Source organism: Hyla sarda, chromosome 1 (assembly GCF_029499605.1).
Source record: "Hyla sarda isolate aHylSar1 chromosome 1, aHylSar1.hap1, whole genome shotgun sequence".
Taxonomy (NCBI): domain Eukaryota; kingdom Metazoa; phylum Chordata; class Amphibia; order Anura; family Hylidae; genus Hyla; species Hyla sarda.
In genome coordinates this window covers 505,603,998-505,676,086 of record NC_079189.1, presented here as the reverse complement: position 1 = coordinate 505,676,086, position 72,089 = coordinate 505,603,998, and positions in this window count along the sequence as shown.

Sequence of the window (72,089 nt, the reverse complement as noted above, 5' to 3'; positions counted from 1 at the left end):
ACAAAATTGAAGTTCTGTGAAACATTTCTCCCTCAGTGAGATTAATTCAGATATAAAATATCATGTTGATCATTTGTCTGGATCTAAACCTTCTGAGTACGTTGCCCTGTGATTTATGACTACATATTGTCCCATTAATTGTAGGCCTGAGATTAGAAAAACCCATTTTACTGATTCCTGTGATAACATCTATGGTCAATATTCTTTTTTTTATGGTAATAATGGCTGTATCTGAATACATTGAACTAAAATGTATTAACTCAAACAATGTCTGTTATATTTTACAATATATATACATATTTTCCTTTTGATTCCTAAGTTAACAAACCCTAAAGAATACATGGGCTTATTAACCTCTGAATGTCATGGTGCCCATAAGGGTGTATGGAGTAGGCTCCTGACTTTAGCTATCATCATACCTGGAGGCCCTCAGTTGATTTCAGTAGCTGACAACTGCCATTAATAGCCAACATGTGATGATCGCTGCAGCCAGCTTTTAACACTTGAAATGCTGCTGTCAAAGTTGACAGCAGCATTAAAATACATGGCAGAGGTATTGTTGACGGTAAAGTAGACCTTCCATGCCATTGACTGTGCTGTAAAAACATTACATTATAATTATATTATCTGGGTCAGCACCAGAACAACAATACCAAATGAATATAGCTTTTTTTTATTCTAGCAGTTTGGAAAAAAAAAAGAATATGTTCCCCACATTCCAAAATTCACAACTTTTTTTAAATTATGAACTTAATTGAGCTGGGTGGAGGCTCGTTTCCTGTCCTGCAGAAAAAAGCATAGGTAAATTGCTTTCTGTCTAAAAATGCTCAACAAAATGCCATACTGGATTTTTTGGGCCAGATGTTAGCTGGGAGTCAACAGGGAAATACAAAAAAGAGCTGCAGGGGCCATATTCAAATTTGCGATATTTTGTGTATATATGGACAAATATTTGTCCTATGCTTGCGAAATTCGCATATTCGCTATGTTCGTTCACTTTTTTCCATGCGAAAATCGTAACAACATTCGTCTAGTGCGCATGCAAGATCATATCTTTCAACTAACACTATACCCAACACTAGAACCTATCTGCTAAACTAACCTACCCAATGATTGTTGTGATGTGTACTGTGAAATATATAGCGCTACATTCTAAATACTCGTGAAATCTCAAAGTACCGATATTCGCGGTAAAAATTAGCATTTTTAATATTTGCACTATTTAAAACATTGTGAAATTTTCCTCTCATAGACCTCCAAAATATATAAAAATATTTACTTGTCCATATATGTGGGCATCTTTTTTTAGTATATTTCTCCCACAATTATTCATTAGACATCTTTAAGCCTCATGATTTAAGAATCACATAAATCACTGTAATGAGAAAAACACAAGGGGAAAACATCACATAAAAATGCACATATTAATATGCACTGGGGAGAATAGTCAAAACTTAATTCCCCTTTCTTTAATGTAAACTGTGTAAGATTGATTATCAAAAGAATCTTGCCTTGTTTGCACCATGTGTGTCGATTTTTTTCAAAAGAGGCTGGGTCTCGGAAATAGGGAAAGGTAGGGCTTAAGTTGTAAAATGATTTAATAATTTACGCCAACCCCCCCTCCCCGGTCCTTTAAGGGGTACTCCGCCTCAAGACATCTTATCCCCCTATCCTTTGGACAAGATGTCTGATTGCAGGGGGTCCTGTGTTTGATCTCTGCACTCTCTGTGGGAGCGTCAGAGATACACTAATGCTGTACTCATGTATATCGGGCATTCCCATACAGCGTGCATGGAGAAGGGGTGCGTCAACCCCACTTTCTGTGAAAAGAGAGTGAGTCAGGCCCCATTCTGGAGATTTTGGAGAGTCCCAGCTTTCAGACCCCACAAGATCAGATAGTTATACCCTATTATGTGGATAAAGGATGTGTTTTAAAATGCTGGAATACCCCTTTATTAAAGCACAGTTTGCTAAAGCCTTATTTAAAAAGAAGAAAAAAAACATTGAGAATAAATAGACTAAATGTATGTAAAGTGAACATCTAATACTCCTTTCTCCGACTTACAACCTCCCTGCATCATATGTTATAAAGTAATGAATAGTGAATATCTTCCAATCATCTGATAACAAGTATGATTCCATTATTCCCTTTTTTGCACTATGCTTCCTGACATGCTTTGTATTTTAAGCATGGATGAAATCTCTTGCGCAACTGACTAGTTGTATCATCTGTTAGAATGTAACCACTGTTTATTTCATCTTTTAAATTGCTAGCACAACTGTGAAAAACTGTTGGGTTGTCAAGAAGAAGATGGATCATGTCTATTATGTGCCAGTTAAGGGAGTGAGCTGCCCCAGCCAAGGTGCGAGCCGTTCCAGCGTTAGGAGCAGTCAGCTTTAACCACAAGGCTATGTTCAGACGGCTGCACTGAATAAAAGCTGCACTGTGATAGGTTGCTATGGGCAACCAAGTTTTTCTTTTAGACTTATTCAAAAAGAACTGCATTCATAAATGCTGACAATGTAGAACAACGAGCCATGTTCTGTGGCCATAGATGTGTATGATAAACCTGAAGTTATAGACACAATGGAGTTTGCTGCACTACAGTGTTTCCTTGTCTCCCATAAACTTCCATGGGAGTTATGAACACGCTTACACATTTTTAGCCTCTCTGGGATCTTACTCATAGCTTAAACTGTGCAAGAAACAAGCCAACATGAGAGCCCTCTTAACCAGATGGAAATACCCCCTTTAACCGCTTAAAGGACATCTGCAGCCTAAATACACTTATCCCCCTATTCTGTGGTTTGATCCTGTGCTTGATCGCGGGGGGTCCCACTGCTGGGAACTCTCACGCCTCCTCCAGGTATCTCTATTAGTATGTTTAAAATTACCCTATTCTGACAACCTATAACTTTCAAATTTTTCCGTATATAGCGCTGTATGAGGGCTCATTTTTTTGTGCCATAATCTGTTATTTTTATCTGTACGACTTTTGCTTTTATTTAATTTTTTTTATTGCTTTTTATAATTTTTTTGTTTAATATAATGTGACAAAAAAGCATACATTTTATACTTTTTATTTTTTATGTTTACACCATTCACCATACGTGATAATTAACATTATATTTTGAACGGACATTTATTCACACGGTGATACCAAATATGTTTATTAATTGTGGTGTCCCGGTACCGTATCCTATCCGGTACCTGCGTGTGTGGGTCCCCTTAGCCAGAGTCCCTACGACGTCGGGGTTCCCATTGTCTAGTTCACCCCTAGTCCCCTCTCATCCAGATAGTTATTGCTCCCATAGCTTACTTAGGAAGCATGTAAATATTATATAAATGCCCTATAAATAGTTAATTACCTGTCTATCACGTAGCAGGACCTGCGGGTCACGTGGTTGGGTGAACTCTATGGTATTTCTGCTTTAGGACCTTTGGAGGTCCTTGTGACGTAGTCAATCCCATCACTGATTGTAACAGTGAATGACGGATGTTCGGACCAATCAGATTAGCCCCGCCCCCTGCCCATATAAGGGAGCGGCGGCCATCTTCTCGAGCTCTTGGGCTCTTGTTCCTGTTCAAGCAAGCAAGAAGCATCTGCGCTGCTGAGATCTGTGAGTCTAGGCCTGAATCTTGCGGCGACGGCCGATAACTTCTAAATTCTGAGTGTATCAATCCCCACGCACTCTGCAAGATCACCGGACCTTATCTATCCCCTAAATCTGGACGGATCTGCAATAACTACCCTAAATTCAGAGACTTTAATTTATTTCAAGGTCCGCAACAATTGTCAGTCATTGAGCTATATAAAGACTGTATTCCTGAGACTGTCATTGTTCATTGGATGTACCGCAAGCACTTAAGTAAAGTTACCCAAGTTCAAGTAGATTGTGGACCTTCAGTCATTTCATTACATTCACCTGTCGTTTTGGGGAAGGGCGGATTACCTCAGCTTACTAGCCCTCAGCCTGGCGTCACGAACTATAGGGTTAACATTAACCACTCATCTACCGAAACAATACCCCCACTACCAACACCCCCCAAGGCATACCACAAAGCCTTTTTGGCGTTGCACGAACAGGATATGGGTGTGCGCCTAATACAGTCGCCATTAGTGAAAGTGTACTCACCCCCAGAAAACAAACTTTATTTATGTACTGTGACTTATACTCCGGAGTAAGGGGTTGCGCACACAGTGCTGTGTGTAGGAAGTGCGCATGTAAAGTAAGGGGGGAGGCGAACAGTACAGCGGAGCTACAAGTTATCGCGGGACATCCCGTCGCACGTGATCCAGAGACCCCGCCCACCGAAGCTCTCGGTGCCGTGACGGCCATTTTGTTGGAGTCTAGTACCAGAAATCAACAAAGAGAGACAGTTCAGCACGGGAAAAGGCGCAGAGTGCGACAACGGGCTGGAAGCTGTGAGGAACCGGAACACTACAAGACTCTGAGACATCAGATTGCCGAATTGAAGTCCCGCATAGAGTCGCTTCAGCTGCCGATCAACGCACTCAAATTTCAATTAAAGGCTGTTGAGTTTCAGGTCACCGCTCTCAAATTTGAAACGCTCTCAAGTTCCAGATTAGAGAACAACTGCGCATTTCTCTGGGATCTAGGAATTCAAGACCTGTTTAAAGGGCCAGCATACCAAATACAGAGATGTCAGAACCTGCAGCCCCACAGTCCCCACCTGAACAGCAAGAGGGCGATGCTCCAGTGGCCCCGCCAATGGGGTCTCCACCCCAAGCCAGAAGAGTGTTGCAGCCTTCACCAACACTTTCGACCTCACAAGGACGTGCTCTGCCCGTGATTCCAGCAAGACCTCCAGCACAGGCGGAACAGGACCCAACAAGTCCACCTTCAGTCTCTCCCTATGTGTTGGGAGCCCCAGTTGCTGCACCTGTCTTCTTGGGGAATCCTGTGCTTCCCACCTACAATGACGACCCTTTTACATTAAGAGACTTTAAAGAAAAATTCTACAGCCTCTTTGGATTGTATGCACTTCCCCCTCATCAACAGGTACAGCTGCTTCTGGGACAACTCCAGGGACCTGCCTTGGAAGAACTTCGCACCTGGCCAGCGGCTGATAAAGCTACAGTGGGACAGATTTTCGAAGGACTTTCTCAAGTATTTGAATCTTATTCTCCCTCGGAGGTACGCCTCCGACTCAATGAACGGCGCCAGAAGCCAGGTGAGAACCTCCGAGCATATGCAGTGGCTTTGCAGAGCGCATTAGAGGTGGTACAGAAGTTGGACGGCATCACGCCCGATGCCCGCCCGCCCAAATCCTTCTAGGTCTGCAACACCACCACCTAAGAAGGCTGACCCTCACCCTGTTGCTCTATCTGGTATCCCTCCTGTGAGACCACCTGGAAGTCAGAGACCCGTCTGTAGCTATTGTAACCAAGAATGGACACTGGAAGAGCCAATGTTGGGCTTTAAACGGGCGTCCCCTGGGGTCAAGGACCACACCCCAGGAGTAGAGGTTGAAGGTCCGGAATCAACCAGCGACAAGAAGGGACTGTCTATGTAAGTAGCTTCTTGTCCTTATGTACAGGTGATGGTTGAAGGTATCCGGTTACAAGCTCTGATAGATACGGGGTCTCAGGTATCCACTATTCCGCAGGGGGTTTTCTATAAGTACTGGGGTCCAGAAAGGTTGTGTGACCCTCAGGAAGCGGAGTTCAGAGTAATTGCAGGGAACGGGAAACCAGTACCCAGGCATGGTTACTGGGAGCCCACGGTGCAGGTGGGAAAACTTGTGTTAGGAAGACAGGGTGTGATTGTCACAAATGTTAGGAATGAGGGAGCAGCTGATTTCATTTTAGGCATGAATATTATGAGGCACTGTTTTGATGATATTGTCTGTGCACTGCATGCATCTCTCCCTCACCTGTCACCCCCAGGCCTGCGAGGGGCCCAACATCACCTCAAAATCCTCCAAGCAGAACAGAAGTTCGTGAATCATCAAGGAGAAATTTGTCGAGTAAGGATTCAAGATATGCGAGCCGTTATTCTACAGCCACAGACGGAGACAGTTATTTGGTGCCGTGCCCAACTCGGGGTGAAAAATCAAGATTACCAAGCGCTCTTGGAACATCTTCTACTGGAAGATCATCCCTTGGTGCGAGCTGCTAGAAGCCTGGTAACCGTACGTAATGGGAAGGTTCCAGTGAGACTTATTAATCTCTCTCAAGTTGCGGTTCAACTACCCAAGTATACCCCAGTGGCTACTCTACACCATCTAGACATCCGAGATGTAGTCTCGAAGTCAAAGGTGGTCCAACGAGGACCTGACCAGAATCCTGTGAAACCTTGGTGGAGCCAACTACAGATAGGAGGCGAAGATACCCCTAAGGAACAGGTGGAAGGAGTCATCCAAGAAACATCAAGAAGCTTTCAGCAAGTTCCCCACAGACTTTGGCAGGACCACCATGATCAAACATAGGATTCTCACCGGAGACAATCCACCCATTAAAGAGAGACATCGCCCTGTGGCTCCTGGGATGTATCAGACCATAAAGAAAATGCTCGTGGAGATGAAAGAGGCCGATGTCATCCAGGAAAGCCAGAGTCCATGGGCTGCACCTTTGGTCCTGGTGAAGAAAAAAGATGGAACTATCCGCTTTTGCGTGGATTACAGGAAATTGAACAACATAACTCATAAGGATGCCTATCCTCTCCCACGCATTGAAGAATCTTTGACTGCGTTGGGGTCTGCCGCCTACTTTCCACACTGGATCTGACAAGCGGCTACTGGCAGGTGCCAATGACAGAAGAGGATAGAGAGAAGACAGCATTTGTAACCCCTATGGGTCTCTTCGAGTTCAAAAGTATGCCCTTTGGACTGTGCAATGCACCAGCTACTTTCCAACACCTAATGGAGCGATGCTTAGGGCATCTTAAATTCCAGAGTGTTCTGCTGTATTTAGATGACGTCATTGTCTATTCTCGAACATATCAGGAACACCTGGATCACCTGAAAGAAGTTTTCCAAGTCCTTATCCGACATGGACTCAAGGTTAAACCTTCCAAATGTCACTTGCTAAAGCCACAGGTGCACTACCTAGGACATGTTGTCAGTGCTCAAGGAGTCCAGCCTGATCCAGACAAAGTGAGTGCTGTGTAAGAATGGCCCACACCCAGGACGGTGCGAGACGTCCGAAGTTTCCTGGGGTTTGCTGGATATTACCGGCGCTTCATCCCCCATTTTACTCAAATTGCTGGACCCTTGACCGAGTTACTGAGAGGGACTGCCCGGGATAATTATAATGGGAGGCTTCCTATACAGTGGGCCGAAGAACAAGATGATGCCTTTCGAGCCCTGAAGTACCTCCTCACGGAACCCCCCGTATTGGCGTATTCTGACTACAGCCTGCCGTTCCGTTTATACACAGAGGCTAGCTTTGAAGGTCTGGGGGCGATCTTATCTCAAGTGCAAGATGGCAAGGAGAGGGTGATTGCCTATGCCAGCCGGCATCTTCGAGGTGCTGAGAAGAATGATGCTAACTATAGTTCATTCAAGCTGGAGCTCCTGGCCCTGGTTTGGGCTATTACTGAGAAGTTTAAGGACTATCTGGCTCCTACTCCCTTCACAGTCTACACTGATAACAACCCCTTGGCCCATTTGAACACTGCTAAGTTGGGAGCTCTAGAACAGCGTTGGGCCTCTCGGCTGGCCAACTATGATTTCAACATTAACCCCTTAAGGACACATGACGTTCTCATACGTCTCCATTTCCGAGTCCTTAAGGACACATGACGTATGAGAACGTCATGTGTTTTACCGGCCCCCCGCAACCATCTGGAGCGGAGCCGGTCCCCGATGCCTGCTGAAATCGTTCAGCAGGCATCGGGGCATATCGCCCAGGGGGGTCATTATGACCCCCCATGTCGGCGATGGCCGCAGATCGCTGGACAATTCAGTCCAGCGATCTGCGGCGGATTCCGGGTCAATCGGGTCTCCGGTGACCCGGAATTACAGGCTGTTCGGGGCCGTCTCCGACGGCCCCGAACAGCCAGAGCCAGCAGGGGTGAGGTGGCACTGGTGCCACCTCACGATCGCCCTGATTTGTCGGCCGGATTACCGGCCGACCAATCAGGGCGCCTGCTGCGGGTGTCACTCCCGCAACCCGCTCCGCCCCTCTTCCGGAGGACGTGAGCGGGTGCGGGACGTGCACCCCGGGTGCTGGGGACCCCGATCCCCGGCGCCCCTGTTGGGATCGGGGCCCCAGGAGCAGCGGCGGAGACGACGAGGGACTGACCTGTGCGGCGAGGATCGTTGGAGGTGAGTGACAGCCTCCTGCTGTTGCTTAGCAACAGCTCCCAGCATGCAAAAAGGGCATGCTGGGAGCTGTAGTTATGCAACAGCAGGAGGCAGACCACCACAACTCCCAGCATGCCCTTATGGGCATGCTGGGACTTGTAGTTTTGCAACAGCTGGAGGCACATTCTTTCTATGGAAAAGTGTACCTTCAGCTGTTGTGTAACTACAACTCCCAGCTTGCACAATCAGCTAAAGTGCATGCTGGGAGTTGTAGTGGTGCATCTGGTGGTTGCATAACTACAACTCCCAGCATGCCCGTTGGCTGTCGGTGACTGCTGAGAGTTGTAGTTTTGCAACAGCTGAAGGCACACTGAGTTAAGTAGCAAACCAGTGTGTCTCCAGCTGTTGCATAACTACAATCCCCAGCATCCCCAGCCAAAGTAGTATGCCTCCAGCTGTTGCATAACTACAACACCCAGCATGCCCTTCCGCTGTCCGTACATGCTGGGAGTTGTAGCTTTTGCAACAGCTGAAGGCACACTGGTTGCAAAACACTGAGTTTGTTACCAAACTCGGTGTTTCACAACCAGTGTGCCTCCAACTGTTGCAAAACTACAACTCCCAGCATGCAATGATAGACCGTACATGCTGGGAGTTGTAGTTTTGCAACAGCTGGATGTTCCCCCCCCCCCCCCCCCCCCCCCAGTGTGAACGTACAGGGTACACTCACATTGGCGGAGGATTACAGTAAGTATCCGGCTGCAAGTTTGAGGTGCGGCAAAATTGCCAAACTGCCAGCGAGAAACTACTGTGAACCCCCCGCCCGTGTGACTGTACCCTAAAAACACTACACTAACACACAATAAAATAAAAAGTAAAAAACACTACATATACACATACCCCTACACAGCCCCCCTCCCCTCCCCAATAAAAATGAAAAACGTCTGGTACGCCACTGTTTCCAAAACGGAGCCTCCAGCGGTTGCAAAACTACAACTCCCAGCATGCACTGATAGACCGTACATGCTGGGAGTTGTAGTTTTGCACTGATTCCCCCCCCCCCCCCCCCCAATGTGAACGTACAGGGTACACTCACATGGGCGGAGGATTACAGTAAGTATCCGGCTGCAAGTTTGAGCTGCGTCAAATTTTCTGCCGTAGCTCAAACTGCCAGAGAGAAACTACTGTGAACCCCCCGCCCGTGCGACTGTACCCTAAAAACACTACACTACACTAACACAAAATAAAATAAAAAGTAAAAAACACTACATATACACATACCCCTATACAACCCCTCTCCCCAATAAAAATGAAAAACGTCTGGTACGCCACTGTTTCCAAAACGGAGCCTCCAGCTGTTGCAAAACAACTACTCCCAGTATTGCCAGATAGCCGTTGACTGTCCAGGCATGCTGGGAGTTTTACAACAGCTGGAGGCACCCTGTTTGGGAATCACTGGCGTAGAATACCCCTATGTCCACCCCTATGCAAGTCCCTAATTTAGGCCTCAAATGCGCATGGTGCTCTCACTTTGGAGCCCTGTCGTATTTCAAGGCAACAGTTTAGGGCCACATATGGGGTATCGCCGTACTCGGGAGAAATTGGGCTTCAAATTTTGGGGGGTATTTTCTGCTATTACCCTTTTAAAAATGTAAAATTTTTGGGAAAACAAGCATTTTAGGTAAAAAAAATATATATTTTTTTACATATGCAAAAGTCGTGAAACACCTGTAGGGTATTAAGGTTCAAATTACCCCTTGTTACGTTCCCCGAGGGGTCTAGTTTCCAAAATAGTATGCCATGTGTTTTTTTTTTTGCTGTCCTGGCACCATAGGGGCTTCCTAAATGCGGCATGCCCCCAGAGCAAAATTCGCTTTCAAAAAGCCAAATGTGACTCCTTCTCTTCTGAGACCTGTAGTGCGCCAGCAGAGCACTTTTCACACCCATATGGGGTGTTTTCTGAATCGGGAGAAATTGGGCTTCAAATTTTGGGGGGTATTTTCTGCTATTACCCTTTTTAAAATTGTAAAAATTTTGGGAAACCAAGCATTTTAGGTAAAAAAATATATATTTTTTTACATATGCAAAAGTCGTGAAACACCTGTAGGGTATTAAGGTTCACATTACCCCTTGTTACGTTCCCCGAGGGGTCTAGTTTCCAAAATGGTCTGCCATGTGTTTTTTTTTGCTGTTCTGGCACCATAGGGGCTTCCTAAATGCGGCATGCCCCCAGAGCAAAATTTGCTTTCAAAAAGCCAAATGTTACTCCTTCTCTTCTGAGACCTGTAGTGCTCCAGCAGAGCACTTTTCACCCCCATATGGGGTGTTTTCTGAATCGGGAGAAATTGGGCTTCAAATTTTGGGGGGTATTTTCCGCTATTACCCTTTTTAAAAATGTAAACATTTTGGGAAAACAAGCATTTTAGGTAAAAAAAAAAAATTTTTTTTACATATGCAAAAGTCGTGAAACACCTGTAGGGCATTAAGGTTCACGTTACCCCTTGTTACGTTCCCTGAGGGGTCTAGTTTCCAAAATGGTATGCCATGTGTTTTTTTTTTGCTGTTCTGGCACCATAGGGGCTTCCTAAATGCGGCATGCCCCCAGAGCAAAATTTGCTTTCAAAAAGCCAAATGTGACTCCTTCTCTTCTGAGACCTGTAGTGCGCCAGCAGAGCACTTTTCACCCCCATGCGAGGTGTTTTCTGTATCGGGAGAAATTGGGCTTCAAATTTTGGGGGGTATTTTCTGCTATTACCCTTTTTAAAAATGTTAAATTTTTGGGAAACCAAGCATTTTAGGTAAAAAAAATATATATTTTTTTTACATATGCAAAAGTCGTGAATCACCTGTAGGGTATTAAGGTTCACTTTACCCCTTGTTACGTTCCCTGAGGGGTCTAGTTTCCAAAATGGTATGCCATGTGTTTTTTTTTTGCTGTCCTGGCACCATAGGGGCTTCCTAAATGCGGCATGCCCCCCAAAAACCATTTGTCGCTCCTTCCCTTCTGAGCCCTCTACTGCGCCCACCGAACAATTAACATAGACATATGAGGTATGTGCTTACTCGAGAGAAATTGGGTTTCAAATACAAGTAAAAATTTTCTCCTTTTTATCCCTTGCAAAAATTAAAAAATTGGGTCTACAAGAACATGCGAGTGTAAAAAATGAAGATTTTGAATTTTCTCCTTCACTTTGCTGCTATTCCTGTGAAACACCTAAAGGGTTAATACACTTACTGAATGTTTTTTTGAATACTTTAGGGGGTGTACTTTTTATAATGGGGTCTTTTATGGGGTATTTCTAATATGAAGACCCTTCAAATCCACTTCAAAACTGAACTGGTCCCTGAAAAATAGTGAGTTTGAAAATTTTGTGAAAAATTTCAAAATTGCTACTGAACTTTGAAGCCCTATGGTGTCTTCCAAAAGTAAAAACTCATAAATTTTATGATGCAAACATAAAGTAGACATATTGTATATGTGAACCCAAAAAAAATATATTTTGAATATCCATTTTCCTTACAAGCAGAGAGCTTCAAAGTTAGAAAAATGCTAAATTTTAATTTTTTTCATCAAATTTTGGGATTTTTCACCAAGAAAGGATGCAAGTTACCATAAAATTTTACCACTAAGTTAAAGTAGAATATGTCACGAAAAAACAATCTCGGAATCAGAATGATAACTAAAAGCATTCCAGAGTTATTAATGTTTAAAGTGACAGTGGTCAGAATTGCAAAAAACGCTCCGGTCCTTAAGGTATAAAATGGCCTGGTCCTTAAGGGGTTAAGTACCGCAGCGGAAAAACCAATGTTAATGCGGATGTACTTTCTCACATGGCCCCGGGAGAGGCACCTCCTACTGAAGATGTGTGGGAAGATGTAGAAATGCCTCCCTTCTACTGAAGGTTCATGAGCCCGAATGCTCTAACTGCCCAGGCGGATGACGCACCTGAATCTCCCAAAGTCTCTGAAGATCTGTCCACCTGGAAGACACTTCAGGATGAAAGCAGGGTTATAGGGGACCTCCTCGACTATTGCCTCCACAAGAAAGTGCCTACTTGGGTGCGCAAGGCCCACAGAGACTTTGAATTGAAGCGGCTGTGGTGGTAGAGGAATCGCCTATTCCTGCACAAGGGGTTGGTCTACCGAAATTCCCTGGACCCAGTCTCAGGAGACCGCATACACCAGATTGTGGTTCCCAGAAAGGATGCAGCCATGGTTCTGAATGCCTATCATGATCAATCCGGACACTTCGGGGTCCATCAGACAGAGATCCCAGTCAGAAGGAAATTTTACTGGTGTGCCGTGTGCTCCGTGTGCAACGTGTTAAAGAACCCCCGGAGGGACGCAAGAGCCCCTTTGCATCCCATCTGTACGGAAAGGCCGAATCAAATTGTTGCCTTGGACCATGTGAAACTGGCCGCCACTCGATCTGGCTATTGCCATGCTCTAACTATGGTGGATCATTATTCCAAGTGGGTGGTCGTGGTCCCCATCAAGGATCTTACCGCCAAAACTGCTGCTCAAATCTTCTATCGACATTGGATCCAACCCCTGGGGTGTCCCGAATCTGTCCTCACGGATCGAGGAACCTCCTTTGAAGCACAGTTGTTCCAGGAACTTTGCCGGTTGCATGATTGCAAGAAGCTCCGGACAACGGCCTACCATCCCCAAGGGAATGGGTTCTGCGAGAGGATCAATCAAGTGTTCATCCAGATGCTCAGAGCAGCCTCTGTCTCAAAGCACAAAGAGTGGCCTCAGCTGTTGCTTGAACTCCTGGAAATTTACAACAACACTGTTCACTGCTCGACGGGGTATACGCCCTTTTTCCTGATGATGGGCCGACACGGCCAATTGCCAAAGGATCGAACCTTCGGGCTACAGGCACCTTTCAACAATTCTCCTCAGGTTTCCCAAGGTTGGGTGTCAGAGCATCAACGAAGAATTGAGGAAGCCAAGGACATCGTTGAGAAGAAAATGGGTGAAGTTCATGAACGCCAGCAGAAAGATTATAATCGACATGCTTCGGCTCAGCCCTTGCAGCTTGGAGATAAAGTGTGGCTCAGAAAATTTCCTAGAACCCATAAATTGGACTCCCTGTGGGAAACGGAGCCATACACCATTACTGCGGTTCCTTATCCCAAAACGGACATGTACGAGATACAAAAAGACGGGTTCGAGCCACAGGTGGTTCACCGGAATAGGATAAAAGTGTGCCTGAAAGAAGATATGCTTGGTCCATCTCCTCCTACTCCTTCTGATCCTCCTGCTCCACCAAGGCCAATGAGAGAATATGTACTGGGAAAAGGAATTCATCCCACTATGGACGTTCCTTTGTTCCCATCTCAGCAGCCTACCATGTATTGGGGCATACCGTTCCAAGCTCCACCCAGCCAGCCGCCACTGGTTGCACCACCCAGTCAGTTGCCAGTAGCTGTTGCTCCCTGTCAACCACCATTGGTTGCTACACCCAACATCAGTCCTGCTCCAGTGACTGCTCCAGATATTGATGCTATGACTCCACCTGTCTTAAGAGAATCCCTCAGTTCGACCGAAGATGGTGCTTCCGTTTCCAGCCCTCCAGCTGGTCCCTCGGGGACTGAAGTTCTTGAAAAATCCTCAAGTGGAGGAACTCCTGATGACTTGGAGGTTGTGTTGTGGCGGTCTCAAAGGACTACACAGAGCAAACTACCCATCAGGTACCAGGACTCACATTTAGTACCTGCACACATAGTACCTTTGATAACCCACTTCAATGCTCTGCCAATCACTTTTCAGTACCCTAGATTACTAACTTAAATGTACTACCTCAAGTTTCTCAAGTACATACATCAAAACAAATATCTCACTTAAGAAAACACTTAGGAATTGTAGCATATTAATACCCAATTCCTGCCACTGTTAGGTACACTTCTTCTTCTCCTTCACTGCGTGTGCGAGATGCTCTGCCTGGCCAGTAAGTACTCTTGCTAATACAGAATTAAACCTGTAATTCTAAGAATAACGTAGTTAGGTTGTTTTGAAAGAGCTCTAGGGATAAGTAGCGTGTAGCCGATAGACCCTAGCAGCCACCCTTATTGTGACCTAGCTTCCGGCTAGCCAGTATAACCTTATGTGTACTTACAGGTAACTTATTGTTGGCAAAGGAATAAAATGTGTGAGATAATAAAATTGTCTGGTCAGCTTGACGCTAAAGGTGTATAGAGCTGTACTAATGTCTAGATAGTCTCATTTATAAAGAGTTATATTAATGCTCAGTTTAGCCTCCAAGAATGTGTAGAGAGCAAATAAAATGTGTTAGGAGCTAGCAACTATATGTCAGATAGCTGCCTAATTGTCTAGTAAGCTTAGAATGTATAGTAAGCTTAATAAAAATGTCTAAGAAGCTAGAAACTAAAGTATAGATAGCTTCGTTAATGTCTAGATAGCACCAATGTTTAGATAGACTTCTATTGTCTAGTTCAAATACTAGTAAGAGTATCAGAGAATGTAAATTATAGATCATCCTTGTTACGCCGAGCGCTCCGGGTCCCCGTTCCTCCCCGGAGCGCTCGCCTCATCCTCGTTGCTGCAGCGCCCCGGTCAGATCCACTGACCGGGTGCGCTGCGGTCCCGCCTCCAGCCGGGATGCGATTCGCAATGCGGGTGGCGCCCGCTCGCGATGCGCACCCCGGTCCCCGTACCTGACTTGCTCTCCGTCGGTCCTGTCCCGGCGCGCGCGGCCCCGCTCCCTAGGGCGCGCGCGCGCCGGGTCTCTGCGATTTAAAGGGCCAGTGCACCTATGATAGTGCCTGGTCCAATCTTCCAATTAGCTTAATTAGTTTCCACCTGTGCACTTCCCTATATCACCTCACTTCCCCTGCACTCCCTGGCCGGATCTTGTTGCACTTGTGCCTAGTGAAAGCGTTCCCTTGTTTGTTCCTAGCCCGTGTTCCTGACCTCCTGCCGTTGCCCCTGACTACGATCCTTGCCGCCTGCCCCCGACCTTCTGCTACGTCCGACCTTGCTTCTGCCTACTCCCTTGTACCTCGCCTATCTTCAGCAGTCAGAGAGGTGAGCCGTTGCTAGTGGATACGACCTGGTCACTACCGCCGCAGCAAGACCATCCCGCTTTGCGGCGGGCTCTGGTGAAAACCTGTAGTGGCTTAGAACCGGTCCACTAGCGCGGTCCTCGCCATCCCTCTCTGGCACAGAGGATCCACTACCTGCCAGCCGGCATCGTGACAGTAGATCCGGCCATGGATCCCGCTGAAGTTCCTCTGCCAGTTGTCACCGACCTCCCTACACTGGTCGCCCAGCAAGCCCTAAAGATCGCCCAACGAAATCAACAGCTGGCATACTTGACCTCCGTGACACTGCATCTTCAGTCACAGATACAGCAAATTCAGTCACAGCTACAGCTGCAACAACCATCTCCTCCGCCGGCTCCTGCAACTCCTCCGCAGCAACCGGCCACTCCTAACCCCTGCTTGTCCCTGCCGGACAAATTTGATGGGGTCCGCAATGATCCTGCCACAGCCACAGTCCAGTCCTACTTCGCTGAGGTCCGTGGTGTCTTCGAGAAGCCTGCCCGAGCCTCTTCCGCCAAGACTGCCCTGCTGAACCTGGTCCAGGGTGTTTCTTCCGTTGGCGAGTACGCCATTCAGTTCCGTGCTCTTGCTTCCGAGTTGTCCTGGAATAGTGAGATTCTCTGCGCGACCTTTAAAAAAGGCCTATCCAGCAACATTAAAGATGTTCTGGCCGCACGAGAAACTCCTGCTAACCTGCATGAACTCATTCATCTTGCCACTCGCATTGACATGCGTTCTTCCGGATGGCGTCTGGAGCTCCGCCTGGATATGGACTTTGTTCGCACGAGGCGTTTTTTCTCCCCGGCTCCTCTCTCCTCTGGTCCTCTGCAATCCGTTCCTGTGCTTCCCGCCGCGGAGGCTATGCAAGTTGACCGGTCTCGCTTGACACCTCAAGAGAGGACACGACGCCGCATGGAGAATCTTTGCCTGTACTATGCCGGTACCGAACACTTCCTGAAGGATTGTCCTATCCGTCCTCCCCGCCTGGAAAGACGTACGCTGACTCCGCACAAAGGTGACACAGTTCTTGATGTCAACTCTGCTTCTCCACGCCTTACTGTGCCTGTGCGGATATCTGCCTCTACCTTCTCCTTCTCTACTATGGTCTTCTTGGATTCCGGATCTGCAGGAAAATTTTTTTTGGCCTCTCTTATCAACAGGTTCTACGTCCCTGTGACCAGTCTCGCCAGACCCCTCTACATCTATTGTATTAACAATGAAAGATTGGACTGTCTCATGCGTTTCCGCACAGAACCCCTCCTAATGTGCATCGGACCTCATCACGGAAAAATTGACTTTTTTTTCCTCAAGTTCTTTGGCCCCAAGAAGAGGGGGAGACCCAAGGGGGGGGGTACTGTTACGCCGAGCGCTCCGGGTCCCCGTTCCTCCCCGGAGCGCTCGCCTCATCCTCGTTGCTGCAGCGCCCCGGTCAGATCCACTGACCGGGTGCGCTGCGGTCCCGCCTCCAGCCGGGATGCGATTCGCGATGCGGGTGGCGCCCGCTCGCGATGCGCACCCCGGTCCCCGTACCTGACTTGCTCTCCGTCGGTCCTGTCCCGGCGCGCGCGGCCCCGCTCCCTAGGGCGCGCGCGCGCCGGGTCTCTGCGATTTAAAGGGCCAGTGCACCTATGATGGTGCCTGGTCCAATCTTCCAATTAGCTTAATTAGTTTCCACCTGTGCACTTCCCTATATCACCTCACTTCCCCTGCACTCCCTGGCCGGATCTTGTTGCACTTGTGCCTAGTGAAAGCGTTCCCTTGTTTGTTCCTAGCCCGTGTTCCTGACCTCCTGCCGTTGCCCCTGACTACGATCCTTGCCGCCTGCCCCCGACCTTCTGCTACGTCCGACCTTGCTTCTGCCTACTCCCTTGTACCTCGCCTATCTTCAGCAGTCAGAGAGGTGAGCCGTTGCTAGTGGATACGACATGGTCACTACCGCCGCAGCAAGACCATCCCGCTTTGCGGCGGGCTCTGGTGAAAACCTGTAGTGGCTTAGAACCGGTCCACTAGCGCGGTCCTCGCCATCCCTCTCTGGCACAGAGGATCCACTACCTGCCAGCCGGCATCGTGACAATCCTGTTCTAGTCCTTGTCCCTCTGTCTTAGCGGACAGGCGTTGAGGTCGACTTATCTTAAGTAAGGGGGTTTGTGGTGTCCCGTTACCGTATCCTATCCGGTACCTGCGTGTGTGGGTCCCCTTAGCCAGAGTCCCTAGGATGTCGGGGTTCCCATTCTCTAATTCACCCCTAGTCACCTCTCATCCAGATAGTTATTGCTCCGATAGCTTACTTAGGAAGCATGTAAATATTATATAAATGCCCTATAAATAGTTAATTACCTGTCTATGGCGTAGCAGGACCTGCGGGTCACGTGGTTGGGTGAACTCTATGGTATTTCTGCTTTAGGACCTTTGGAGGTCCTTGTGACATAGTCAATCCCATCACTGATTGTAACAGTGAATGACGGATGTTCGGACCAATCAGATTAGCCCTGCCCCCTGCCCATATAAGGGAGCGACGGCCATCTTCTCGAGCTCTTGGGCTCTTGTTCCTCTTCAAGCAAGCAAGAAGCATCTGCGCTGCTGAGATCTGTGAGTCTAGGCCTGAACTTTGTGGTGACGGCCAATAACTTCTAAATTCTGAGTGTATCAATCCCCACGCACTCTGCAAGATCACCGGACCTTATCTATCCCCTAAATTTGGACGGATCTGCAATAACTACCCTAAATTCAGAGACTTTAATTTATTTCAAGGTCCGCAACAATTGTCAGTCATTGAGCTATATAAAGACTGTATTCCTGAGACTGTCATTGTTCATTGGATGTACCACAAGCACTTAAGTAAAGTTACCCAAGTTCAAGTTCAAGTACATTGTGGACCCTCAGTCATTTCATTACATTCACTTGTCGTTTCTGGGAAGGGCGGCGATAGGCCGGAGGATTACCTCAGCATACTAGCCCTCAGCCTGGCGTCACGAACTATAGGGTTAACATTAACCTCTCATCTACCGAAACAATACCCCCACTACCAACACCCCCCAAGGCATACCACATAATTATATTTTTTTACGCTTTTTTGCGATAAAATAGGAAAAAGGAGACATTTACATTTTTATTGGGGGAGGGGCTGTTCCCCCTTTTTTCAAACATTGTTTTACTATTTCTTTCACACTTTTATATTCTTCATAGGGGACTATTTACAGGAATCATTAGATTGCATATACTGCACAGTGCTGTGCACAGGAATAGCACTGATCAGTATTATCGGCGATCTTCTTCTCTTGTCTGCTCGATGTCAGACTACAGCAGAAGACCCCTGAATAATGGCTGGAGCAGGTAAGGGGACCTCCGGCTGGCATGTTGGATGATCAGAACGGCACAGCAGTGCCTTGGGCGATCCGATCATCCATTTAAGCGACCACATTGCTACAGTTGCCGGATTCTGTATTGAGCATGGAATCTGAGAGGTTAATGGTGGACATCAGCGCAATCGCTGTTGTCCGCCATTACTGGCAGGTCCCTGGCTGCTCATAGCAGCTGGGAACTGCCGTGCATGATGCGAGCACTAGCTTGGTTCTCGTGTCATGTACAGGACGTAAATGTACGTCCTGGTGCATTAAGTACCACCTCATCAGGACAGACGTTTACGTCCATTGTCCTTAAGGGGTTAAACGCTACCCAAAAGATCAGTTTACCCTTGTTATTGTTCACTATTGTATTATTCCCCTGTTGTCTGCAAAAAATTAACTGCAAAAAAAAAAATATATAGAAAAACATTGCAGTCCTAGTTTGGGTATCATAGTGACATAGTAACATAGTTCAAAAAGGGCAAATAAAGACCAGAGTCCATCAAGTTCAACCTATAACCCTAATGAGTCCCTACTGAGGTGATATAGATCTAGAATCCATAACCTGTAATGTTATTGTTCTCAAAAATGCATCCAGACCCCTAAATTCTTTTACAGAGTTCACCATGACCACCTCCTCTAGCAGAGAATTTCACAGTCTAGCTGCTCTTACTTTAAAGAACCCCCATCTGTGCTGGTGTAGAAACCTTTCCTTAAGACATAGAGGATGCCCCCTTGTTATAGATACAGTCCTGGGTATAAATAGATCATGGGAGAGATCTCTGTACGGTCCCCTGATACATTTATACACAGTTATTAGGTCGCCCCTAAGCCTTCTTTTTTCTAAACTAAATAACCCCAATTCTGATAATCTTTCTGGGTATTATAGCCCTCCAATTGCCCGTATTACCCTGGTTCCCCGACTTTGAACCCTCTCCAGCTAAACTATATCTTTCTTGTACATTGGTGCACACAGTATTCTATGTGTGGTCTGACCAGTGATTTGTGCAGCGGTAGAATTATTTCCTTGTCGTGGGCATCTATACCCCTATTGATGCACCCCTTGATTTTTTTGCCTTAGCAGCAGCTACCGGACATTGGTCACTACAGCTAAATTTACTGTTAACTAAGACTGCTAAGTCCTTTTCCACGTCAGTCGTCTCAAGTGTGCTCCCATTTAATACATAATCCCAGCCCAGATTTTTCTTCCCCATGTGCATAACCTTACATTTATCAGTGTTGAACCTCATCTGCCACTTCTCAGTCCAAACCTCCAACCTATCCAGATTCATTTGTAACAGTGCACTGTCCTCTAAAGTGTTTACCGCTTTACAGAGTTTAGTATCATTTGCAAAGATTGCTACTTTACTATTCAACCCCTCTACAAGGTCGTTAATGAATATATTATATAGAACACGACCCAAGACTGACCCCGTGTTACTAGTAACTAGTAACAGTCACTAGTAACAGTCACCCAATCAGAATAAGTACCATTAATAACCACCCTCTGTTTCCTATAACTGAGCCAGTTACTTACCCACTTACACACATTTTCCCCCAGTCCAAGCATTCTCATTTTATGCACCAACCTTTTATGGACAAGTCCAGATATACCACATGCAGCGATTGCCCCTGGTCCAGTCTGGAGCTCACCTCCTCATAAAAGCTGATCAGGTTAATTTGACATGACCGATCCCTCATAAAGCCATGCTGATATGGAGTCATACATTTATTTTTAGCAAGATACTCCAAAATAGCATCCCTTAGAAAACACAAACAATTTACATACAACGGAGGTTAAACTAACAGGCCTATAATTCCCAGGGTCACATTTTGCCCCCTTTTATATATTGACACCACATTTGCCGGGAACAGTCCCTGTTACTATAGAGTCCCTGAATATTAAAAATAGGGGTCTGTCTATTACATTACTTAATTCCTTTAGAACACGGGGGTAAATGCCATCTGGACCTTGCAATTTGTCTATTTAGATTTTTTGTTGGTGGCACTGTACTTCTTCCTGGGTTAGACAGGTGACCTGTACTGTGGAGTTTACTTTATCTCACTGTATTTCACCTGGCAAATCAATTTCCCTCGGTGAATACAGTGGAGAAGAATTTGTTTAATATATTTGCTTTTTCCTGATTCCCGTTTATAATTTCTTCCTCATCATTTTATAAAGGGCCAACACTTTCATTTTTAACCTTTTTACTATTTATATAGTTAAAAAAACATTTGGGGGTTAGTTTTACTCTCTTTGGCAATAATTCTTTCTGTTTCTATTTTTGCGGCTTTTATCTGTTTTAATATATATATATATATATATATATATATATATATATATATATATATATATATATATATATATATATATTACATTTTTCTCTATAGCTTTTTAATGCTTCTTCACTGCCATCCTGTTTTAGTAGTTTGAATGCTTTATTTTTGTCATTTATTGCCCCCTTAACATTTTTATTAATCCATATAGGTATTCTTTTATTTCTGACCCTTACAATGAGAATTTAAGATATTTTCAAAAGTCTCCCATTTAGTGTCAATATTCTTGTTTTTGAGGACATTATCCCAATTTATATTATTAAGGGCTTCTCTGGGTTGATCAAACTTTGCCTTCCCATAGTTCAATGTTTCGGTGGCCCCTCGAGAGATTCCCTTATTGAAGAACAAGTTATAATGTATTATAGTATGATCACTATTTCCTAGGTGTCCTTCTACTTGCACATTAGTTACTCTGTCAGGTCTGTTGATTTATATTAAATCTAGTAGGGCGCCCCCTCTGGTCGGGCCCTGCACAATTTGGGACAGATAATTGTCTTTAGCTATAGTCAGAAACCTGTTTCCTTTATGAGATTCACAGAACTCAGTTCCCCAGTTTATATAAGGATAGTTAAAGTCCCTCATTATTATCACATCATTCTTATTTGCTGCCTTGTTTATTTGTCTCAGTAATTGATCTTCTGGCTCTTCCATTATGTTATAGCAAACCCCTATCAGAATTCTTTTTATTTTCATCTCCATATAGTTCTACCCATAATGACTCCTCCTTATCATTTCCCGCCCATATATCCTCCCACAGTGCAGCCTTCAGACTCTATTTCACATAAAGAAAAACCCTCCCCCTTTCCATTTTGTCTGATCCTTCCTGAATAGACTATAACCCTGTATGTTGACCACCCAGTCACAGCTATCGTCCAACCAAGTCTCTGTTATACCCACTATGTCATAATTCTCCTCATACATCAACCACTCCAGTTTCTCTGTTTTATTGGTCAGACTTCTGGCATTAGTCAACATGCAATTTAAAGGTATATGTTTTTTCTTCCTATGAAGCCTATCCCTATTAACTATTCTAACCCCTCCCTCCGCTCTACCCCCAGGTATATTAATAAGTCCCCCATCTCTATATACACTATCTTCCTCCTCTACGTTATAGGTTCCCTCCCCCCCCCAGTCCCTAGTTTAAACACTCCTCCACCCTTCTAGCCATCTTCTCCCCAAGCACAGCTGCACCCTCCCCATTGAGATGCAGCCCGTCCCTACGGTTGAGCTGGTGTCCGACAGCAAAGTCGGCCCAGTTCTCCATGAACCCAAACCCCTCCCTCCTACACCAGCTTCTGAGCCACTTGTTTACCTCCCTAATCTCCCGGCTGCCTCTCTTGTGTGTCTCGTGGTACAGGTAATATTTCAGAAAATATTGCCTTGGAGGTCCTTGCCTTAAGCTTGCGGCCTAAGTCCCTGAAATAATTTTTAAGGACACACCACCTACCTCTAACTTTGTCATTGGTGCCAATATGAACCATGACTGCTTGGTCCTCTCCAGCCCCAACCAGCAACCTATCAACCCGATCCGCGATGTGCCAAACTCTTGCGATCCCGGTCTTTGTGACAGATCGCCCTGTCTGACCCCCTCTACCCGTACCTGTCTGGCCTGCCCTGCACTCCTCCCTCCTTACTGGAGCAGACACCCCCCCCCCCTGGCGGTCAGAGGCAGAGTCCTGCTGCAGTACTGCTTGCTCTTAAATGGCATCCCCCTCGTCTGCCAACCGGGCAAACTTCTTGGGGTGTGCCAGATCAGGACTAGTCTCCCTGACACTTTTCCCTCTACCCCATTTTCTAACTGTAACCCAGCTAGCACACATCTCACACAACAATATACACCCTCAAACTGCTGTTCAAGGATTGCATACATTGTGCAAGATGCACACTGGACTGCCTTTTCCATCATGGAGGCCGTACTAGATTTGGGGATTGCAAAAATTAACAGTAGAAAAACAATCAAATATTTCAATTAAACTCCCTGAATTTAAAGTCCCTTAATTTTAAGTCCCCCTCACTTTTATACTTACACTCACTTGTATACTTCACATTCTTGTATACAGACACACAATTACTAGCTCAAACAACCGCTTAGTATACTTGCTTTTATAGTTACCAGATACCACCTCTCTCTTCCTTTTCCAGGAAGTGAATGCAAAAAGGTGGTAGAGCACATGTTGGTGGAACTTCCAAATCCATTGCAGATCTGAAGTAAAATTGGATTATTTTTATTAAACAACTATGGAATCAGTATTTTGAATATATTCTTAATTTTTGTGTGTGTATATATATATATATATATATATATATATATCTTGTAACAATGCTGGATGTGGATCCTCTGACCTGTGTGGCAGATGACACGGGAGGGGAGTCTAAGGTGCCGCTGGTCTTCACCAGAGCCCACCGCAAGGCAGGATTGGCTTGCTGTGGCAGGCGACACCCAGGTCGCTACCTCCGATATGACTCGACCACACAGTTAGCTGGGCAAGAAGAGGTACAGAAGGATGAGGCAGAGGCGTAGTAGAATTTATTGCTAATCAAAAAATGAATGTCAATTACAACTGGTTTAAAGTAGTGAAAACTAGTTTTACCAAAATGACTCAGTTTAAACTGTTTCCACAGAGGTCAAAGTTCATTTAGCTTACATTTGGTGCTTGAGATTAAAGTTCATCTAGCTCACAAGTGCAAGGTTCATTTAGTTCACACGTGGTGTATAAGAATAATTCTTATTGGTTTTGCGACATCGCCGTGCTCATGGTGGGTTGACCATGCCGCCTCCACATACCCGTGTATCCCTCTGGTAACCACGCTCATGCAGGTTGATTACGCTGCCTTCACTCACGTACCCCCTCCGCTAAGCCCGCTCGTGGGGGCTGACCATATTGCCTTTGCAAACCCATGTAACCCTCTGCTAAGCACCAAAACAAAACTTTTGATATCCTTTACATCTTGGCAAAACAACAGTTTTTCTAATATACGTCTGTAATGGATGTATATACAGTGGTCCCTCAACATACGATGGTAATCGTTCCAAATGGACCATCGTTTGTTGAAACCATCGTATGTTGAGGGATCCGTGCAATGTAAAGTATAGGACAGTGGTCTACAACCTGCAGACCTCCAGATGTTGCCAAACTGCAACACCCAGCATGCCCGGACAGCCAACGGCTGTATATTTATATGTATATACGTGTGTATGTGTATGCATTGTAAAAAGACTATTTGACAAGGCCCATCCCCACGCTACTTTGCTCCTTGCTTCCCCCTCCCACCGTGTAAGAAGATTTCCTGTCCTGACCAATGCTTTAACCCCTTAAGGACATAGGGCGTATCCATACGCCCCCGTTTCCAAGTCCTTAAGGACCGAGGGCGTATGGATACGCCCTGAGCATTTCCGGGCCCCGCCGCTAGCCGGGGCCGGAGCCGGGGCCGGATGCCTGCTGAAATCGTTCAGCGGGCATCACGGCATATCGCCCAGGGGGGTCATTATGTCCCCCCATGTCGGCGATTGCCGCAGATCGCTGGACAATTCAGTCCAGCGATCTGCGGCGGATTCCGGGTCAATCGGGTCTCCAGTGACCCGATGACCCGGAATTACTGGCTGATCGGGGCCGTCAGAGACGGCCCCGAACAGCCAGAGCCAGCAGGGGTGAGGTGGCACTGGTGCCACCTCACGATCGCCCTGATTCGTCGGCCGGATTCCCGGCCGACCAATCAGGGCGCCTGCTGCGGTTGTCACTCCCGCAACCCGCTCCGCCCCTCTTCCGGAGGACGTGAGCGGGTGCGGGAAGACGACCCCCGGTGCTCGGGACCCCGATCCCCGGCGTCCCTGTTGGGATCGGGGCCCCAGGAGCGACGGCGGCGAGGGACTGACCTGTGCGGCGGCATCGTGGAGCAGCAGCAGGAGGTGAGTGACAGCCTCCTGCTGTTGCTTAGCAACAGCTCCCAGCATGCAAAAAGGGCATGCTGGGAGCTGTAGTTATGCAACAGCAGGAGGCAGACCACCACAACTCCCAGCATGCCCTTATGGGCATGCTGGGACTTGTAGTTTTGCAACAGCTGGAGGCACATTCTTTCTATGGAAAAGTGTACCTTCAGCTGTTGTATAACTACAACTCCCAGCTTGCACAATCAGCTAAAGTGCATGCTGGGAGTTGTAGTGGTGCATCTGGTGGTTGCATAACTACAACTCCCAGCATGCCCGTTGGCTGTCGGTGACTGCTGAGAGTTGTAGTTTTGCAACAGCTGAAGGCACACTGAGTTAAGTAGCAAACCAGTGTGTCTCCAGCTGTTGCATAACTACAATCCCCAGCATCCCCAGCCAATGTAGTATGCCTCCGGCTGTTGCATAACTACAAGACCCAGCATGCCCTTCCGCTGTCCGTACATGCTGGGGGTTGTAGCTTTTGCAACAGCTGAAGGCACACTGGTTGCAAAACACTGAGTTTGTTACCAAACTCGGTGTTTCACAACCTGTGTGTCTCCAGCTGTTGCAAAACTACAACTCCCAGCATGCACTGATAGACCGTACATGCTGGGAGTTGTAGTTTTGCAACAGCTGGAGGTATTCCCCCCCCCCCCCATCTGAACGTACAGGGTACACTCACATGGGCGGAGGATTACAGTAAGTATCCGGCTGCAAGTTTGAGCTACGGCAAATTTTCTGCCGCTGCTCAAACTGCCAGCGAGAAACTACTGTGAACCCCCGCCCGTGCGACTGTACCCTAAAAACACTACACTACACTAACAAAATAAAATAAAAAGTAAAAAACACTACATATACACATACCCCTACACAGCCCCCCTCCCCAATAAAAATGAAAAACGTCTGGTACGCCACTGTTTCCAAAACGGAGCCTCCAGCGGTTGCAAAACTACAACTCCCAGCATGCACTGATAGACCGTACATGCTGGGAGTTGTAGTTTTGCAACAGCTGGAGGTATTCCCCCCCATGTGAACGTACAGGGTACACTCACATGGGCGGAGGATTACAGTAAGTATCCGGCGGCAAGTTTGAGCTGCGGCAAATTTTCTGCTGCAGCTCAAGCTGCCAGCGAGAAACTAATGTGAACCCCGTGTGACTGTACCCTAAAAACACTGCACTAACACAATATAAAAAGTAAAAAACACTACATATACACATACCCCTACACAGCCCCCCTCCCCAATAAAAATGAAAAACGTCTGGTACGCCACTGTTTCCAGAACGGAGCCTCCAGCTGTTGCAAAACAACTACTCCCAGTATTGCCAGATAGCCACTGACTGTCTAGGCATGCTGGGAGTTTTACAACAGCTGGAGGCACCCTGTTTGGGAATCACTGGCGTAGAATTCCCCTATGTCCACCCCTATGCAAGTCCCTAATTTAGGCCTCAAATGTGCATGACGCTCTCAATTTGGAGCCCTGTCGTATTTCAAGGCAACAGTTTAGGGTCACATATGGGGTATCGCCATACTCGGGAGAAATTGGGCTTCAAATTTTAGGGGGCATTTTCTGCTATTACCCTTTTGAAAAATGTAAAATTTTGGGAAAACAAGCACTTTAGGTAAAAAAAAAATTTTTTTTTTACATATACAAAAGTCATGAAACACCTGTGGGGTATAAAGGTTCACTTAACCCCTTGTTACGTTCCCCGAGGGGTCTAGTTTCCAAAATGGTATGCCATGTGTTTTTTTTTTTTGCTGTCCTGGCACCATAGGGGCTTCCTAAATGCGGCATGCCCCCAGAACAAAATTTGCTTTCAAAAAGCCAAATGTGACTCCTTCTCTTCTGAGACCTGTAGTGCGCCAGCAGAGCACTTTTCACCCCCATATGGGGTGTTTTCTGAATCGGGAGAAATTGGGCTTCAAATTTTATGGGGTATTTTCTGCTATTACCCTTTTTAAAAATATAAACATTTTGGGAAACCAAGCATATTAGGTATAAAAAAATTTTTTTTTTTACATATGCAAAACTCGTGAAACACCTGTAGGATATTAAGGTTCACATTACCCCTTGTTACGTTCCCCGAGGGGTCTAGTTTCCAAAATGGTATGCCATGTGTTTTTTTTTTGCTGTTCTGGCACCATAGGGGCTTCCTAAATGCGGCATGCCCCCAGAGCAAAATTTGCTTTCAAAAAGCCAAATGTGACTCCTTCTCTTCTGAGACCTGTAGTGCGCCATCAGAACAATTTTCACCCCCATATGGGGTGTTTTCTGAATCGGGAGAAATTGGGTTTCAAATTTTGGGGGGTATTTTCTGCTATTACCCTTTTTAAAAATGTAAATTTTTTGGGAAACCAAGCATTTTAGGTAAAAAAAAATTATTTTTTTTACATATGCAAAAGTCGTGAAACACCTGTAGGGTAATAAGGTTCATTTTACCCCTTGTTACATTCCCTGAGGGGTCTAGTTTCCAAAATGGTATGCCATGTTTTTTTTTTTTTGCTGTCCTGGCACCATAGGGGCTTCCTAAAGGTGACATGCCCCCCAAAAACCATTTGTCGCTCCTTCCCTTCTGAGCCCTCTACTGCGCCCGCTGAACAATTAACATAGACATATGAGGTATGTGCTTACTCGAGAGAAATTGGTTTTCAAATACAAGTAAAAATGTTCTCCTTTTTACCCCTTGCAAAAATTCAAAAATTGGGTCTACAAGAACATGCGAATGTAAAAAATGAAGATTTTGAATTTTCTCCTTCACTTTGCTGCTATTCCTGTGAAACACCTAAAGGGTTAATACACTTACTGAATGTCATTTTGAATACTTTGGGGGTTGTAGTTTTTATAATGGGGTCTTTTATGGGGTATTTCTAATATGAAGACCCTTCAAATCCACTTCAAACCTGAACTGGTCCATGAAAAATAGCGAGTTTGAAAATTTTGTGAAAAATTTCCAAATTGCTGCTGAACTTTGAAGCCCTCTGGTGTCTTCCAAAAGTAAAAACTCATAAATTTTATGATGCAAACATAAAGTAGACATATTGTATATGTGAACCTAAAAAAAAAATTATTTTGAATATCCATTTTCCTTACAAGCAGAGAGCTTCAAAGTTAGAAAAATGCTAAATTTTCATTTTTTTCATCAAATTTGGGGATTTTTCACCAAGAAAGGATGCAAGATACCACAAAATGTTACCACTAAGTTAAAGTAGAATATGTCACGAAAAAACATTCTCGGAATCAGAATGATAACTAAAAGCATTCCAGAGTTATTAATGTTTAAAGTGACAGTGGTCAGAATTGCAAAAAATGCTCTGGTCCTTAAGGTGAAAAAGGGCTCGGTCCTTAAGGAGTTAAAGCCCTCCAGAATTCTAACAGAGAAAGCATACCTTAAATGGTATGCCAAAGCTATATTTACCTCCCTAGTGAGGGTGGAAACTCATGTTAAATTTTCTGGGTCACTGATAAAATCCATATAAGTTTTTGGTGCCCGAACAGGGACTCTGGGTTATGATACCGTGAGGCAGTCGCAACACAAGGCATCACTTTGGACCAAAAGATATGGGATGCAGCCGTGGGTTTGATCATCTCCAAGAGTACGGTAGGACACACTGTCTCCCGCCTTTGGTGCCTTAGTCGACTGTCTCCCGACCCGCAAGGACAGGTAACAATCTTGCCCAGAGTCTGTTAACTGAACCTGTCATAAGTAACTATCTGCTACCCGAGTGGGTATGAAATGTGAGTGAGTGAATAAGCAGGATCCTGGGGGGATATTGTGTCTCTTGGGGGATTGAATTGACTTGGAGTAAACTAATAATCAAGCCTCCAGACTAGAGATGAGCGAACTTTTGAAAAATTTGATTCGGCGGATTCGCCAAATTTTTGGAAAAAATTTCATTCGGTCCGAATTTATTTGTGGCAAATCTATATTAAAACTAAAAAAATCCCAACGGGGGAATGAGGGGTCCTAAGACACAATAACTACAAACCCCAGGGCCGAAGCCCAGGAGTCACTAACTCCCCTCTTGATAAGTCCCCTAAAATATAACTTTTAATAGTGTAATAAAATATTCCCACTCAATTGATAAAAAATAAATGTCAGAGTGTTGCTTGAACAGTGAGAAATAACCAGTGGGGGACCCCCTATCTGATAGTATAACTGTTTTAGCGGCGCTGCAGCCTGCCGCAATGGCAACACTATGACGTGCAACTTAAAATATAAGCACAGCCACCCCCGACATGTTTCGCTGTTGAGACAGCGTTATCAAGAGGTAATGTGGCTATAATGTGACCCAAACATCGGCGGGGCTATTTATAAGCTGGTGTCACTCATCATCATTAGTGGACCGGTCTCCTGATCCAATCAGAAGACCTGTAACGGACCATTAGCGCCCCAGCCAATGCTAGAAGCCGAACCGGAACCCTTCTGGGTCAAGACCCTACCTGCGTACCTATCCTAATACCTGTGTTAATGACGTAAGACCAAGGTGGGAGTCTCTCAACAACCGTCATCACTGCGTGACCGGATCTCGCCTCACGCGAGAGTTCGCCGCGCCTGCGTGGTTAGGAGCGCTGAATACTAGTCCATTGCGCGTGCGCCGAACTCGGCGCCGTACTGCGCATGTTTCCGGACTTAGACTCAGACCACTGGATGACAGCGCCTATGTGTGTATATCAACCGACTCAATATGTGGTCCATTCAACCACTTAGTTACCACTATGGCCATAAATACCATAAATGAACCATGAGAGAAGAAAATGTGGCTAGAGTATATTAATTAAAGAGCAGAGGTATTAAAGATGTATGGTATTAAGTACTGGCTCATACGTGTAGTATAAGTGTATCTATTATGGCAATAATCATCAGAAGATATTACTTGTGAAGATGGTATGTCTATCATGCCGATAATCATCAGGTATAGACTTCTTGTGAAAAAGATAAATTTAACTCAGGTGAGTATAGATACGTAGGATATACTAAGATCATTAAGGTAAGTATAGGTACTAAAGGTTCGTGTTCGTGTTATTCATGTTGACTGGCAATTGTGTCAGTTGTGGTCACATAGTAAATAATAATTAATGGTGGGATGCAAAAAATGTAAAATAATGCAATGATAAAGACAGCAGGCAGCTGAATGTTTGTTATTATCACATGATGATATTTCATAAGAAGGCTGCAAATGAAAATCCTTCATTAAGGCCCAACGGTGCCTTACTTTTTAACAGAAAAATCCATTTTGCTTCTTCGCGGAGGAGGCGAACATCAATGTTGCCCTTGCGGGGGCCTAATTTTAAATGGCACAATCCATAAAAATGAAGGTCCTGTATACGTCCCTGATGTATGTTCTGGACGTGTCTGGCAAGTGGGGTATCGACCATAGTCCGTATGTTACTTAGATGCTGGGACATGCGTCTGCGTAATTCTTGTGTGGTTTTACCCACATATAGCTTCGGACAGCTGCATCTGGCTACATATACCACATTCCGCGTGCCACAGTTTATAAACTGTCGTATATCATACTCTCTCTGATCAACTGGATTTACCAGCTTCTTAGTTCTTGGAATCAGATCACAGAACTTACAATGACCACAAGGATAGGAACCCACTGTCCTATTCTGGAGCCAAGTAGAAGGACCCTCCTCCGTCTGTAGATGACTATGCACTAGCTGATCGCGAAGGCTAGGGCCCCGTCTGTATGTCAGACTTGGTCGCATCCCCACTACCGGGGCTATATCTTGATCCCTGGATAACAAATGCCAATGACGGCGTAAGATGGCCATTACCTGGTTGGTGTACCCGTCATAGGTACCAATGCATCTCACCTTCTTCTGAGTCTCTCCTTGTTTGGATGGGCCCAGAAGGGTATCCCTATCCTGTTCGGCTGCTCTTCTATATGCTCGTTTAAGATGCTTTCGAGGGTAGCCCCGCTGTCGGAACCGCTGATACAAGTTGTTGCTTTCCCTTTGGAAGCTAGCCTCTTCAGAACAATTCCTCCTTGCCCTGAGGTATTGGCCCACGGGAATACTCCTCTTGAGAGGATCCGGGTGCCAGCTATCCCAGTGCAACAGGGAGTTCGTGGAGGTCGGCTTTCTGAATATATCCGTTTGGATACGGTTGTCGCTGTCCACATAGATTGTCAAATCTAGAAAGTTGATGGTACGGCCGCCATATTCGGCAGTGAAGGACATCCCAATCTCATTGGTGTTCAAGGTAGAGACGAAATTATCAAAAAGTGCTCGTGACCCATCCCATAGAATGAGGACGTCATCGATGTAACGTCCCCAAAACAAAATGTGCTGTGTGTAACAACTAAATTCATCAACAAAAACAACTGTGTTCTCCCACCACCCTAAAAAAGATTTGCATAATTTGGTGCACAAGAAGCCCCCATAGCGGTGCCCTGTGTTTGGTGATAGTAGGTGCCATTGAAAAGAAAATAATTGTGGGTGAGAATAAATTCTAAAAGTGACAAAGTAAAAGTATTGTGTTCGTGGAAGGCAGTGCTTTTAGTAGCCAAAAATTGTGAGACTGCCAAGAGACCTAAATTGTGCCGGATGTTGCTATAAAGACTTTCAACATCAAGACTAGTAAGTACAGTAGAATCAGTGACAGTGATTTCTGAAAGTTTAAGTACAGTGTCTTTGGTGTCTTTGAGATAGGAAGGCAGTGAAGTGACAAAAGGTGCCAACACTCTATCCAGATACAAACTACCACCTTGTGTAAGGCAATCATTTCCCGAAACTATCGGCCTCCCACGAATGGGGCTCGTATTTTTATGTGTTTTCGGGAGAGCGTAAAACGTTGCAGTGGTTGGGTGAGCATCGAATATAAACTTAAATTCGTCTTCTGAAAGGAGACCTTTGCTTTTGGCAGACAGAAGCAATTTCCTATAATCTTGTAGGTAAACATTGGTGGGGTCAGCGGCAAGTACTTCATATTTGGTGCGGTCCGACAGCAACGCCATCACCATGTCTACATAATTTTGTTTGTCCATGAGTACCACGTTACCACCCTTGTCACTGGGTTTGATAACCAGTGACGGGTTGGCCCGTAATGCGTTGAGGGCCACCTGTTCATCCCTATCTAGGTTGGAGCCAATAAGGCCTTTCTTGGGTCTAATAGTACCCAATTCCTGGGTCACGATATCAACAAAAATTTCAATGTTAGGAAATTGAGAAAAAAGTGGTGTCATCTTGGATTTGGGTTTAAATTCTGTATAGGGTGCCTCAAATCTCATAGCAGCACCCTTGCCTTCATGCCAGAGTTGTTCCAAGTCTTCTAACACCCTTTCGTCATGTTGCACTTGTGCCCTGTGATAATTTTCTCGTATGGTGTGCCATTTATGTAGCGCAACCTTCCGCGCAAACAAATTGATATCAGTGACCCATGTAAAGAGATTGAACTTCGGAATGGGGGTAAAGGATAAACCTCTTCTCAACAGTGAGGTTTCGGCTGGACTAAGATCATATGAGGACAGGTTAATGACTTGTAGGTCACTTGTCGCTCCATCATGCGGCAAGTCCCTACAGTCATTGTGCCGTATCATGTGGTTGTGGGTGGTGTCCCCGTAGGGAGTCCTAAAAAAGTCGTAGGAGTAGGTATGTTGCTGTTCGGCATTTGGGTACCTAGATTGGATGCTTGTGAGATAGGGAAAAAATTGGTAATAGTAGTTCTCCTCTGTGGCAATGGTGCCTGATGTACCTGAGTAGGTGCGCCAACTACTGGTAATGAGGCAGAGGTAGATGCCGAGCCAGATGCTGGTGGCAAAGTACCAAACATGGCGACCGAACTGCCTATTGGAGGCACATTTGGTGCTGAAAAAGCATTTGAGAAAGGGTTGGAACATGTCACCTGATGTTGAGGGTTACTGCTAAACTGAGCGCTTGGGCGCTGTGTTGGATAGCGTTTAGCTTGTGGTTGTTTCTCCCTATGTGTCTTATTCTTACGTTTAGAATAAGCTTTCTGTGACTGATTACTATCAGAGAGAAAACCTTCCGTGCCAGAAGTCTCCGACTCGGAAAAAACATTCTGCCTGTTGGTATTAGGGCCCGTATAATATCTGCGTTGTGATGGACCCTGGGATTGATTTTGTCCACGATATGAGTAGACTTGATTATTCGCAAAATCAGTGCAGTCCCGGATATATTTTTTGTGTTTCTTGTCTTTAATTTCGTTCTTGTAGATCTCTAAATGTGTCTGTAACTTAGATTCTAAGACACTAAATTCCGCTTGGTTAGCGAAGTTTTGAATTTCCTTCAACTGATTTTCAAGATCCACACTAATTTTAGCAAGATGTTTCCTCTCGTAATCTAATAGATAATTTATCATGCGCAGAGAATTTTCAATCTGTAGTTGTTCCCAACCCTTTTCTGTTAAAAAGTAAGGCACCGTTGGGCCTTAATGAAGGATTTTCATTTGCAGCCTTCTTATGAAATATCATCATGTGATAATAACAAACATTAAGCTGCCTGCTGTCTTTATCATTGCATTATTTTACATTTTTTGCATCCCACCATTAATTATTATTTACTATGTGACCACAACTGACACAATTGCCAGTCAACATGAATAACACGAACACGAACCTTTAGTACCTATACTTACCTTAATGATCTTAGTATATCCTACGTATCTATACTCACCTGAGTTAAATTTATCTTTTTCACAAGAAGTCTATACCTGATGATTATCGGCATGATAGACATACCATCTTCACAAGTAATATCTTCTGATGATTATTGCCATAATAGATACACTTATACTACACGTATGAGCCAGTACTTAATACCATACATCTTTAATACCTCTGCTCTTTAATTAATATACTCTAGCCACATTTTCTTCTCTCATGGTTCATTTATGGTATTTATGGCCGTAGTGGTAACTAAGTGGTTGAATGGACCACATATTGAGTCGGTTGATATACACACATAGGCGCTGTCATCCAGCGGTCTGAGTCTAAGTCCGGAAACATGCGCAGTACGGCGCCGAGTTCGGCGCACGCGCAATGGACTAGTATTCAGCGCTCCTAACCACGCAGGCGCGGCGAACTCTCGCGTGAGGCGAGATCCGGTCACGCAGTGATGACGGTTGTTGAGAGACTCCCACCTTGGTCTTACGTCATTAACACAGGTATTAGGATAGGTACGCAGGTAGGGTCTTGACCCGGAAGGGTTCCGGTTCAGCTTCTAGCATTGGCTGGGGCGCTAATGGTCCGTTACAGGTCTTCTGATTGGATCAGGAGACCGGTCCACTAATGATGATGAGTGACACCAGCTTATAAATAGCCCCGCCGATGTTTGGGTCACATTATAGCCACATTACCTCTTGATAACGCTGTCTCAACAGCGAAACATGTCGGGGGTGGCTGTGCTTATATTTTAAGTTGCACGTCATAGTGTTGCCATTGCGGCAGGCTGCAGCGCCGCTAAAACAGTTATACTATCAGATAGGGGGTCCCCCACTGGTTATTTCTCACTGTTCAAGCAACACTCTGACATTTATTTTTTATCAATTGAGTGGGAATATTTTATTACACTATTAAAAGTTATATTTTAGGGGACTTATCAAGAGGGGAGTTAGTGACTCCTGGGCTTCGGCCCTGGGGTTTGTAGTTATTAAATCTATATTAAAGGGGTATTCCAGGCAAAATCTTTTTTTATATATATCAACTGGCTCCAGAAAGTTAAACAGATTTGTAAATTACTTCTATTAAAAATCTTAATCCTTCCAATAGTTATTAGCTTTTGAAGTTTTCTGTCTAACTGCTCCATTGAGTTATGATTGAGTTATTATCATCCTTGCATGATGGGAGAATATCCCCATAGGAACTGCACAGCTCCCGGGACGTGAGTCATCAGAGAGCAGTTAACAACAACTCAACTTCAGAAGCTGTTAACTATTGGAAGGATTAAGATTTTTTAATATAATTAATTTACAAATCTGTTTAACTTTCTGGAGCCAGTTGATATATATAAAAACGTTTTTTTCCTTGAATACCCCTTTAAGAACTGCTATTTTTGGCCTACAGAGAGCCTTTGCTGTGTTCTAACATGCATAAGGAGTGTGCTGGGGTAGTGAAATAAAACTGTTATTCAGAATAACATGCAGATTACTGGCATCGCTTTTAGAATGACCGCCGCAGAGCAGCGCAATGACAGAGCCTGGAGGTGGCATCAGTATGAGGAGACCATATAGAGGCTGAATGACACAGCGTGGAGGTTTTGGCAACATGAGGAGACCATATAGTGGCTGAATGACAATGCGTGGAGGTTGTAGCAGTATGAGGAGACCATATAGTGGCTGGATGACACCGCTTGGATGAGGCTGAAGCATGAGGAGACAATATAGTGGCTGAATGACACAGTTTGGAGGTGTTGGCAGCATGAGAAGACAATATAGTGTCTGAATGACACAGTGTGGAGGTGTTGGCAGCATGTGGAGACCATATAGTGGCTGAATGACATAGCGGGGAGGTGTTGGCAGCATGAGGAGACCATATAGTTTCTGAATGGCCCAGGAGTTGGCAGCAACATGAGTAGACACTAGGCCTTCACAATCCCTAAGATTACAAGATGAATTCTGAAATTTAAACCAAAGATTTTGGGTAGCTAGTGCTACCATAACAACATTTTTATTTTCAGACCCAGTCCCAGCAACATCAGTAAACCATATATTGCCTGAATGGCACAGCCTGGAGTTGGCTGCAACATGAGGAGACCATATAGTGTCTGAATGGCACAGCCTGGAGTTTGCGGCAGATGAGGAGACAATAGGGCCTCACAATCTCTAATAATAAAAGATGAATTTTGACATTTCAATTGAAGATGTATGGTACCTAGTGTGACCATAAACTTATATAGGTGATGTCCTAGGCTCAGCAGGATCACTAAACCATGTAGTTGCTATATGACAAATACAGGAGCAGTCAGCAGCACGAGTACACAAGAGGGATTCACAACCCCTAACATTAAAAGGTGAATGTTGAAATCTCTATTGAAGATGCATGTTAGCTAGTGCTACCATCCAAAAATGTAAGGCCCAAGCCCAGCAGCATCAGTAAGCCAAGTAGTTCCTTAACCCCTTAAGGACCAAGGACGTACCGGTACGTCCTTGGTCCTGCTCTTCTGATATAACGCGGGGTTACACAGTAACCCCGCGTCATATCATGGCGGGCCCGGCGTCATAGTGAAGCTGGGACCCGCCTCTAATAGCGCGCAGCGCCGATCGCGGCGCCGCGCGCTATTAACCCTTTAGCCGCGCGCTCAGAGCTGAGCCGCGCGGCTAAAAGTGAAAGTTCCCGGCTAGCTCAGTCGGGCTGTTCGGGATAGCCGCGGCTAATCGCGGCATCCCGAACAGCTGACAGGACAGCGGGAGGGCCCCTTCCTGCCTCCTCGCTGTCCGATCGCCGAATGACTGCTCAGTGCCTGAGATCCAGGCATGAGCAGTCATGCGGCAGAATCGTTGATCACTGGTTTCTTATGAGAAACCAGTGATCAACATAGAAGATCAGTGTGTGCAGTGTTATAGGTCCCTATGGGAGCTATAACACTGCAAAAAAAAAGTGAAAAAAAAAGTGAATAAATATCATTTAACTCCTCCCCTATTAAAAGTTTGAATTACCCCCCTTTTCCAATAAAAAAACAAAACAGTGTAAATAAAAATAAAAATAAACATATGTGGTATCACCGCGTGTGGAAATGTCCGAATTATAAAAATATATCATTAATTAAACCGCTAGGTCAATGGCGTGCGCGCAAAAAAATTCCAAAGTCCAAAATAGTGCATTTTTGGTCACTTTTTATATCATTTAAAAATGAATAAAAAGTGATCAATAAGTCCTATCAATGCAAAAATGGTACCGTTAAAAACTTCAGATCACGGCGCAAAAAATGAGCCCTCATACCGCCCCATACACGGAAAAATAAAAAAGTTATAGGGGTCAGAAGATGACAATTTTAAATGTATTAATTTTCCTGCATGTAGTTATGATTTTTTCCAGAAGTCCGACAAAATCAAACCTATATAAGTAGGGTATCATTTTAATCGTATGGACCTACAGAATACATATCAGGTGTCATTTTTACCGAAAAATGTACTACGTAGAAACGGAAGCCCCCAAAATTTACAAAACAGTGTTTTTTTTTCAATTTTGTCGCACAATGATTTTTTTTCCCGCTTCACCATAGATTTTTGGGCAAAATGACTGATGTCATTACAAAGTAGAATTGGTGGCGCAAAAAATAAGCCATCGTATGGATTTTTAGGTGTAAATTTGAAAGAGTTATGATTTTTTAAAGGCAAGGAGCAAAAAACGAAAATGCAAAAACGGAAAAACCTCCGGTCCTTAAGGGGTTAAACACACAGTCAGGAGCAGGCATCAGCAGTACACCAGAGGGTTTCATAACCCCTTACACTGAAAGATGAATGTTGAAATTTCTATTAAGCATGTATTTAGCTAGTGCTAAAAATCCAAAAATGTAAGGCCCAAGTCCAGAAGCATCAAGAAGCCAAGTAGTTCCTGAAACACACAGTCAGGAGCAGGCATCAGCAATACACTGGAGGGTTTCATAACAGCTTACACTGAAAGATCAATGTTGAAATTTCCATAAAGCATGTATTTAGATCGTGCTAAACATCCCAAAAATGTAAGGCCCAAGCCCAGAAGCATCAATAAGCCAAATAGTTCCTGAAACACAGAGTCAGGAGCAGGCATCAGTAGTACACCAGAGGGTTTCATAACCCCTTACATTGAAAGATCAAGCTTTCAATCTCAATTAAGCATTTATGCTAGCTAGTGCTACCAGAACATATTTGGAGTTAATATCCCAGTCCCAGTAGCATCATAAAACAATATATTGGCTGAATGACACAGCCTGGAGGTGGGGAAAGCATAAGGAGCCCATGTAGTGTCTGAATGGCACAGCCTGAAGGTGGCTGAAGCATGAGGAGACCATTGAAATGCAAGAATTTTAAATAGAAATCTAAGATTTTGAAATTAAGGATTTTGAAATTGAACTTTTAACTCCCAAGTTTTAGTGGCCCTGGCCCCGGTGTGTGGGTACAAAGGACCTAATCTAACAAGGAGTATCATATCACATGTCAGCACAGTGACAGAGCCTGGAGGTGGCATCAGTAGGAGGAGACCATATAGTGTCTGAATGGCACAGCCTGGAGTTGACTGAAGCCAGAGGAGACCCAAGGGCTTCACAAAAATTGTCAGAATACCACCTGACATTCAAAATAATAAAATTATAGATACATTCTCTGAAGAAAAGGATCCTTCCTTAGATGACAATATGAGTATTGTGTGTTCCAGTGACATTAGCTCATTGGAGGAACAGGAAAACATGATACAACTTAATTCCGCAACTGAAGAACCACAACAAAGAATGAACGACTTAAAGGAACTTCAAAATAGTAAATCTACCATCTGGGTTAGTCAGTCAATTCCAACAGTCAGTATTCACAGTTCCCTGTTTCTGCTAGTCCTTGGCAATATTCCTTTTATTACTGGTCTGGTATCAACATGGCAATAATGCTGGGAGAGTAACTCAAGGATAGCCACATGTTTCCTACAATACACAGTCAATATATGGAGACCATATAGTGGCTGAATGACACAGCCTGGAGGTCGCTGAAGCATGAGGAGACCATATAGTGTTTGAATGGCACAGCATGGAGTTGGCAGCAGATGAGGAGACAATAGGGCGTCACAATCTCTCAGAATAAAAGATGAATTTTGAAATTCCCATTAAAGATGTATGGTACATAGTGCTTCCATAAACATATATAGGTAATGTCCTGGGCCCCGCAGCATCACTAAACCATGTAGTTGCTGAATGACACAGAAAGGAGCAGTCAGCAGCAGGAGTGCACAAGAGGGTTTCATAACCCCTAAGATTGAAAGATCAATGTTGAAATCTCAATTAAGCATGTATGTAAGCTAGTGCTAACATCCCCAAATTTAAGGCCCAAGCCCAGCAGCATCACTAAGCCAAGTAGCTCCTGAAACACACAGCCTGGAGAAGGCATCAGCATGAGTTTACAAGAGGGCTTCACAACCCCTAACATTATGTTAATGTTGAAATCTGTATAGAAGATGTATGTTAGCTAGTGCTAACATAAAACATTTTTAGGCACAGGCCCAGCAGCATCACTAAACCATATAGTTGCTGAAACATACAGCCTTGATCAGGCAGCAGCAGAAGTACACAAGAGGGCTTAATAACCCCTAACATTAAAAGGGGAATATTGAAATCTGTATAGAACATGTAGTTAACATCGAAAAAACTTAGGCACAGGCCCAGTAGCATCAGTAAGCCAAGTAGTTCCTGAAACACGCAGACTGGATCAGGCAGCAGGATGTGTACATAAGACAGTCCCAGCAGCATCAGAAAACAATATTTTGGCTGAATGTCACAGCCTGGAGATGGGGAGAGCATAAGGAGCCCATATAGTGTCTGAATGGCACAGCCTTGAGGTGGCTGAAGCAGGAGAATACCACATGGTGGCTGAATGGCACAGCCTGGAGGTGGCATCAGGAGTCCTGAAAGTGACCCTAATGCAAGGAATTTCTGAAACTGGGGACCAGCACCTTAATTATGTTTTGCAGTATCCATGGCAGCACAATGAGAGAGCCTGGAGGTGGCAGCATCAGCATGAGGAGACCATGTGGTGGCACAATGACAGTGCCTGGTGGTGGTAGCATCAGCATGAAGAGACCATATGGTGGCACAATGACAGAGCCTGGAGGTGGTAGCATTAGCATGAGGAGACCATAGAGCAGCAGAATGAGGGAGCCTAGAGGTGGCCACATCAGCATGAGGAGACCATATTGCGGCACAATGACAGAGCCTGGAGGTGGTAGCAATAGCATGAGGAGACCATAGAGCAGCACAATGAGAGAGCCTGGAGGTGGCAGAAGCAGCATGAGGGCCATGCCAACTGAACGTTGAGTGTGAGGAACCCACTGACTGTTGACTGGGGGTGCCGGATGTCACTTGAGATGAAGTGGATGACTGAGTGAACCGATCAATCACGGCTGATGGGTTGCTGGTCGTGACACGACTGCTATCTGACACGGGGAGCTCAGACCTCTCACTGCAACTCTGGCTGCCACACACCCCTACTCTGCTGCGACCTCTGCCTGCGCCTGATGAATTTAGGCCTCTGCCACTCCTCTGTCCACGTCCTGGCAATACTCTTCCTGACATACTTATTGCGTATATGAGGGGAGTACAAGATGCTTCACTACACTTCAAACAGTATTTGTCTAGAATAGCTGCAGGTGTGTACTATTGGCTGTCCTTTCACAGTATCTAGGCCCTTGACAGATTAACAAGTACAAAATAGTACACTACTTTGATGTAGGAATGTGGAATGCACTGATTAGGGCAGAAAAATGTGCTACAAAATGCCTAAAAACTCTGTATTTTTTTTTTTTAAAACACCAGCCGGTGAGTACTATTGCTTGGACTTTAACAGTATGTAGGCCCTTGACAGAATAACAGGTACAAAATGGTACACTACTTAGATGTACATATGCGGTATGCACTGATGAGGGCAGAAAAATGTGCTACAATACGCCTAAAAACTCTGTATTTTTGTAAAACACCAGCCGGTGAGTACTATTGCTTAGACTTTCACAGTATGTAGGCCCTTGACAGATTAACAGGTAGAAAATGGTACACTATTTAGATGTATGTATGCGGTATGCACTGATGAGGGCAGAAAAATGCGCTACAATACGCCTAAAAACTCTGTATTTTTTTTAAACACCAGCCGGTGAGTAGTTTTGCTTGGACTTTCACAGTATGTAGGCCCTTGACAGATTAACAGGTACAATGTGGTACACTACTTAGATGTAGGTATGTGGTATGCACATATGACGGCAAAAAAATGCGCTACAGTACACTTGGAAAACGTATTTTCATAATACAACAGCCAGTGATTAGTTTTCCCTGGCCTTTCACTGTATGTAGGCTTGTTAAAGATTAACAGGTACAAAAAAGTACACTACTTAGATGTAGGTATGTGGTTTGCACGTATGAGGGCAAAAAAGTACGCTACAGTACATCTGGAAAACGTATTTTCATGAAACAACAGCCAGTGATTAGTTTTCCTGGCCTTTCATTGTATGTAGGCTTGTTACAGATTAACAGGTACAAAAAAGTGCACTACTTAGATGTAGGTATGCAGTATGCACGTATGAGGGCAAAAAAATGCATTACAGTACACTTGGATACCGTATTTTTGTAAAACACCAGCTGGTGATTACTTTTGCCTTGACTTTCCCCAGTGACTGCTTTGATGTAGGTATGTGGTATGCACGTATGACGGCAAAAAAATTTACTACAGTCCACTGAAAAAACATAACAGCTGGACACAACAGTGCAGCACCACAAAAAAAAATTTGCACTCTTTCACAGAATATTAAGCATGGTGTGAACTGTTGTTTATTATACCGTCTACAGACTAGTATAAGCAGCAGATGATTTCTTGTGGAAATGTTTTTTTGGGGGCATGTCACATTTAGGAAGCCCCTATGAACAGCAAGAAAACCACCACAAGACATACTATTTTGGAAACTACACCCTTTACGGAACATAACAAGGGGTCCAGTGAGCCTTAACACCCCTCAGCTGTTTAATAACTTTTTGTTAAAGTCGGATGTGTAAATTCATTTTTTTAATAGGAAAAAAATGTCCCCCAAAATTTGTAACCCCATCTCTTCTGAGTATGGAAATACCCCATGTGTGGACGTCAAGTGCACTGCAGGCATACTACAATGCTCAGGAGAGAAGGATACACATTTGGCTTTTGGAAAGCAAATCTTGCTGAAATGGTTTTTGGGGACATGTCACATTTAGGAAGCCACTATGGTGCCAGAACAGCAAAAAAAACAAACACATGGCACACTATTTTGGAAACTACACCCCTCAAGGAACGTAACAAGGGGTACAGTGAGCCTTAAGACCCCACAGGTGTTTGATGACTTTTAGTTAAATTTGGATGTGTAAATGAATTTTTTTCCACTAAAATGCTATTTTTCCCCAAATGTTACATTTTTACAAGGGGTAATAGGAGAAAATGACCCCCAAAATTTGTAACCCCATTTCTTCTGAGTATGGAAATACACCATGTGTGGACATCAAGTGTTCTACTGCCGGCATAAATTGCTCAGAAGAGAAGGAGCACCATTGAGCTTTTGGAGAGAGAATTTGGTTGCAATAGACGTCGGGGGCCTTGTGCATTTACAAAGCCCACCGTGGTGCCAGAACAGTTGACCCAACCCACATGTTACCCCATTTTGATAACTACACCCTTACAGAATTTAATAAGGGGTGCAGTGAGCATTTACGCCCCACTGGCGTTTGACAGATCTTTGGAGCAGTGGGCTGTGCAAATGAAAAATTACATTTTTCATTTTCATGGACCACTGTTCCAAAAATCTGTCAAGACATCTGTGGGGCGTAAATGCTCACTGCACCCCTTATTACATTCCGCGAGGTGTGTAGTTTCCAAAATGGGGTCACATGTGGGGGGGGGGGTCCATTGTTCTGGCACTATGGGGGCTTTGTAAACACATGTGGCCTTCAATTCCGGACAAATTTTCTCTTCAAAAGCCCAATGGCGCTCCTTCATTTCTGAGCATTGTAGTTCGCCCGCAGAGCACTTTACATCCACAAATGGGGTATGTTTTTACTCAATTTTTGGGGGGCTTTTTTCTATTTTCCTTTGTGAAAATGAAAAATTTTGGCTAACACCAGCATTTTAGTAAGAATTTTTTTTTTTCATTTTCCCATCCAACTTAACGAAAATTCATCAAACACCTGTGGGGTGTTAAGGCTCACTATACACCTAGTTACAGCCCCTGAGGGGTGTAGTTTCCAAAATAGGGTCACATGTGGGTATTTTCTTCTGTGTTTATGTCAGAACCGCTGTAAAATCAGCCATGCCTGTGCAAATCACCTATTTAGGCCTCAAATGTTTATAGTGCACTCTCACTTCTGAGCCTTGTTGTGTGCCCGCAGAGCAGGGTATTTCCGTACTCAGGAGAAATCGCGTTACAAATTTTGGGGGTCTTTTTTTCCTTTTACCTCTTGTGAAAAAAGTATGGGGCAAATTTATTTTTCTTTTTTTACACTAACAGGCTGATGTAGACCCCAACTTTTCCTTTTCATAACGGGTAAAAGGAGAAAAAGACCCCCAAAATTTGTAACTCAATTTCTCCTGAATATGGAAATACCTCATATATGGCCCTAAACTGTTTCCTTGAAATACGACAGGGCTCCGAAGTGAGAGAGCGCCATACGCATTTGAGGACTAAAATAGGGTTTGCATAGGGGTGGACATAGGGGTATTCTACGCCAGTGATTCCCAAACAGGGTGCCTCCAGCTGTTGCTAAACTCCCAGCATGGCTGGACAGTCAGTGGCTGGTCAGGCATGGAGGTTCCCCAGCTGGAGGCTCCATTTTGGAAACACTGCAGTACGATATGTTTTTTTATTTTTGTTGGGGGGGGGGGACAGTGTAAGGGGTTTATATGTAGTGTTTTACCCTTTATTATGTGTTAGTGTAAGTTAGTGTTTTTAGGGCACCTTCACACAGGCGGTGGTTTGCGGTGAGTTTCCTGCTAGGAGTTAACGCCGCGGCAGCTCAAACTTGAAGCAGGTAACCCACTGTAAACCCGCCCGTGTGAATGTACCCTGTAAATTCACATGGGGGGGGACAAACCTCCAGCTGTTGCAAAACTACACCTCCCAGCATGCACAGACAGACCATGCATACTGGGGGGTTGTACTTTTGCAACAGCTGGAGCCACACTGGTGGGAAAACCTTCAGTTAGGTTCTGTTACCTGACTCATTATGTTCCAACCAGTGTGCCTCCAGCTGTTGCAAAACTACAACTCCGAGCATGTATTGATCGCCCAAGGGCATGCTGGGAGATGTAGTTATGCAAAAGCTAGAGGTACCCAACTACAACTCCCAGCATGCTGAGACAGCTGTTTGTTGTTTGAGCATGCTGGGATTTGCAGTTTTGAAACATCTGGAGGGCCACAGTTTAGAGACCACTGCACAGTGATCTCAAGACTGTGGCCCCCCAGATTTTGCAAAACTACAAATCCCAGCATGCCCAGACAGCAAACTGCTGTCTGGGCATGCTGGGAGTTATAGTTTTGCAAGATCTGGAGGGCCACAGTTTAGAGGCCACTAAATCTTGCAAAACTACAAATCCCAGCATGCCCAAACGGCTGTCTGGGCCTGCTGGGAGTTGTAGTTTTGCATTATCTGGAGGGCTACAGTTTAGAGACCACTGTATAGTGGTTTCCAAACTTTAGCCCACCAGATGTTGCCAGGCAACTACTCACCAGCTTCCGTAGTCTTCACCAGGGAGCCGCTCGAGGGAGCCAAACGTCAACAACGCCTGCCGCCGCTGATCGCAGGTAAGGGACCTCCACCGCTTCCGGTCACGCTACCGAACTTTAACCCCCCCTGACGCCCCCACGGGCGTACCCATACGCCCTACCCAGGGCCATTTTTAGGCTTAGCATGGCCCTAGGCAAAATCAAAAGAGGGGCCCCAAAAGTCGCAATAGAGCACTAACCAGATTTGCAAATTTTTGGCCACATTAAATACCATAAAAAATATCTAAAAAGCTATTGAAAAGTCCCATCAAAACAAAAAAGGTACAGATAAAAACTACAAATCACAGTGCAAAAAATGACCCTCATACATCCCCATATATGTCACGATGCCGGCTGGCAGGTAGTGGATCCTCTGTGCCAGAGAGGGATTGGCGTGGACCGTGCTAGTGGATCGGTTCTAAGTCACTACTGGTTTTCATCAGAGCCCGCCGCAAAGCGGGATGGTCTTGCTGCGGCGGTAGTGACCAGGTCGTATCCACTAGCAACGGCTCAACCTCTCTGGCTGCTGAAGATAGGCGCGGTACAAGGGAGTAGACAGAAGCAAGGTCGGACGTAGCAGAAGGTCGGGGCAGGCAGCAAGGATCGTAGTCAGGGGCAACGGCAGGAGGTCTGGAACACAGGCTAGGAACATACAAGGAAACGCTTTCACTGGCACGATGGCAACAAGATCCGGCAAGGAAGTGCAGGGGAAGTGAGGTGATATAGGGAAGTGCACAGGTGATAACACTAATTGGAACCACTGCGCCAATCAGCGGCGCAGTGGCCCTTTAAATCGCAAAGACCCGGCGCGCGCGCGCCCTAGGGAGCGGGGCCGCGCGCGCCGGGACAGGACTGACGGAGAGCGAGTCAGGTACGGGAGCCGGGGTGCGCATCGCGAGCGGGCGCTACCCGCATCGCGAATCGCATCCCGGCTGGAGGCGGTATCGCAGCGCCCCGGGTCAGTGGATCTGACCGGAGCGCTGCAGTGAGGAGAGTGTAGCGAGCGCTCCGGGGAGGAGCGGGGACCCGGAGCGCTTGGCGTAACAGTACCCCCCCCCTTGGGTCTCCCCCTCTTCTTAGAGCCTGAGAACCTGAGGAGCAGACTTTTGTCTAGGAAGTTGTCCTCAGGTTCCCAGGATCTCTCTTCTGAACCACAACCCTCCCAATCCACTAAAAAAAAGGTTTTCCCTCTGACCTTTTTAGATGCCAGAATCTCTTTGACGGAGAAGATGTCCGAGGAGCCGGAAACAGGAGTGGGAGGAACAGATTTGGGAGAGAAACGGTTAATGATAAGTGGTTTAAGAAGAGAAACGTGAAAGGCATTAGGAATACGAAGAGAAGGAGGAAGAAGAAGTTTGTAAGAGACAGGATTAATCTGGCACAAAATTTTGAAAGGACCAAGATAGCGTGGTCCCAACTTATAGCTAGGGACACGGAAGCGGACATATTTAGCGGAGAGCCATACCTTGTCTCCAGGGGAAAAAATGGGAGGAGCTCTTCTTTTCTTATCCGCGAACTTCTTCATGCGTGATGAAGCCTGTAAGAGAGAATTTTGGGTCTCTCTCCATATGATGGAAAGATCACGAGAAATTTCATCCACAGCGGGCAGACCAGAGGGCAAGGGGGTAGGGAGGGGGGGAAGAGGGTGACGGCCGTACACCACGAAAAATGGGGATTTGGAGAAAGATTCAGAGACTCTGAAGTTATACGAGAATTCGGCCCATGGTAGAAGATCTGCCCAGTCATCCTGGCGGGAGGAAACAAAATGTCGTAAATAATCACCCAAGACCTGGTTAATTCTTTCTACTTGTCCATTGGATTGAGGATGATATGCAGAAGAAAAATTTAATTTAATCTTGAGTTGTTTACAGAGAGCCCTCCAGAATTTAGACACGAATTGGACGCCTCTATCCGAGACGATCTGCGTGGGCAACCCGTGAAGACGAAAAATGTGTACAAAAAATTGTTTAGCCAACTGAGGCGCTGAAGGAAGACCAGGAAGAGGGATGAAATGTGCCATTTTGGAGAATCGATCAACGACCACCCAAATAACAGTGTTGCCATGGGATGGGGGTAAGTCAGTAATAAAATCCATACCAATCAGAGACCAAGGCTGTTCGGGGACAGGCAGAGGATGAAGAAAACCAGCGGGCTTCTGGCGAGGAGTCTTATCCCGGGCACAGATAGTGCAGGCTCGCACAAAGTCCACAACATCCGTCTCCAGAGTCGGCCACCAATAGTAGCGAGAGATGAGTTGCACAGATTTCTTGATGCCCGCATGACCTGCGAGATGGGAAGAGTGGCCCCATTTGAGGATTCCGAGGCGTTGGCGTGGAGAAACAAAGGTCTTTCCTGGAGGAGTTTGCCTGATGGAGGCTGGAGAAGTGGAAATCAGGCAGTCAGGAGGAATGATGTGTTGCGGAGAGAGTTCAACTTCAGAAGCATCCGAGGAACGAGAGAGAGCATCGGCCCTAATGTTCTTATCGGCAGGCCGAAAGTGAATTTCAAAATTAAATCGGGCAAAGAACAGAGACCACCTGGCCTGGCGAGGATTCAGCCGTTGGGCAGACTGGAGGTAGGAGAGGTTCTTGTGATCGGTGTAAATAATAACTGGAAATCTTGATCCCTCCAGCAGATGCCTCCATTCCTCAAGTGCTAATTTAATGGCTAGAAGCTCTCGATCCCCGATGGAGTAGTTCCTCTCCGCCGGAGAGAAGGTCCTAGAAAAAAAACCACAAGTAACAGCATGCCCGGAAGAATTTTTTTGTAGAAGGACAGCTCCAGCTCCCACAGAGGAGGCATCAACCTCCAATAGGAAGGGTTTAGATGGGTCAGGTCTGGAGAGCACGGGAGCCGAAGAAAAGGCAGACTTGAGCCGTTTAAAGGCGTCTTCCGCTTGAGGAGGCCAAGACTTGGGATCGGCATTTTTTTTGGTTAAAGCCACGATAGGAGCCACAACGGTAGAAAAATGTGGAATAAATTGTCTGTAATAATTGGCGAACCCCAAAAAACGTTGGATAGCACGGAGTCCGGAGGGGCGTGGCCAATCTAAGACGGCAGAGAGTTTGTCTGGATCCATTTGTAGTCCCTGGCCAGAGACCAAGTATCCTAGGAAAGGAAGAGATTGGCATTCAAACAGACATTTCTCTATTTTGGCATAGAGTTGATTGTCACGAAGTCTCTGAAGAACCATACGGACATGCTGGCGGTGTTCTTCTAGATTGGCAGAAAAAATCAGGATATCGTCCAGATATACAACAACACAGGAGTATAAAAGATCACGAAAAATTTCATTAACAAAGTCTTGGAAGACGGCAGGGGCGTTGCACAGGCCAAAGGGCATGACCAGATACTCAAAGTGTCCATCTCTGGTGTTAAATGCCGTTTTCCATTCATCCCCCTCTCTGATGCGGATGAGATTATAAGCACCTCTTAAGTCCAGTTTGGTAAAGATGTGGGCACCTTGGAGGCGATCAAAGAGTTCAGAGATGAGAGGTAGGGGGTAGCGGTTCTTAACCGTGATTTTATTAAGACCGCGGTAGTCAATGCAAGGGCGTAGAGAGCCATCTTTTTTGGACACAAAGAAAAATCCGGCTCCGGCAGGAGAGGAGGATTTACGGATAAAGCCCTTTTTTAAATTTTCCTGGACGTATTCAGACATGGCAAGAGTCTCTGGGGCGGACAGAGGATAAATTCTGCCCCGGGGTGGAGTAGTGCCCGGGAGGAGGTCGATAGGACAATCATAAGGCCTGTGAGGAGGTAGAGTCTCAGCTTGTTTTTTGCAAAAAACATCCGCAAAGTCCATATAGGCCTTAGGGAGACCGGTTACGGGAGGAACCACAGAGTCACGGCAAGGGTTACTGGGAACCGGTTTTAGGCAGTCCTTGGAACAAGAGGGCCCCCAACTCTTGATCTCCCCAGTGGACCAATCCAGGGTTGGGGAGTGAAGTTGAAGCCAGGGAAGTCCAAGGAGAATTTCAGAAGTGCAATTGGGAAGGACCAAAAGTTCAATCCTCTCGTGATGAGGTCCGATGTGCATTAGAAGGGGCTCCGTGCGGAAACGTATGGTACAGTCCAATCTTTCATTGTTTACACAATTGATGTAGAGGGGTCTGGCGAGACTGGTCACCGGGATGTTGAACCTGTTGACGAGAGAGGCCAAAATAAAATTTCCTGCAGATCCGGAGTCCAAGAAGGCCACAGCAGAGAAGGAGAAGGCAGATGCAGACATCCGCACAGGCACAGTAAGACGTGGAGAAGCAGAGTAGACATCAAGGACTGTCTCACCTTTGTGCGGAGTCAGCGTACGTCTTTCCAGGCGGGGAGGACGGATAGGACAATCCTTCAGGAAGTGTTCGGTACTAGCACAGTACAGGCAGAGATTCTCCATGCGGCGTCGTGTCCTCTCTTGAGGTGTCAGGCGAGACCGGTCGACCTGCATAGCCTCCACGGCGGGAGGCACAGGAACAGATTGCAGGGGACCAGAGGAGAGAGGAGCCGGGGAGAAGAAACGCCTCGTGCGAACAGAGTCCATATCCTGGCGGAGCTCCTGACGCCTTTCGGAAAAACGCATGTCAATGCGAGTGGCTAGGTGAATGAGTTCATGTAGATTAGCAGGGATTTCTCGTGCGGCCAGAACATCTTTAATGTTGCTGGATAGGCCTTTTTTAAAGGTCGCGCAGAGGGCCTCATTATTCCAGGATAATTCTGAAGCAAGAGTACGGAATTGTACGGCATACTCGCCAACGGAAGAATTACCCTGGACCAGGTTCAACAGGGCAGTCTCAGCAGAAGAGGCTCGGGCAGGTTCCTCAAAGACACTTCGAATTTCCGAGAAGAAGGAGTGTACAGAGGCAGTGACGGGGTCATTGCGGTCCCAGAGCGGTGTGGCCCAAGACAGGGCTTTTCCAGACAGAAGGCTGACTACGAAAGCCACCTTAGACCTTTCAGTGGGAAACTGGTCTGACATCATCTCCAGGTGCAGGGAACATTGGGAAAGAAAGCCACGGCAAAACTTAGAGTCCCCATCAAATTTATCCGGCAAGGATAGTCGTAGACCAGAAGCGGCCACTCGCTGTGGAGGAGATGCAGGAGCTGGCGGAGGAGATGATTGCTGAAGCTGTGGTAGTAACTGCTGAAGCATAACGGTCAGTTGAGACAGCTGTTGGCCTTGTTGCGCTATCTGTTGCGACTGCTGGGCGACCACCGTGGTGAGGTCAGCGACAACTGGCAGAGGAACTTCAGCGGGATCCATGGCCGGATCTACTGTCACGATGCCGGCTGGCAGGTAGTGGATCCTCTGTGCCAGAGAGGGATTGGCGTGGACCGTGCTAGTGGATCGGTTCTAAGTCACTACTGGTTTTCACCAGAGCCCGCCGCAAAGCGGGATGGTCTTGCTGCGGCGGTAGTGACCAGGTCGTATCCACTAGCAACGGCTCAACCTCTCTGGCTGCTGAAGATAGGCGCGGTACAAGGGAGTAGACAGAAGCAAGGTCGGACGTAGCAGAAGGTCGGGGCAGGCAGCAAGGATCGTAGTCAGGGGCAACGGCAGGAGGTCTGGAACACAGGCTAGGAACATACAAGGAAACGCTTTCACTGGCACGATGGCAACAAGATCCGGCAAGGAAGTGCAGGGGAAGTGAGGTGATATAGGGAAGTGCACAGGTGATAACACTAATTGGAACCACTGCGCCAATCAGCGGCGCAGTGGCCCTTTAAATCGCAAAGACCCGGCGCGCGCGCGCCCTAGGGAGCGGGGCCGCGCGCGCCGGGACAGGACTGACGGAGAGCGAGTCAGGTACGGGAGCCGGGGTGCGCATCGCGAGCGGGCGCTACCCGCATCGCGAATCGCATCCCGGCTGGAGGCGGTATCGCAGCGCCCCGGGTCAGTGGATCTGACCGGAGCGCTGCAGTGAGGAGAGTGTAGCGAGCGCTCCGGGGAGGAGCGGGGACCCGGAGCGCTTGGCGTAACAATATACAGAAAAATAAAAGATTAAGGCTGCTTTCACACTGTAAAATACTCCCGTTAATAAACGCCCGTTATAAAATCCCAGGAGATCGGCAGTTAAAAGGCCGTTAGAAAATCCCATTATATTCTATGGGATTTTTCTAATAGCCGTTTTAACCCGTTATCGCCCGTTATTAATAACGGCCGTTATTTTGTGACGGGCGATAGTAACGGGAGAATTAGTGCATGCACTATTTCTCCCGTTCACTCGCCTGTCACAAAATAACGGCCATTTAACTGCCACTCTCCTGGGATTTTATAACGGGTGTTTATTAACGGGAGTATTTTACAGTGTGAAAGCAGCCTTATAGGGATCAGAATAGTCCAATTTTATATTTTTGTATAATTCCCCCACATTAGGTTGGCAGTATAGTTCCCCACATTAAGTTGGCAGTATAGTTCTTCCACATTAGGTAGGCAGTATAGTTCCCCCTACATTAGGTTGGCAGTATTGTTCCCCCCACAATAGGTTGGCAGTATAGTTCCCCCCCCCCACATTAGGTTGTAGCTCCCCCACATTAGATTGGCAGTACAGTTCCTCCACATTAGTTAGGCAGTATAGTTCCCCTCACATTAGGTTGGCAGTATAGTTCCCATACATTAGGTTGGCAGTATAGTTCCCCCCACATTAGGTTGTAGTTCCCCCACATTAGGTTGGCAGTATAGTTCCCCCACATTAGGTCCCCGCTCTACCCCTGCTTTTTCAATTTTTCATATTTCCTTACCTGGCCCCACTTGGCAGGCTCAGGTAATGCGGCGGGTCTTGTGGGCTGTGTGGATAATATGAGTGACGTCTCCTGCAGTTCCTCTGCGTGGCGTCAGGGACGTGACTCATCATTTCCTGCAGCTGCGGCTGGACTGCTAAACTTAAGCAGCTGTGGCTGCAGGAAATCATGAGTGACGTCCTTGATGCCGTGCAGAGGAGCTGCAGGAGATTTCACTCGTCATATTATCCACACAGCCCACAAGAACCGCCGCATTACCTGAGCCTGCCGAGCGCGACCAGGTAAGGAAATATGAAAAAATAGAAAAAGCAGAAGTGTCCGGGACCGCCGCTGGTCACGGTTTTAAAACAGTTGCCCCCCCCCCCTACTGAGCAGCAGGCAGGGGAATGGGGCCCTAGGCAATTGACTGGTTTGCCCCACCCTAACACCGTCCCTGGCCCTACGTCCTTAAGGTCCCAAGATGAAGGGCGTAAGCATACACCCTGCGTCCTGAAGAGGTTAAGAATGTATAAAAGGGGTGTTTTATTGGAGATAAATTGCTAAATGGAGATTTATTGTTCTTTAGTTGTAACAGTAAATGCGTCTGAAATAGTAAACTTTACCAAGTGAAATATGTCAGTCTGACAAAAGGGTGCTTTGAAAATCATTTCACCCGACCACTAGGTTTTCTTACTGCTTGCCATTCAAAATTTATTTTTGGCCGATTATTTGAGAACTACAATATTTATCTACAATAACATACTTTCTTCCTCATTTCTTAAAAAAAATAGAAATCTATAAAATAGTAGTTACAGTTTTGTGTATTGAACAATTTTGTTTCATTCGGCCCTGTGTTTGATGTGAATTTTCACTCTACCTCAGGATTGAAGATTGATTCTATTTCAAATACTGTATATTCTCTTCTAAAGCCAAATTTATGCTTTTAGCAATAGAATCTTAGATCCAAGCTGTGACAAAAAATTGTCATAACGTTTTCTTTGCATAAACCTGCATGGAATAATTTTTTCATTGAACTTCATACGCTGTTTTTTATTATTTATGTAGCAACTTTCTGTGTACATAAAACTGCAATAAAAGTTACAATAATATGACAACAAAAGCAAATATTCTTCTTGTCTACATTACTGTCACAGATAGCTATGGTCCCACAGTCTTTAGTAGAGTTGAGGGAACTTTTTAAAAGTTCGGCTCAGCGGGTACAGCAAACTTTTTGAAAGTCTGTTTCGTGGGGAACAGGTTCTAGGATACAGTAGGCCTAAAAAACATGTATAACACTGCCTTAGAGCCCTGTTTAACACTAATAGGGTCAACTAGGAATGTATGCAAGTAGTTTTAAAGTGGTTTTAAGGCTAGCAAAAGTCAAAGCTATGACAACAGGCGGTAACCTATGTAATTAACAACTTGTTTAAAAGCACACTGCGCTAGTGGATTTTAAGTGCTTTTCAACACTAAAATAAAGGTGCAACACTAAAATAAAGGTGGCAGTGGCCTGCCAGTTTTAAAATGTACACTAAGGTATTGAAAGACACAATGGATTTTTCCTAGTGTTCCTAAAATTCTCCCTTTTTGGGAGTAGCAACAGGTTTTGAGTCTAGCAAGGGAAGGGGCACACACGGCGCTGCATATTCTCCTATGAGCAAACAGACAGGGCTACCCGTAGCAGCCCTGTGTATGCAGTGAGGATTAGAGGCGGCTCAGTGCCCCAACCTGACTGTGGCCCTCCTTCAAACCTCAATGCACACAAACAGCTGCCGCGGGTAGCACTGTGTGTCTGCTCAAAGGAGAATACACAGTATATTTCCCGCTGTCTGGTGGATTTTGTGTAGCATTAAATACGCTGCGTATACACTATGTGTCACCCTACCCTAAGTGTGTATTTCTATTAAACACAGGTAGAAATACTATATGTCAGATTAAACCCCAACTTAGCCTTAATGCCTTTTCCACAATTACTCTCAATGCATCCAATGCATATTAAAAATGCTATATGTTTGAACACAGAAAATGCTTGTTACTTTGGCCTTAAATCCAAATCCCACATCCCACATACTTTTAATGCGTATTGATGTTATAATACAGATCAGCTCACTGCATTGCTCAGCTTGCTTTGTATTGTAATGTGATAGCTTTTATGCGCTCGTTCTGCAGCGACACTGCTGGGATCTGTAGTCCACGAACTGGGCACAGTAATGCAGGTGACACAGAAGGTCACTGATGTCAACCCACTGATTACACTTTTCTCAGCTTGCTTTGTATTGGATTTGTAGGATCAGTAGTTAGGGTGCGTTCACACCTCGCAATTCCCACGGAATTACGAGCGGTGAACTTTTGCATCAGTGTGAATGGGTTTCCGCAAGACCCATTCACTAGTGTTGCTCGCGAATATTCGCAATGCGAATATATATATTTTTTCACAGTACACATCACAGTGATCACCCCTCTCTGCTTCCAGCTTGTGTGGTGTAAAGAAGGCTCTAATACTACTGTGTGAGACTTTGCATATGGTACTTTTCGCATATGCAAATTTTTGCTTATGCTAATTTTTGTATCTGCTAATTTTTGCATACGCGAATTTTCGCATATTCGAAAATATAACGCGAATATTACGACTATGCGAATTTAGCGACTATATGACGAATATTCGTCCATATATTAGCAAAATATCGCAAATTCGAATATGGCCTATGCCGCTCAACACTACCGCTCACCCTGAGCATTTTCAGTGCCGGAAAATTCCGCCGCTGAATTTGTTCCGCACAGAGAATGAACATGTTCTCAGACGGTAGCCCTCCAGATGTTGCTAGGCAACTTACCGACTTCCGTAGGATCCAGGGAGCCGTCCTCTTCTGCCGCATGCCACCCGCGCTGATCTCCATCGCCGCCAGCCGATCACCGAGCAGCCTCCGGAGGGATAAATGGACCTTCAGCGTTTGGTCCCCTTTGTTTCCCCATTCTGCCCCGCCTATTGTGGGTGGGCAGGACGGGGAAAACTAAAGTAAACCCCTCTGCCCCCGATCTGCTATTGGTGGTCGCGTCTAGACCACCAATAGCTGGGATAGGAGGGGTGGCACCCCTGCCACCTCACTCCTATGTCTTCAGGGGGATCGTAGTTGTCTTAGACAACTGCGATCCCCCTTCTATTCCAGGTCACCGGGTCACCATAGACCCGTAATTGGCGCAAATCGCAAGTGTGAATTCACTTGCGATTTGCGCCAATCGCCCACATGGGGGGGGGTCGAATGAACCCCCTGGGCATTTGCACGGGGGGCCTGCTGATAGATATCAGCAGTCACCCCGTTCCGGTGCCCACCATGCGCACGGCGGGGACCGAAATTCCCACGGGCGTATGGATACGCCCTTCGTCCTTAAGTACCAGGACGCAAGGGCGTATCCATACGCCCTTTGTCCCCAACAGGTTAAGATGGCTGCTGTATGTCACATAATGCAAACAATGATTGGATAGCCTACTCTGGTAGATGTAAACAGTGACAGTAACCCTTAAACTGATGTTAAAATTGAGACATTAGCCAGTATATCCTTATATGAAGGACATACCTGATCCCGCACACCAATGCCAAGGTTTCTCAAGTGGCACGGGACCTAACACTAAACCTACCTGTGATGTAGGGGTAATACCAGGTCCAAGTGGGCAATTACAGTAGCAATAGGTTCGACTCACAGCCTGCTCCCAGTTACCTCCAGTGTTGGGGGACACACATACAATGGGAGGAGGGAAGCAGACTATAAGCCCCACCCAAGTTGGCTAATGTGTTGCCGGCCTAACAGGTGAACCTTAATGCTGCCTAGAAAGTGATCAAGGCGCATTATATGTGGAGTTTATACACCTCCAAGTATAAGATTTAAACAACAAGAAGAAAAAACATGGTCTCAAAAAGCAGGAAGTGCTCAAACCCAGATGCAGTTGTGCATTTATACTGGGGAGCAGATCCTGTGCTTGTGGTCTGTTGCTAGAGGCGATCCCCACGATAAAATGCATACAATGGGGGATGCCTGCAGCAGACTACAAGTGCCACAATGGCATCCTACACCAGATGAAATGTTTGGATGTGTAACATATAGAGTAATACATAAATTTAGGTGCACACTCTGGTAGATGTAAACAGTGACATATGGCTAACCCTCAAACCGATGTTAATACCGAGACATTAGCTAGTATATCCTTATATTAAGGACATACCTGAGCCCGCACACCAATGCCAAGGTTTATTAAGTGGCACGGGACCTAACACTAAACCTACCTTTTCCATATGGGCAATACCAGGGGCCAGTGGGCAATTACAGCAGCATTAGGTCCGACTCACAGCCTGCTCCCAGTTACCTCCAGTGTGGCGAAGCACAACTTACAATGGGAGGAGGGAAGCAGGCTATATGCCACACCCAAGTTGGCTAATGTTTTGCTGGCCTCACAAGTGAACCTTAATGCTGCCTAGAAAGGGATCAAGGTGGTGGTCTTGCTGTTAGCGATCAGGTATGCTGGGATACCCTGACATTATCTCAGTGTTTCTAGAACTTCATTCATTCAGGTGCCAAAAATGCCATGTGTTCCTAAAGCTTTCAGTTAGTAATAGAGCTAAGCCTGGCAAAGTAGAGGCTCAATCACACAGTGGAATTTCTGAGTAGAAACCAGCAGAAAAATCCTAACTTGGAATTTCCTGTGAAGCAGACTTCCATTGTTTTCAATGGGATTCTGCTGAGCATGCTGAAAATCAAATTCTGGACTCCACATGTTCATTCTTTCAACGGAATCTGCTCAGACAAGCATTGCCATCAATGAAGATGTTGCAGCTCGTTGCAGCTCTTGCGCTGCCTAATTGAGTCGACCCCTGCTGTGCACGGAATGGCCTGGAACTTTTGCGGGTTGATATTCTGCTGTCTGAATGGGCTTCTACCCCTATGGTAGGGCAAGCCTAAAGGATGTAAACGTAGTCCAAACCTCCATGCGAGCAAAGTTCAGAAAGCTTATATGACTTTATACTATGGGCCTGCCAATAAAATACTGTGACAATTTAATACCTCTATTCTGTGACCAAATAATACTGTCATACTGACTGATAGTGACTGAACAATACCACTGTACAGTTACTAATTAACCTCTTCTATACAATCATAAACATTGCAACCATCAGAATTTTTTGTTTCACTGTACATTTTAGGATACAATAAAAGGCTACAAAGTACAAAAAATAAGTTCTCATATTCCTCTATGAATGGAAAAAGAAATGAGTTATGGCTCTTAGAAGGTGAGGAGGAAAAAACAAAACTTTACAAAACTAAAATTGGCTGTGTCCTCAAGGCCAAAATGTATAGGTTCAAGGAAAAAGAACTCCAAACTTGGCGCTGTTCCAGTGAGGCGAAAAATCCGTACTTTATTCCAGTAAAACCATATTTATTAAACACAAGTTTTACAGGCACATCAAAGGCAAGACGCGTTTCGGGTCTCTACGTACCCTTTATCAATTGCAATTGATAGCAGTGCTGAGTTCAGTCAGCGGGCAGAGCTGCTCGAGGTTGCCAGGGACCCCCCCCCCTCCCTGTGAAGATCGGAGCCCCCTCAGGACCGACGATCCCCCATAGAGCAGGGACAGAAAATCCCCCAGGGAAAGGTAGGAGAAAATAGTGTAAAAAAGTAAAACAAAATGTTCCTCCCCCCGACCCCCTAATAGGTCATCATGGGTCTGCCGGAGATTTTTCAGCTAGGCCCTATTAGGGGTTCAGGGCGCTGCATTTGGCCCCTTACCCATTTTTTTTTGGCCGCAGTTTTTTATTTTTGTTCATACAACGGTGTGTGATTTCTAATCACACACCGTTATATATAGTATACACCAAGCACACACACTACATACATCCCCTCCACCCCCCCACACACGTGTCAGGCAGTACTGGAGCGGGGACGTCCTATACCAGACCCCGCTGTACAGTATGGCCATGGCACGGAAGCGGTTGGAGGCCATTCGGAAATGCCTGCATTATGCAGATAATGAGGCATGTCCACCTCAAAGTGATCCCACCTATGACCGGCTTTACAAAGTGAGGCCGGTCATCGATCACTTTGGGGACAAATTTTTGGAGGCCTATGTACCGCTTAGGGAGCTCTCTGTAGATGAGTCTCTCATCAGTTTTAAGGGGAGACTCATCTTCCGCCAGTATATTCCCTCGAAGCGGGCGCGATATGGCGTGAAGCTTTATAAACTTTGTGAGAGTACCTCCGGGTGCACTTACAAGTTTATGGTTATGAGGGACGAGATTCCTGTATTGAACCCCCAGATTGTTCTCCCAATCTGGGTGTTAGCGGGAAAATTGTTTGGGAACTTATGTACCCATTGCTGGATAAGGGTTACCACGTGTACGTGGACAACTTTTATACCAGCATCCCTCTCTTCACATCCCTTGCTGCCAGATCGACGTCCGCTTGTGGGACTGTGCGGAAGAATCAGAGAGACCTCCCTCTAAATTTTGTTCAGACACCTATGCCCAAGGGTGAGTCCCGTGCCCTTACCCATGAAAACCTGTTGCTGGTCAAATATAAGGATAAGAGGGATGTCCTTATGCTGACCACTATTCATGGTAACTGCAGCTCACCTGTCCCTGTGCGAGGTACCACAACAACGGTCCTCAAGCCCGATTGTATTCTGGACTACAATCAGTATATGGGGGGAGTTAATCTTTCCGATCAAATCCTGAAGCCATATAACGCCATGCGGAAAACACGTGTATGGTACAAGAAAGTTGAGGTCTACTTGGTACAGGTTGTCATGTACAACTCTTTTGTACTGTACCAGAACGTTGGCAACACAGGGACATACCTTCAGTTCCAAGAAGAAGTCCTAAAGGTCCTGATCTTTGCTGATCGGGAGAGAGCAGGCCAGAGTTCAGAAGGAACTGAAGTAATAGGTGCCAGGAGCGTCCCAGGCCAACACTTTCCAGGTGAAGACCCCACACTGGAAAGAAGGGACGATCCCAGAAAAAATGCAGAGGGGGATTCAGAAGGACACAACCTATCAATGTGACACTTGCCCCAATCATCCGGGCCTCTGCATTAAAAACTGCTTCAGGGAGTATCACACTTCCATGCAGTACTAAATTTTCCCTTTTCATTTTAATTTTCCATAATTTGACCCCAATGTACCAAGTCCAGAGTACATTCCAAATTTTAACCCCATAAAACCACTAAATTGCCCAAAAAACTCTCATAAAAAAAACTAAAAACTGATAAGACCTCTGGGGGTATTTTTTTCCTCTGGGTCATGGGTCACTGAGTCACTATCATCGGGGACTTTTTATGTTGCCTCAAATACGTAGCGCTCTCTTTCAACCTGAGCAGGGTGCGCATTTGAGGCAACAGGTTAGGGACGGCCACACACATCACATTCCCAGAATGATGATTCAGAGCATAGGGTTTGAGGTGGGCATATTTTTTTTTATTTTGGCTATGCTCTGGGTCATCATTCTGGGAACATAACCTGTTTTATAATTTTATGTCCCACTGTACCCCTTGTTAGTAATTAGTGTACCCCATGTAATGCCCCTTGAGGGGGGGTCCCACTGTTCTGGCTCCACAGGCAGAAGCTCAAGGCCCCTGACTGCCCTCCTGTTCCTCCGTGACCAGTGTGCCCCCGGAGATCCGTTTTACGCTCAGATATGAGGTATGTCCTTTTTCCAAAGAAATGTATTTGCAAATTTATTTATTTTTGCTTTTCTGGCAGTAAATGCGACATGCCCCCCCACCCCCCCATTTCAGCAAAATTAGCAAATGTGACTCCTTCTTTTCTGAGCATTGTAGTGCGCCTGCAGTGCATTCGACATCCACCCATGGGGTATTTCCATACTCAGAAGAGATGGGGTTACACACTTTGGGAGGCATTTTCTCCTATTACCCCTTGTAAAAATGTAAAATTTGGGGAAAAAACAGCATTTTGGTAAAAAAAAATAAAAAATTTTCACATCCAAAGTCGCCAAACACCTGTGGGATGTTAAGGCTCACTGGACCCTTTGTTACGTTTTTTGAGGGGTGTAGTTTCCAAAATAGTATGCCATGTGGGTTTTCTTTTTGCTGTTCTGGCACCATAGGGGCTTCTTAAATGCGACAAGCCCCCCCCATTTCTGCAAAATTTGCAAATGTGACTCCTCTTCTGAGCATTGTAGTGCGCCAGCAGAGCACTTGACGTCCACACATGGGGTATTTCCATACTCAGAAGAGATGGGGTTACAAATTTTGGGGGGCATTTTCTCCTATTACCCCTTGTATAAAAAGTAAAATTTGGGGGAAAACCTGAATTTTTGTTAAAAAAAATTCATTTACACATCCGACTTTAACAAAAAGTCGTCAAACACCTGTGGGGTGTTAAGGCTCACCTTGAGGGGTGTAGTTTCCAAAATAGTAGGCCATGTGGGTTTTCTTTTGCTGTCCTGGCACCATAGGGGCTTCCTATATGCAACATGCCCCGAAAAACCATTTCAGAAAAATTTGCTTTGCAAAATACAAATGTGACTCCTTCTCTTCTGAGCATTGTAGTTCGCCCACAGAGCACTTGACTTCCACACATGGGGTATTTCCATACTCAGAAGAGATGGGGTTACACATTTTGGGGGGCATGTTCTCCTATTACCCCTTGTAAAAAAATAAAATTTGGGGGGAAACCAGCATTTTAGTAAAAAAAAAAAAATTGTTTACGCATCCAACTTTAACAAAAAGTCGTCAAACACCTGTGGGGTGTTAAGGCTCAATGTACCCCTTGTTATGTTCCTTGAGGGGTGTAGTTTGCAAAATAGTAGGCCACGTGTTTTTTTGTTTTTTTTTGCTGTCCTGGCACCATAGGGGCTTCCTAAATGCAACATGCCCCCGAAAAACCATTTCAGAAAAATTTGCTTTGCAAAATCCAAATGTGACTCTTTCTCTTCTGAGCATTGTAGTACGCCAGCAGAGCACTTGACGTCCACACATGGGGTATTTCCATATTCAGAAGAGATGGGGTTACACATTTTGGGGGGCATTTTCTCCTATTACCCCTAAAAAAAAAGTAACATTTGGGGGAAAACCAGCATTTAAGTAAAAAAAATCATTATCATTTACACATCCAGCTTTAACAAAAAGTCATCAAACACCTGTGGGGTGTTAAGGCTCACTGTACCCCTTGTTACATTCCTTGAGGGGTGTAGTTTCCAAAATAGTATACCATGTGTTTTTTTTTGCTGTCCTGGCACCATAGGGGCTTCCTATATGCAACATGCCCAGAAAAACCATTTCAGAAAAATTTGCTTTGCAAAATCCAAATGTGACTCTTTCTCTTCTGAACATTGTAGTGTGCCAGCAGAGCACTTGACGTCTACACATTTCCATGCTCAGAAGAGATAGGGTTACACATTTTGGGGGGGCATTTTCTCCTATTATTCCTTGTAAAAATTTTAAATTTGGGAGAAAACTAGTGTTTTAGTGAAAAAAATTAAATAAAATTTACACATCCAACTTTAACGTAAAGTCGTCAAACACCTGTGGGGTGTTAAGGCTCACTGGACCCCTTGTTACGTTCCTTGAGGGGTGTAGTTTCCAAAATAGTATGCCATGTGTTTTTTTTTTGCTGTCCTGGCACCATAGGGGCTTCCTAAATGTGACATGCCCCCCCAAAATCATTTCAGAAAAACTAACTCTCCAAAATCCCACTGTCGCTCCTTCCCTTCTGAGCCCTATACTGCGCACACCGAAAACTTTACATACACATATGAGGTATTTCCTTACTCGAGAGAAATTGAGTTACAAAGAAAATTTCTCTCTCTTTACCCCTTATAAAAATGCAAAAACTGGGTTTTCAAGAACATGCCAGTGTAAAAAATGAAGATTTTGAATTTTCTCCTTCAATTTGCTGCTATTCCTGTGAAACACCAAAAGGGTTAACAAACCTTTTGAATGTCATTTTGAATACTTTGAGGGGTGCAGTTTTTATAATAGGGTCATTTATGGGGTATTTCTAATAAGAAGGCCCCTCAAATCCACTTCAAAACCTAACTGGTCCCTGAAAAAATCCGATTTTGAAAATTTTGTGAAAAATTGGAAAATTGCTTCTGAACTTTGAAGCCCTCTGATGTCTTCCAAAAGTAAAAACATGTCAACTTTATGATGCAAACATAAAGTAGACATGTTGTATATGTGAATCAACATATAATTTATTTGGAATATTCATTTTCCTTATAAGCAGAGAGCTTCAAAGTAAAAAAAATGCAAAAAAAAAAAAAATTCATACATTTTTTTATTTTTCACCAAGAAATGATACAAGTATCGACAAAATTTTATCGCTAACATAAAGTAGAATATGTCACAAAAAAACAGTCTCTGAATCAGAATGAAAGGTAAAAGCATCCCAGAGTTATTAATGCTTGAAGTGACAGTGGTCAGATGTTAAAAAAATGGCCGGGTCCTTAACCCCTTAAGGACACATGACGTACTGGAACGTCATGTGTCCACTCCCGATCTATAACGCGGGGCCACGGCGTGGCCCCGCGTCATAGCGGTTCGGGCCCGGCCTCTAACAACGGCCGGGACCCGTGGCTAATAGCGCGCGGCATTGATCGCTGTGCCGCGCGCTATTAACCCTTTAGACGCGGCGTTCAAAGTTGAACGCCGCCTCTAAAGTGAAACCGAAACCATGCCGGCTAGCTCAGTGGGCTGTTCGGGATAGCCGCGGTGAAATCGCGGCATCCCGAACAGCTGACAGGACAGCGGGAGGGCCCCTACCTGCCTCCTCGCTGTCCGATCGCCGAATGACTGCTCAGTGCCTGAGATCGAGGCATGAGCAGTCATGCGGCAGAATCATCGATCACTGGTTTCTTATGAGAAACCAGTGATCAATGATGAAGATCAGTGTGTGCAGTGTTATAGGTCCCTATGGGACCTATAACACTGCAAAAAAAAAGTGCAAAAAAAAAGTGAATAAACATCATTTAACCCCTTCCCTATTAAAAGTTTGAATCACCCCCCTTTTCCCATAAAAGAAAAAACACAGTGTAAATAAAAATAAAAATAAACATAAATGGTATCGCCGCGTGCGGAAATGTCCGAATTATAAAAATATATCATTAATTAAACCGCACGGTCAATGGCGTGCGCGCAAAAAAATTCCAAAGTCCAAAATAGTGCATTTTTGGTCACTTTCTATATCATGAAAAAATGAATAAAAAGCGATCAATAAGTCCTATCAATGCAAAAATGATACCGTTAAAAACTTCAGATCACGGCGCAAAAAATGAGCCCTCATACCGCCCCATACACGGAAAAATAAAAAAGTTATAGGGGTCAGAAGATGACAATTTTAAACGTATAAATTTTTCTGCATGAAGTTATGATTTTTTCCAGAAGTGCGACAAATTCAAACCTGTATAAGTAGGGTATCATTTTAATCATATGGACCTACAGAATAAAGGTAAGGTGTCATTTTTACCGAAAAATGTACTACGTAGAAACGGAAGCCCCCAAAAGTTACAAAATGGCGTTTTTTTTTTCAATTTTGTCTCACAATGATTTTTTTTCCCGTTTCACCGTAGATTTTTGGGCACAATGACTGACGTCATTACAAAGTAGAATTGGTGGTGCAAAAAATAAGCCATCATATGGATTTTTAGGTGCAAAATTGAAAGAGTTATGATTTTTTAAAGGCAAGGAGCAAAAAACGAAAATGCAAAAACGGAAAAACCCCCGGTCCTTAAGGGGTTAAGGGGTTAAACATGATAAAAAAATTTACTTTAGTGCAATGGACTTCACAGTCACAATGGCCTCCACAGTCACCAAAATCTTTGAGATGTGGTGGAACAGGAGATTCCTATCATGGTTGCGCAGCCTACTAATGTAGCTAATACTTGATGCCTTATGTCCATATGGACCAAAATCTCTAAGATAATGTTTCAAGCACCTTATAGGAAGTATGTCACGGAGAAGGAAGGTAGTTTTGGAGCAAAAGGGAGGCAAATCAGGTTCTAACAAAAGTGAACAAGGTGACACAAAGGTAGCAAGTGAATTTATTTTAGTCTACAATAAAAAAATACGGTAACCTTTTTTTTCCGGAGGGTTATTCCAATTTTAATGTGACTTCTGGAGGCTTACAAAAACCCATAAAACAGCATGTCCTATCATGAATCTTAGCTAGATTTTCCTTATTCCCCGGAAAAGTTGAAGTCCTTTGCCACAGCACTGTATCTAAATACACAGGGTAATACAAGGTCAAATGCCTTCCCATTATTCCCTCCTTTATAACCCACCAGGTACACTCCTGCCTCACCCCAGACTTTTAATCAGTAGCTTCTTGAGTATTTGCCAGGATTTCCTGTTCTGGATATTAGATAGTAACATAGTTCATAAGGTTGAAAAAAGACCAGAGTCCATCAAGTGCAACCTATAACCCATATAAGTGCCTACTGTGTTAATCCAGAGGAAGGCAAAAAAAAAAAAAAAAAAAAAACTCATACTAAAGGTAAAAATTCCTTCCCGAATCCAGATATGGCAGTCAGAATAAATCTCTGGATCAACCTTCTGTCCCTATAGATCTAGAATCCAAAGCCTTTAATGCTATTATTCTCCAAAAATACACTCAGACCCCTTTTAAATTATTTTACAGAGTTCACCATGACCACCTCCTCAGGCAGAGAATTCCACAGTCTCACTGCTCTTACAGTAAAGAACCCCTGTCTGTGCTGGTGTAGAAACCTTCTTTCCTCTAAACTTAGAGGATACCCCCTTGTTATAGATACAGTCCTGGGTATAAATAGATCATGGGAGAGATCTCTGTACTGTCCCCTGATATGTTTATACATAGTTATTAGGTCTCCCCTAAGCCATCTTTTTTCTGAACTAAATAACCCTATTTCTGATAATCTTTCTGGGTACTGTAGACTTCCCATTCCCCATATTACTCTGGTTGCCTGTTTTTGGACCCTCTCCAGCTCCACTATATATTTCTTGTACACTGGTGCCCAGTACTATACACAGTATTATATGTGTGGTCTGACTAGTGATTTGTAAAGCAGTAGAATTCTTTTCTTGTCTTGGCCATCTATGCCCCTATTGATGCATCCCATGACTCCCAAGTCATTTTCCCTGTCAGTCGTCCCAAGTGTTCTCCCATTTAATACATAATCCCAGCCCGGAATTTTCCTCCCCATGTGCATTACCTTACATTTATCAGTGTTGAACATCATGTGCCACTTCTCAGCCCAAACCTCCAACCTATCCAGATCCATTTGTAACAGTGCACTGTCCTCTATAGTGTTTACTGCTTTACAGAGTTAGGAATCATCTGCAAAGATTGATAGTTTACTATTCAACCCCTCTACAAGGTCCTGATAATAGATAATAGAAGTATCCCTGCCAGGGAATCCATATGCCCTAATGATGCAGCCTGGGTGGGTGGACCATTTTAAGATCTTCCATTTGTTGTGAGGGTGTGATGATGGCAGATGTTATTACCCTTGGGGCAGATGACATGAACCCCTTGTGTTCGTGAGGCCAGGGTGTGGTTTAACCTCTTCACCACCCAAAGGTATACTGCTGGATCCTGGGCTAGTTACGGGTAAAATAATGACTCCGACGCTAAGTTACAGAACAACGGCAGCTTTACTGAGGTAGACAGGTGTAATAGTCTTGACAGCTCAGTTAGACTTATAGTGGATTTGGGACTTATAGTGGATTTGAACAATTTTCTGCAGGAGGGGTCCCATAGGTCACCCTATAAGTCATGTGATCACCGATACCTTCCTTGATTACAACACATGGCAACAGCATTTAAAGGCATATAACAATATATACACATTACATTAGATAACATAGGCACTTAGTACTATTTATGGAACATAGATGAAAAGGGGGGCCCAGGGGTCACTGAAATAGATTCCCGTCTGATAGGGCAGCAATGGTACAGGGGTGCAACTCCTGTACTGGGCCACCACACATTAATAAGGTCAACTTGATGAACCTAGAGACATAGATAAATACAGTGGTCCGTAACTTACAATGGCCTCAGGTTACAATCATTTCAACATACAATGGTCTTTTTTGGACTATTAAAACCATTCTCAACATGCAATGTTATGGACAGTCCAATCTGTGTAATATTTCAATGGCTGGAAGAACTGACCGGTATTACTGAAATGCATGCACTGACTGGCTGTCTGGTAGCGCCTCCCTATAGTACAGGAAGGTACTACATGTACAATTTTTTTTTACCAGTGCCTGGGTTAGCTGCTCTTTTTGACACCAGGTGAGGGTGGCTCCATTTCACTTTTTTGGGACCCTGTGTGTACTGTACAGGACCCTGAAGAGCTTCCAGCAACTCTTTCTTACTTTGATGGGTAAGGACTTGCTTTATCTGTATTGCTTATCTTCTTATTTTTCTTTAATCTGCACTTTTTCCTATTTTTGGATGACATTTTGGGGGCTTCAGAACCAATTACCAGTTTTTCATAGAGATCTGGTCTCAATGGTTTCAACATACAATGATTGTCCTGGAACAAATTAAACTTGAGAGAGCACTGTACACACAATATTTCCTTCTGTCATGATGATATATCACAAACTTTTATAAAAATTTTCTCAGTTTTCAGCATTTTCCAAAAGTAGCAGACTAGAGAAATTACTGTACTCCACATATTCTTTTATTTATACCTTTTATGTATACATTTTATAGAACATTTTATTCTCATGCAGCCGACAAAACCTTTCTAAAAAAAAAGTTGTCACTATGAATTGAAAGACTATTTCCAACTATATCCTCTGGTAATTTTACAGTACTTTTAGAAAAACCTTGCCCCTTTAGAGGAACTTTTAAAGACCTGAAATTACATGCAATATTTCTGAAAGAACTTTGGCAATTTCAGGGTTAGAATGACATGTTGCTTTTCTACAGCACCCTACAACCTTCCTGCTTGCCCTAAGGCATGTAATGGCAAATAACACTGAAATGATTGACACCCTATTACTTATCATTTTGTAAGTAGGCTTTTTAGAAGCCAAAAATTGGCAACATTAAAGGTCTTAAAAAAGAATTGCTCTTTTCAGTGGTCATTATTTCCTGTGTGCCTGTTTACAAGCGCTTTATTGTAAGCACTAAGAAATTTCTTTGTACAAAAACAGGAAATCGTGGTTGTAACGTGTTTTTTACATTGTTTCACAAAGCCTCCTCTTAAAAAATGTACGCTTAGATAACAATTCTTTATTTTTTTTTAAACATAACTGTCTTAAATTCTTCCCTAAAAAATTTGTTTGTTAAAGATATGAAAAGAATGTTTAAAAAAAACTGCACCAGGAGACTCTGTCTCCTTAAAGGGGTACTCCGGTCCAAAGGATAGGGGATAAGATGCCTGATTGCGGGAGTCCCGCAGCTGGGGACCCCCGGGATCATGCACGCGGCACCCCGTGTTCGCTCTGGGTCTGATTATGGTTGACCGCAGGGCGGGCGGTGTGTGACATCACGCCTTCGCCCCCGTGTGACGTCACGCTCCGCCCCTCAATGCAAGCTATCACGCACCCTCCCGTAGGCCTGCATTGAGGGGCGGAGCGTGACGTCACACGGGGGGCGGAGATGTGACGTCACACGCCGCCAGCCCTGCGGTCGCCGGTAATCAGTCCCTGAGCGAGCACGCTCCGGGCACTGATTACAAACGGGGTGCCGCGTGCATGATCCCGGGGGTCCCCAGCGGCGTTACTCCCGCGATCAGGCATCTTATCCCCTATGCTTTAAGCACCAAAGTGCCCCTTTAATTTTACAAACCAACTCTGGTATCCTAGTCTCTTTGTTCCTAACAACATGAAAATTGGGCCTGTTTGCTGAGAAGAGATATAGTTATCCTTCTGCTCTGCTCCCTCCTGTGCAGTGTATAATCCCACTTTCACCAGTGTGAGCTAAGCCTCTGTAAGATAAAGACAAGATCCAGACAGCTTGCAATCTTTTCAGAGGAGGAGCTTTCCAAGCACACTGACAAGCAATACAAGGTGCTAAATTATTATTTATATACAAAATAATTTCTCTTTGGTCATGTTATGAACTTTTTGTTTGTATTATATAGGTTCCTCATGGCTGCTTTAGGGTTTTATAATGGATGCACTTTGGGTGCAAAGCTTTGCAATTGTAAAAATGTAAAGGCACAAAATGTAAGTTTTTCTTATGTATTTGCACCCAATAGGTTACACATTGCTGCATTCAAGTTATATAGAGAATGCACTTAGGGCAAAAAGCTTTGCAAAAATAAAAATGTTTGTGTAGGCCTCATGACAAGGGAGAGGGATAGAGGGGGAGGGAAGCAAGTTCATCATGCGCCTAAAGAAATTCCCTAGCATTCAAGAAGAGTGCAAAAAGAGTGAGCATATTAAGACATAGATCATAAGGTATTTTACATATAAAAACATGCCTATTATTATGCACACAGTACTAAGGACACATAACTACACTGAATTGAGCATTTTTTTTATCATTGAAAGTAATGCCAGACTGCATAATTTGACTAAAATTGCGTTTTTTTTTAAATAAGGTACGTTTTTTTGTAGAATTCTAGGCTTCTATTTTTTACGCAGAGTTCCTTAACCAGTGCCTTAACCATAAGTGAGAAATTGTGATGTGTTTTGTAGAAAAAAATCTATTGATTCCTCTAATGAGTTTTAAAGCCTTCAATTGCAAAAAGAAATAAATAAATAAAATATTCCATCTAAACTAAATTAGTTTTGGCCTTTAAGATCATACAAATTTTTGATTTGATACCAAATATGTTTGTTTATTTATTTTATTTATTTATTTTGTTTATTTTTTAATTAGAAAAATGGGAAACTGGGGGATTTGAATTTTTATCAGAGGAGTTGCTTTTTTATATTTTTTGAAAACTGCTTGAATAAACTAATCCTGTTGCAGCGGGTTCGATCAGTCACATGAAACCACTGGCAGCTGTCCTTTTAAATGGTGTCATTACTATAGATCATGGCATTTAAACAGTTAAATTAGCAATATCAGCGTGATCACTGATGATAGTTATTAAGGGTTAGTGCTGAAAGAAGCCGGCACCCCCTGTCTATGGTGTTGTCATGACCAACTGTGGGGACACGGAAAGTGAACCCTAAACTGACCCTAAAAACACTCTCCCTGCCTACTTGTCCATCCATCCGAAGTGATGCGCTAAAGTGCAATGGCGTAAAAACACATATAATATACTTAGTTGGTCACAAGCCAGAAACAAAAATGGAAAACTACTAGACAACCAAATAAACCAGACAGGATAGAAATACTAACAGGGCAGAATATAAACAGGCAAACTGATAAGGAACATAGGACACTGTTCACAAACAGATACAAGTACAAAGGACAAAGATCAGAACAACTAAACAGGATATAAATATAGAACACGGTACACACTGAATACAGATAAATAACAAACAAATTAAGTCCAGAACACAAGACTGGGAGTCAGATTCAGCAAAGACTCCAGGAACAAACAGGAATAAAAATCCAATCCCCCAGAAAACCTTCAGAAAACATGGAAATGTCTTGTTACTAGAACTCAATCTCAAGAGTCCACCATGGAGCACAGATATATCTTGTACTAAAACTCAATTCCCAAGAGTCCCAAAAAAGGTCATAGGGATGTCTTGTTACAAAAACTAAGAAAATGGATACAAGAAGACTCAGTGTGAACAGCGACAGAAGAACGGACATACTAATCCTAAAATCGACTAATGTAACAGAGACTAAAATCTACAATAAAAAGACTATTTAACCATGGCTAAAAACTCAGATCATATAACAAGATAAATACAAAGTGCATGCTAATGCAGACTGGGAAGTATATTGTACTAACAACTTCATAGCAGCATGTATGCACAAACAGACATCATAGTAGCAACAGGTCAATCACCAGCTCAGAACCTAGACTAAGCTGGAGATATAATTAATATATACACACAAGCGCTACTATCTGGATAATTAGCAGCTGCCTATAATTACGGGTGGATTTCTACAAACCACCCGGGGTAAATTAGTGAAACTCTAATATAAGAAAACAAGTAAATTGTAACCAGGCGCTTGCTATAATGAGAACCTAACGTGTGAACAAAGAATATAGTGAAATAATAATAATAAATAAAGATGACAATAATGTGCTTACATAAAATAGATTTATTAAAAAATCATATGGTTCAAATAGCAGCAAACTTGATTGGAGTATGGATATAACAGCTTCTGTAAAATGAAATTGTAATAATACTGGTGTCAGATTTTTTGATTGTATCTCTATATGATTATAACATTGCACAATCCTCAATTACTAAGTACCTTAATGAATCGAAGATTCCGGTTTATCAGACTAGCCAATCTGATCATCCGGTATGCTGAAAAAATTATGTTTGAAAAAATGAACTAATGTCCCAATCACCACTTATGCTGTAGCTGGTGAAAGGGTACCTGGTTATATAAGAGCGATGAAGGTGAATGTCCGGACGTTCAAATAGATTTGTATTCGGATCCTGCTGAGTCGATGTTATGCTCGGTAAGAAGTAAGTCTGGAGAGGAAAAAATGGCAGAGCTCCTCATGGGACAAGTATTGTTTGATACACAGTGTGTTATCAAGCAAGTGGTGTGCAGTGGGTGTTAGTGAACCACTCACCTTGCTTAGTTGTGTGTGAAGACACAACTGAAAATGCGCTTGGGTGATCATGCAGGTGGTGCAGCCTCCTGGTCCCGGATCTAGGAGTGCTCCTGGCCGGTAGGTACAGTGGTAAATATGAGAGTAAAAATTTTCCAGGTTTTCGGCGCAATCCACCAAGGATGGGTCAGAGTTTCTTCAACAGAATTTTATTTGCCAAAGAAACAACGTGTTTCAGAGCTTTGGAGCTCCTTCGTCAGGTAAACTGGCAGTATGACAGAACTGAGTGCAGGAGTGCTCTTTATGTTCAAAATTGGCGCCAAAGTGTAGTTAGCCCCACCCCCTGGGCGTGGCCACCAGCTCCAGGTCAATGATAGACACAAGAGTTTAACATTGTCTCACTTAATAACATTGGATAAAAACACATAAAAACGTCATAACATCAATATGGTTGAAAACATGAATATACTTAGTATACCTTGTTATCGGTTTTGAGTCACGGTAATGGCTCATATAAGCCGCTGAACACTGAGTGTCTAGTGCGCATGTGTCCGGTAGTAAAATGCGGACAGAGAGCGCACGCGTCCACTGGTCTGGTGCGGGTGTAGTGAAGGATCATGACGTGTGTCGGCGCACGCATACTAAGTGCTGGGGCCGCATTGACTAGATCTTGGATTAGGCGGCACCTGTGCACGCGTGCGCAGTGAAAAGAGGAGGGGGCCGGGCTATTAGAACCCTTAAGAACACCCTAGCTCCCAGTCACCTGAAAGAAAGAGACCCAGCCAAACCTACGGTAGAAGTCACTAAAGGGGTCTTCAGATGCGGAGTAAAAACATGCAAATGCTGTACTAACATCCTACATGGGAAGGCAGAGTACAAAAGCAACACAACTGGAGAAACTTTTTTCATCAAGAACAAAATTGACTGCTCAACATCATTTGTCATCTATCTTTTGGAATGTTCATGTAAACTCCAGTATGTGGGCAGAACCTCTCAACAACTTAGGACCCGCATGAATAGTCACAGGTATAATGTCACCAGAGGATTCCTACAACATAGTGTTTCCAGACATGCGGCATCACATCACAATAGTGATTTTACAGCATTTTCGTTACTAGCAATTGAACATATTCCAAGTCACACTTACAATAGATTTGAGAAACTTCAACGTTGTGAATCCTACTGGATTTATAAGCTCAGTAGCTTACATCCAGCAGGTCTTAATGAAGCAATCAATATCATTCGTTAGTTATATACATCATACACAACATATCATTTATAGCATGTATCCTATTGTATCTACCATAAACACTACCCACCTTATATTCCTGTGTGATCCTACTATTTAGGTTTCTTCTATTTGTCAGACGACCTGTTATATTTTATATTTTATACATATTTGTCATATGCTCCCCATGCATGTGACATATACCTTGACATATATAGTATATGCTAATTATATGTTAATTATGTATTATAAATGTAAATTTTTGTTTTTAGATGTACAAGGCATGCATTTATTTATCCATTCAAATATGAACTATCATCGCATTTGATCACTAATTGTTCCCCCTTTTTTAATATTAGAAATTCCAGTGCTTAAACATATCACACTACTAGCAATAATGGATTGTTTGCGCTTAGAGCCTTGGCTTCCCCCCCCCCCCCTCTTTTTTCTCTACGCATGCGCTATGTAAGACAGCTTGGCACTTTGTGCCCCCACACACACATCTATCTCTTTACACATCGCTGCTAGCACATGCGCAGTTACGACCATTTTGGCCATTGACAAGTACGCATGCGCCATATGTGTCTAATAGCCCGGCCCCCTCCTCTTTTCACTCCGCATGCGTGCACAGGTGCCGCCTAATCCAAGATCTAGTCAATGCGGCCCCAGCACTTAGTATGCGTGCGCCGACACACGTCATGATCCTTCACTACACCCGCACCAGACCAGTGGACGTGTGCGCTCTGTGTCCGCATTTTACTACCGGACACATGCGCACTAGACACTCAGTGTTCAGCGGCTTATATGAGCCATTACCGTGACTCAAAACCGATAACAAGGTATACTAAGTATATTCATGTGTTCAACCATATTGATGTTATGACGTTTTTATGTGTTTTTATCCAATGTTATTAAGTGAGACAATGTTAAAATCTTGTGTCTATCATTGGCCTGGAGCTGGTGGCCACGCCCAGGGGGTGGGGCTAACTACACTTTGGCGCCAATTTTGAACATAAAGAGCACTCCTGCACTCAGTTCTGTCATACTGCCATGTTTACCTGACGAAGGAGCTCCAAAGCTCTGAAACGCGTTGTTTCTTTGGCAAATAAAATTCCTTTGAAGAAACTCTGACCCATCCTTGGTGGATTGCGCAGAAA